At 43.1% G+C, this 72,089-nt stretch overlaps 1 long non-coding RNA gene across 1 annotated transcript; it reads right to left on the bottom strand.

Moving 5' to 3' along the window:
* Positions 1–22,717: 22,717 nt before the first annotated feature.
* On the bottom strand, positions 22,718–49,240 carry LOC139356946 (uncharacterized). Its single transcript, XR_011609486.1, has 3 exons — positions 49,131–49,240; positions 27,930–28,060; positions 22,718–22,738 (listed from the first exon to the last, which is right to left on the bottom strand). It is a non-coding gene; the product is annotated as an uncharacterized lncRNA (long non-coding RNA).
* Between the last annotated feature and the right edge of the window lie 22,849 nt (positions 49,241–72,089).

The following is a 72,089-nucleotide window of genomic DNA, read 5'->3' as shown; positions in this document are numbered from 1 at the left end:
CCTTTTAACTGATGCAGGATCTGTAATGATACCCCATTTCATTCCTGATGTGGATTATTCATGTCTTCTAGCTTTTCCATTTTTTCAGCCTGGCTAGAAGTTTAAATTTTTTCTTGATGTTTTGCAAATAATTTGCTTTTTGTTTTGTTAATTTATTTTATTGTTTTCTGCACAAAAGGAGTTAACATAGTAGGTCTGAGACTGCTATCCTTTGAAAGGCCTGTTTACCAGCTTGACCCTGGAAACTTAGATTTCAGAACTCCCACTATTCCCACATGTGAGAAAGCGGTTCCCTACGCCTGAACTGTTTGTATCAACAGCCTGTTTATCCTAAACACTCACTTACCTTTTGAAATTTGGGTAGGGTCAGGCAGAGGCTGCCTGTAGGAGTAGTTCCCAATAAGAACCTGGAAGCTATGAGTCAGTCTCTAATGAACTTCTCCGGTTGGAAATACTTTGCACATGTCACAACTCCTACTGGGAGAATTAAGTGAGTCCTGTGATGCTCCATGGAATGAGACTCGTGGAAGCTTGTACCTGGTCTTCCCTGAACTTCGTTTATGAGCCTTTCCCCCTTTGTTGATGTTGCTTTATATTCTTTTGTGGTAACAAATTGCATTTGTGACTATGACTGCATTTGAGTCCTGTGAGTCCTAGTGAATCACTGAAACTAGGAAGACTCTTGAGGAATGCTCATATTTTCCTACTTTCTTTTTCATTGATTTCTGCTAGTATTTCTTTAAGTTTGGTTTTATGTTTCCTTTTCATTTATTCTGCTCTTCTACTAGTTTCTTGAGGTAGAAACTTTGGTTATGAAATTGAGACCTTTCTTCCCTTCTGATATAAACATTTAGTGTCTGCCTTGCTTTGCCTGCACTCCAAACTTTGATATGTTATGTTTTCATTTTCATTCAGTTCTAAGTATACTTTTATTTCCTCTGAGACTTTCTAGTCGACCCATGGAGTTTTTAGAAGTGTGTTGTTTAATTCCACGTCTTTAGAGATTTTTCTGTTATCAGACTGTTACTGATTTCTAGCCTGATTCCATTGTGGTCAGAAAACATATTCTGTATTATTTCAATTATTTTAAATTGGCTGATGTTTGCTTTATGGCCTAGGATATGGTCTTTATTGGAGAATGCTCCATGCACATTTGAAAAAGACGTGGATTTACTTTTCTTGGGCATAGTGTTCTATGTCAGTGGGACCCCTTTGCTTGGTTGTTTTTTCAGATCTTCTGTATCCTTGATGATTTTCTGTAGAGTGGTTGCATCCATTCTTGAAAAGTGTTGACGTCTCCAACTCTAGTAATGCATTTGTCTATTTCTCCTTTTATCTCTACCCATTAAAGCATTTCAAGGCTCTGTGGTTTGTTCAAATTCAAGATTGTTTTGTCTTCCTGGTGGACTGACCCTTTTATCAACACATAATGTTCTTGTTTGTCTCGGTAATATTTTTGACTCTGAATTTGGCCTTATCGGATATTATGATAGCTCCTCTTGCAGTGCTTTGTTTTGATTGTTTGTGTGGTATATCTTTTCCTCTCCTTTAACTTTCACCCTTTCACTTTCAACTGCAATGTTTTGATTGGGTATTCAGGCCTTTTACATTTACGTTAATTATTCATATGTTACTTAATAGCATAAGTCTCTCCTTTTATTATTTGGCTTTTGTTTCCTGTTGTTCTCATTACTGTTTATCTTTTCTTGCCTGCCTGCAGGTTAATTGAGAATATGTGTGGGATAATATTTTGATTTATTTATAGTGTTTTGAGAATATTTCATCGTATGATTTTCCTAGTGGTTGAGTATTACAACATACACATGTGACTTAGAATAGCGCACTTTTGAAAAAGTTTTTCAGATCTTCCTTCTTTCCCCTATTGGAACTCTGACCATACAAATGTTGAGAATTTTGTTACTTTCTTATAGATCCCTGAGGCTCTGTTCTTGTTTTGCTTTTCAGTCTAGATTTTCTCTGTCATTTAGATTGAGTGGATTCTATTGATCTGGCATCAACATGGTATCCTAAAAATTTCACTTCGAGTGAAATGTGAAAACCTCACTTCCACTTAGGTTTGTTTTCCTTCCCCACTTCTAAATATCATTACCTTTGGTCTCAGATAGTGTCGTAATTTTTACTTCAGTAATCTGATGTTATTTATAAAATTTATAAGCACAAAAATACTATATTATTTGAAGCCTCATTTTGGCTCCTTCCATTGTTCCCCCTTCTTTCCAGATACTCCAAAATCCTTTCTTTTATAATTTTCTTTCTATGTAAAGAATTTTTTGAGCCATTATTTAAAAGTCAGTCTGCTGGTGGCAAATTCTTTTAGTTTTCTTTAATCTGACAATTTTTGTATTTCCTCTTCACTTCCGAAGGATAATTTCACCAGATATAGAATTCATGGTTGATGGTTCTTGTCTTTCAGCATTTGAAAAATATTGTGCCACCTCTTTCTGACCTCCATGGTTCCAGCTGAGAAATCTGCTGTTATCCAACTGGTATTCAGCACACGTAAGGTGTCACTACTCTCTTGTTGCTTTTGAGATTTTAACTTTGTCTTTAGGTTTCAAGAGTTTAATTATGATGTGCCTTGGCCTTGATTTCTTTGTATGTATCTTATTGGGCTTTGCTCAGTTTAATGAATCTCTAGGTTTGTGTTTTTCATCTAATTTGGGATGGTTGTCAACTATTTTTTCAAAATTCAAAGTTTCAGGTCCTCCTTTTTATTCCTACTGGGACTCTGACCATACAAATGCTGGAAGTCTGGAAGTTTTGTTAATTCCCTACAGATCCCTGAGGACTTCATCTTGGTTTTTGTTTGTTTGTTTTTGTTTGTTTTTAGTTTGTTCAGATTGGGTGAATGCTATTGATCTGTCTTCAGGTTACCTAACTGTAACTTCCATCATCTCCACTCTACGATTGAACTCATTCATTTCTGTTATTGATTTTTTCAGATCTATAATTTCCCTTTGGTTGCTTTTTATAACATCTATTTCTTTCCGATTTCAAAAGGGTTTTTTTTTTTTTTTGGGATATGGAGTCTCGCTCTCTCACCCAGGCTGGGGTGCAGTAGTGTGGCCTCGGCTCACTGCAACCTCTGCCTCCCAGGTTCAACTGATTCTCCTGTTTCAGTCTCCTAAGTAGCTGGGATTACAGGTGCCTGCCATCATGCCTGGCTAATTTTTTTGTATTTTTAGTAGAGATGGAGTTTCACCATATTAGCCAGGCTGGTTTTGAACTTCTGACCTCCGCCCACCTCGGGCTCCCTAAGTGCTAGGATTACAGGAGTGAGCCACTGTGCTTGGCTGTTAAAGCATTTTTATAATGACTGTTTTCAATCCTTTGCAGAAAATTCCAACATTTGTTTCATTACAGTGATGGTGTAAGTTGTTTTTTGTTGTTGTTGTTGCTGTTTTTTGTTTTTTCTTATTCAAGTTGTGATTTTCTTGTTTTTTTTTTTTTTTTCTGGTGATATTTTATTGTGTCTTGGAGATTTTGTCATTTGTCAGAAGTGCCTTGGATGCTTTTTAAATCTTCTGTTTTTAGTAGGCAGTCACTCTATTTAAGCACACAGGTGCTGGCCTGCTTTTGTGTGCTGTGGTTCCAATGGTGGGTTAATTTTCCATCTTCGCAGCATTACTTTGGCCTGCTTGCTTGGCGTATCTTCGGTAACTGTATGTCCCTGTGGCCCACGCCAAGGTTGCTTGAAGGGGCAAAAGGGGTTCTTACAGGTTGGGCTGCTGAGGTTGCAGTGTGGGGTATCCTGTGCCCCTAATGCCCTGTGCATTAGGTGAGGTGAGGGAGGAGAGTGTTAGGCCCATAGGGACAAAGGGAACATCCACACCAGGCCACCTGCTGTAGCTCTCTGGCTGGCTCTGCCCACTCACCCACCTCACTGGAAAAGGGGCATCTCAGGCTATGGGAGAAGAAAGGTGCTTCCTGTAGCTACTTATTTGTAATGGGTCTCCCAATTGATCCCCCTTGCCAGTGTGTTGGGATTGCCTGATGCTGTGGGGGTGACTCTTGCTTGATTTGTGGGAGGAATGAACCTGGACTGCCTTCTGTTGCTAGGCTGCAGGTCTGAGTCACCTTCTTCTGTTGGGAGGGGTTGTGAGACTACTCCTGTGCTGTTTCTTCATTCCCAAGGTCTCCATCCAGCTCAGATTCCTCTTTCACCCTTCAGAGTTCTGCTTTGGCTCTTTGGTATGATTTCCAGGGTTTATAGTTGTGATGGGTGGGGAGGGGCAGGGAGAAATGGGCTTATGCCATTTTGTCCTGATCCGAACCCTGTGTAGTCTCCACTATACATTTAAGACACCAAATTATCCACCCTATCGTGGGATTCATGGCTGTTCCATGAATCACACATGGGGTAGTCTCCTTATCCCATGTGTGATTTTGCAACTGTTGAACCCTGGGAGCTGGAATCAAGAGAAATGCATGGGCGAGGCCTTTTTTGGGAGAAGTGCACACCCCATTGCCCACCTTGGTAAAACCATGCGGGTAAACAGAAAAGGCAGGTACTCCCAGAGAGCAAAACTGGGTCTTGAGAACAGGGAGTCTTCCTTAACCCCTTCACAGGCTATGGCCTATGCTATGTCACTGTGATTGTCACGGTCTTCCCTTCCTCAATGGGCAGAGTACTCTGTTTCTCTTCTGCCTGCTCATTAGGTAGGGATGCAGTATTTTAGCTTGAGTCACCTGGGACTAGGAATAAAATGCTGAACTGAGAAAGAGGTTGCACAAATCCCAATGGCCCTGATTCTGAGCTGCATGAAGTACTTCGATAAGATTTGAGGGCCTTTCTTTTGAGAGCAAATTGCATATATGGGTGAAAGGGAATGATGGTAAGCCACAGTGTGTATCTGTAGCCTGACCAAGTAGCTAGTCCTCCCTTATGGCTTGTCATCAGAACCCTAATTCTCTCACATGGCAATGTGCTCAGCCCCAGGAAATGACTGAAGATAGATCTAAGCCAAGCATAGCAATCCCATTCACCTCGTGAGTCACTGGTCTGGACATGATCATGTGACCCAGTTTTGGCCAATGAAACTTCAGGTGATGTGTGCTGGGGGTGACTGACGTTAAACTGCCTCTGTCCTCTACTACTTCCTGCTCAAGATGCTGTTCTGTGATAGTGTGATGACTGGAGCAGTGACAGCTGCTTTGTAGCTGTGAAAGAGAACGTGATCCACCCAGATGATGGCAGCTAGGAAAACAGAAAAAGCTTGGCTCTTGGATCACATCATCCAGTTGCTGAATTAACCCCTAATTCTTCTTAAATAAAAAATAACTACTCTTGGAGGCCATATTCAATAGGATTTTCTGCTTCTTGCTACCCAAAGCATCCTAAGTCATACAGAGTGATATGGTTTGGCTGTGTCCCCACCCAAATCTCATCTTGAATTGTAGCTCTCATAATTCCCATATGTTGTGGGAGGGACCCAGTGGGAAAAGGCAGGTCCTTCCTGTGCTGTTCTCATGAGAGTGAATACGTTTTATGAGATTTGATGGCTTCATAAAGGCGAGTTCCCCTGTACACGCTCTCTTGCCTGCCACCATGTAAGATGTGCCTTTCTCCTCCTTCACTTTCTGCCATGATTGTGAGGCCTCCTGAGCCATGTAAAACTGTGAGTCCATTAAACTTCTTTTTCTTTATAAATTACCCAGTCTCAGGTATGTCTTTATTAGCAGCATGAGGACAAACTAATACACAGAGTCGTATCTAGTCTCTGGTCCACCAGAGAAGGGCTGGGTCCCTTCCTACAGTGTTGTAAGCTATCTGATGCAGAGTCCTTTTTTCTGTCTCCCTATAACAGCTCTTAGCTTTTTGCAACATAGGAAGAGTTATTACAAAGTGGTTTTACGCACTTTAACACAACTTTCAGTGGTTCATAAAGGTGTTTGTGTTAGAGTCTGAGGGTCCGGGAGACTATCTCCTCCCACACTGTTGATTTACAGATGAGGAGTTGGGGCCCTTAGAAGGATGTGACCAGCCCAAGGTCAACCAGTAAAATAAAGTCAAGACAGGATGGGAACCCAAGCCTTGTCCATCCCATGTAAAGTTACTTCCTATCTTCTGAGACACAGGCCATCTGACCACACCAGGTGTGCCCTGAAGTTTGCATGCACAGGAGAACCCTTTTTTACCTAAAATTTTGCTTGAAATCAAAGAAAGAGATGAAGGGCTTCCTTCTGTACATTATCTTGGGACTCTGGGAAATGTCAGCTGCAAAGGAGGAAATAATCAGCCTGAACCTTTCTTTACAGCTAATGTGTTTGCACGGAAACCAATTCAAGGGCCAGAAGCAGTAATGTTCAGCATCTTAGATTCTTCCCAGGTGAAGGGTCCTCATCAGCAGAAACCCAGGAACGCATCCATCTGGGAAGGAGCAGTGCCTATGTCACTGGAGAGGGGACAGCCCCTATTTTGGAGTGAAGCTGCTCGTCAGCTGTGACCTGGCTTGGGAGTGATCCTTTCCCGAGAAGGCTTTTTTTTCCAGGAAAGCAGATGTTCAGGAAGCCTATCTGGTCCTCACGGCACTGCTGAGAAGGAGGCATGCCCAGTGTGGGGCCCATGCTGCTGGGGTTGGCCCTGGGGCTCGTGGCCCAGTGTTGTGTATGAGCCCAGGGTATAGGCATTCTCCTGAGCTGAAGGCATCTGGGAGGTGACTTAGGTGACAGCGCCTGGCAATCCTCAGTCCTTGGGCTGCCAGAGAAAGGAGAGGCTGGCTTGCTGAATAGAGTTGCCATCTTCGGGGGCCCTCTAGGCCACTAAAGATGCCCAACCTGGCTCACCATCAGGATTGCCTGGCAGGCTGCTGAACATTCAGATGCCTGGGCCCCATTCCAGACCCCCCGATTCAGAATCTCAGGGTAGTATGCAGGCATCTGCACTTTCACATCCCAGATGTTCGTTTTGGACCTATTCACTAGGCAAGTGCCCTCTCAGTGTGACGCTGTCCTCAACAGCCCCCTTGAGAGAGCAGGGACCAGCTTCCCGGGAGAACCATTCAAGACTAGGTGCTCTCAGCTGCGGGGAGCCTGGTCCACCAGGGGAGACGCACTGAGAAAACAGGGGTCCAGACACCCACCTGCCCCGAAGCCCTGCTGGCAGGCTGCCTCACCGCAGGCCTGAGGGCACAGTCAGACTGTCCTCATTTGCCCCACATGTCAGGTTTACACCAACCACTGGCTCCTGCAAGAGCTTCCCATCCATTTGCTCATCCCTTTCCTAAGCATGAAGTGCCACTGCCCTGGAGGCGCTGGACCTCATCTGCTGATCCTCTATCCCGGGGCCCATCAGTGCCATGCCGTCTCTCCACCCCATCACCCATGGAGGAGGAAGGGCATGAGGATGGCGGTGTGAGCTGAAGCTGTTGTCATGGCCTGGCTCCCCTCTGCCCGAATGCCCAGCAGGTGCAGTGCCCCGTGACCCTTTGCAATGGCTGCAGCTCCCCATTGGCCAAGGCACAGTTGCCTCATGCTTGGCTGGAGTCTGGCAGTGGGCTGGCTCTGTCACTCGATTATGATGGGGTCACAGGGCACATGCTTTTTGAGACAACCTTTGTCTGTGGGAAGAAATGGCCTGGTCAGGAGACGGTGTGGTCAGCACATTCTTCAGACAGAGACAGGGGAGACAGGGAGGGGCTGTGTGGGACTGGGAGTGAGAGCACACTGTGGCTAGGGGAGAACCGGCAGTGGCCACAGGAGGGCTGGAGGGAGGCGCCTGACTTCTGCTCCCTGGCACCCCACACAGGGTCAGCCTGCAGTGTGGCCAGGGACCCTGCACCACCGGAGGTCCCCAGCACATGGGGCTGAGAGGGCAGGCAGAGGTCATCCAGGCACCTGGAGTCTTTATGTTCTCATGCTGGGAAGGGGCAGACCAGGGCTGCAGCAGCAGGGGTGCCTATTCTGAAAGAAGGGAGGCTGGCGCTGAAGTCAGCAAGGCCACCTGCTGCTGTCAAAGGGGACAATGGGGTCTGACTACAAGGCTGGCTCCAGGGCTGAGACCTTGGAGCTAGGGTCACAGAGGAGACCACAGTCCCAGAACAGTCAAGGACACCCAGGTCTGGGTTGGGGTGTACACAGGAGCTCCAGCAGTCAGAGAGAGCTTGACAAGCAGGGAGAGCTGCCCTCTGTCCCACCTCCCGACCAGCACCTCCCTCCCGCTTGCCTCCCACCTTCCTCCCCTCCTCCCTCCTCATTCTCTCCACTGCATTTCCACCACCTCCCCCACCCCCGTCAGCACCCCAGCTCCCACCCCACCCCCACCAATGACCCAGCTCCTGCCTGTCACTCTGTCCACCACCCGTCAGAGCTCCTGGGGATTTTCATCTCTAGCCTCTAGAGGCCCCAACCAGGTCTCTCAGTCCCCCAGTGACTGGGCCTCTCTCTGCTCCAGCCACTCAGAGAGGTGCCACCCAAGCCGTGTTTCCACCCCAGCCTGAGATCGCACCCCCACACCATGCCCCAGCCCATCACCCTCTCCCCTGCCCATTCCCCTTGGCTCCTGACTCCAGCGATATCTGCACACCGGCTGAGACCAGCAACCCGTTCATCTGCTGCCTTTCTACGACTGCACCCTCCCCATGGCTGCACCTCTTCCTACCCTGCTGAGTGCAGTCACAATTTGCTCCCTCTCACTCATTCCCATCTCCTGCCTCTCTCCCTGCATCATACTAATTTCACAAACCCCGGCCCTGGTTATGTCCAGTGCTTTTGTCTCCCTGTCTTCCCGACCTGGCTGTGGCTGCCCTCCTGCCTCCAGGCACCGCCTTCCCCCGGGGCCTTTCACTCACTGGCCCCACTGCAGGGAGCACAATCACACAGATGCGTGTCTGGTTCCCTTCTGAGCGTCCATCCGCTTAGTGCCCTGTTGAATGCTGCCATGTTTGCTGGGGTGTCACTTTCATAGCGCTGCCTTCCCCGGCCACTCTTCACGCAATACATTCCCCTCCCCAGGCGGACCCATCGCACCTGGTTTATTACACCCAGAATAACTTACCACTCTCTCACACACATGTTCTAATATTTTATTTCTTTTTTAATTTTAAATTGACAGACAATAACTGTACATATTCATGGGCTACATGGCAATGTTTTAACACATAAAACGACCAATTTTCAGCAAAGAGGTGAAAACCAGAAGGAGAGTCCTTGCAAGGAACGGTGCTGTAGCAGCCGGACATTCACAGGCAAATGAATAAACAAGCCTCCACCTCAACCTCACAGCTTAGACAAAAAAGTAATTCAAAATGGAGATACTCAGATGTAAAATTGGAAACCGTGGAACTTTTACAAAAAAATAAGAAAATCTTTGGGACCAAGGCAACACCAAAAGCATGACCCATAAAAGGAAAAGTTGATAAATTGGACCTTATTAAAATTAAAACTTTTACTCTGTGAAAGATCCTGTTAAGAGAATGAAAGGCTACAGTGAGGGGGAAAGTATCTGCAAACCACACAGTCAACAATCGACGTTAGCGAGAATATATACAGAACTAAATCTCATCAGTTAATAAACAAGTCATGTGACTTGAAAGAGGCAAAAGACAGGAACAGACATTTCATCAAAGAAGATACACAGATGGGAAATAAACTCACAAAAATATGTTCATTACTTATCAGGGAAATGCAAATTAAAAGTGACAACACACTATAATTGTGCCCCTATCAGAATGGCTAAGATAAAAATGATGATGGCACCAGTGCTGGAGAAGATGCTGAGAAACTCGATCATTCATATATTGCTGCTGGAATGCAAAGGGGTAAATCTCCTTGGAAAACAGTGTGGCAGTTTCTTATCATACTTAATGTACCACATCACTGAGCAACTGCACTCACACAAAACCCCACTCATGAACGTTCACAGTAGCTATATTCTTAATAGCCAAAATTGGATACAGCTCACATATCCTTCAACAGGTGAATGGTTAAATAAACTGTGGCACAGTAGGCCCTTGGTGGGCTTCCCATTTGTGGATTCAACCAACTGAGGATTGAAAATATTTGGAAACACATTCCACCAAGTTTCAAAAAGCAAAACTTGAATTTGCCAGATGCCCAGCACTGTGTTGAATTCATGAAAATGAAATGATGTGTAGGCATTGTGCTAGGTATTTTAAACAATCTAGAGATGATTTAAAGTATACAGGAGGATGTGCACAGGGTATATGCAAATACTGCACCATTTTACACAAGGAACTTGGGCATCCCCGGATTTGATATCCCTGGATTTGGGTTTAGGGGGTCCTGGAACCAATCCTGAATGGATACTGAGGGACAAATGTACAGTACAGTCAAGTGCTGCATAATGACCACATATATTACGGTGGTCCCATGAGGTGCTAACAGAGCTGAAAAATCCCTATTGCCTAGTGACATCATAGCTATCATAATGAGGTAGTGCAAGCATTACTCGCTTGTTTGTGGTGATGCTGGTGTAAAGGATCCATGGGATCAGCCAGTATTATTTATTACAGCTGTTTATCCATCTGCAATATCTCAAAATAAAATGGGTTTTTAAAATACAGCAAATGAGAAATAAATTGGATAATTTCCCATATGTGCTTAAAAAAGGTTACAGTAAGCTAAGGTTATTTTATTATTGAAAAAGAAAAATATTTCCTATACATTTAGTGTAGCTTAAGGGTACACTGTTTATGAAGTATACGGTAGGGCACAGCAATGTCCTAGACCTTCACATTCACTCGCCACTGACTCACTCAGAGCAACTTCCAGTCCCGCAAGCTCTTTCCATGGTAAATGCCCTAGGCAGGTGTGCAATTAAAAAAAATCTTTTATGCCATATTTTTACTGTACTTTTTCTACGTTTATTTATATTTAGATACACAAATACCATTGTGTTCCTACAATATTCAGTACAGCAACATGCTGGACAGGTTTGTAGTCTAGGAGCAATAGACTATCCTATATAGCATAGATGTGTAGTAGGCTGTACTATCTAGATTTGTGTAACAATGCTCTATGATGTTCACACAATGACAAAATCACCCAGTGATGCATTTCTTAGAATGTATCCCTGTCAGCCGGGCATGGTGGCTCACGCCTGTAATCCCAGCACTTTGGGAGGCCCAGGCGGGTGGATCACGAGGTCAGGAGATCAAGACTATTCTGGCTAACACGGTGAAACTCCGTCTCTACTAAAAATACAAAAAAATTTAGCCAGGTGTGGTGTTACGTGCCTGTAGTCCCAGCTATTCGGAGGCTGAGGCAGGAGAATCACTTGAACCAGGGAGGCAGAGGTTGCAGTGAGCTGAGATCGCGCCACTGCACTCCAGCCTGCATGACAGTGCAAGACTCCATCCCTCTCTCTCTCTCTCTCTCTCTCTGTCTCTCTCTTTCTCTCTCTCTCTATATATATGTGTGTGTGTATGTGTGTGTGTATATATGTATCTGTCATTAAGTGATGCATGATTGTACTTGTATACCATGAATTACTGCCAAGAAACACAAAGAAAGAAATTATTGATATATGCAACAATTTGGGTGAATCTTAAAGGAATTCTGTTGAGTGAAAAATGTGAATTCCAACAGCTTATGCATGACTCCATTTATATAAAATTCTTGATATCATAGTGTTATATTACTGGAGAGTAGATTGATGGTTTCCAAGAGTTAGGGACGGCATTGGAGGGAGAATGGGTGGGCGGTGGGTGTGAGTATAAAGAGTCAATATAAGCACCTTTGTAGCTATGGAACCCCTTTGTGTCTTGACTGGTGGTGGGTGCATGAAACTACTTATGTGATAAAATCACACAGAACTAAATATACACATGCACACAAATAAGTAAAAGTACAACTGGAGAATCTGAGTAAGCTTGGTGAATTGCATCAACATCCGTATCCTTCTTGTGATACTGTGCTACAGTTTTGCAAGATGTTACCACTGGAAGAACTGAGTAAAGGATCTACGGGATCGGTCCATGTTCATCAATCTGCCATGTCTCAAAATAAAACGGGTTTTTAAAATGCAGCAAATGAGAAGTAAATTGGATATTTTAACGTGTGTGCTTTAAATTCTTCAGTGGTCAGCGATCTACGAAAGTGCAGTTCCGATCTCCCAGTGAGCAGGTTTGCTGCAGGAAGTGTCCTTGTCTGATGGCCTCCAGCTGTGGTACCTTCCTGCACTGCTTCAGTTTTCCGGCTGGGACCACCTGCGTTCTAGCGTTGCCTGCCAGTGACTGAGTCCTGGGGTGCTGGGATGGTGAACCATTCCTGCCACAACAGGTTCCTCCATGGGTGATGTTTGTCCTGGCCTCTGGGGGCTGGCCCAGGTCTTCTCAGAGCTGAGCTTCAGTCTGAGGCTCTTTCTACCTCCTCTGCAGCCAGGTGCATCCTAACTTTGTCACCTACAAATCTACCTACAAAAAGGTAGATTTTTCTCAATAAATAGTTTACACTTGAAATTCTGTCTGGTGCTTGCTTCCTGGAGGACCCCATGGACACAGATTGCTCCTAATTGCTCTCAGGCTGTGCTCACAGACCACCCACAAAATATCTAGAAGGCCATGGTGGCAACCCCTGACTGCTCCAGCTTCTAGAGCCCGGTTTCTTTCTCTATCGCCTGAACTTTCTCTTGGTCTCTTGTGTTTAAGCCCCTTCCATGGTTGGGCGTGCACACTCGACATTTCCTTCTCCTGGGAAGCTCTGCTTCTCTCCTGGTGCCTTCTGTTGCTCATCCACATGAGCCCAAATGTCCCTGGGCAGACTCCTCTTTCCTGATCCCTCAGACCAGATCAAGCTGTCTGCTTTTCTCCTCCACTGGCCGCGGCTTGTCTGTGTAATTATTGAGGAGTCCAGTGCACCAGAAACCAAGACATTGTCTGGTTGTTTTGTGGATTGCTTAGTCCCCGCCACCCACCCCAGTGTCTGGCACGTGGCCGGGACTTGGTGGTGTTGATTGAATGAATGGACACGTTGAGTTAAGCCGAAGAGGAAGGCACTGTTTTTCTAACCTGTATTTTCTTAATTTCACAAATAATTTTGTGCAACGCCTTTTATTTTTGGAAATCCTTTTATTTAGGGAAACATGTAGGGCATTAGTACCTTTGCATTTCATGTCCTTATACCTTTGTAGGTCTTGTCTATGCTATAAAATGCAGTTCCCTCCCAGCGTTACTTGAAGCGCCTCTGTATTCCCTGGGGTCCACTTACTGCAATATCTTCAGTCTGATGCTGATTTGCTAATCAGAGGCTTCACTTCTTCCTGTAACCCTCTCTTGAAATCAAAAGGGAAAGGTCATTCCAGAAAGCTGGTTTCTCATCCTTAACAAACAATTCTCATAAAATGCTAATTAAGTGATAAATCCAGCGGACAATTTGCAAGTGGCTGACTTGCTTTTTTTTTTTTTTTTTAAGCTAATGAGTATGTGTAGTTGTCTTGTCTGTGGAGGTCTTAATGGATTTCCTGGTGCAGTGTTTGACTGCTGAGCCATAAACCTCCCAACTCGGAGAGAGGCCGTTGCTCAAGCTCCATGAAAACAAACCTAGGCGTGGGATCTACAAGAAATGCTTTATTCTTTGAGGCTCCCAGGAACTAAACCACGTGGGAGCTAAATAAAAGCAAATGAATAACATATACCACACACATATATGCACACAAGCAAATTATACCAGGAGTGTTTATGGACAACAGAAGTCTAGTGCACTGCAATAAGTGCTCATCAACAATTGATAAGTCTAATTAGAGTCTCAGGCCCTCACTGTCATGCCGGGGCAGTCAAGACCCACAGCCGCATGCCTTCCTGAGCCTCTCCACGGGCCAGCGCTGTGCTGCTGCTTACATCAGCCCCTCCTCAGGGATGCCCTGTTGGCTAGGAACTTCATTTATTGCTAACAGGACAGAGCATCTGAAAGGCTCCAGCATTGGCCCATAATCACAGCATGGTTAAATAGTGAAAGTGGTCCATTCTTTCTGGCACCACAAACAGCCCACAGAAATGTCTCCCAGGAGCCCAGCCTAGTCTTTTTACTCTTCTTTTCCAGCCCTTGCCTGCTTAGGCCCTTGGTCTTATTAATCTTTCTGCTGGAAGCACCTCTTCCATCTGGTCCTCCTGGGAGCACCTGCCCACTGCTTGCAGAAACTCAGTCAAAGGCCATCTCTGCTGGGAAGTGTCCCTCCATGCCAGGCTGCACAGGTGCCCCTCAACTGTGCACTGATGACAGCGACTGCCTCCCTGTATCACTCCATGAACTTGAGTCCTCATCTCGGAACTCCCTGGGCCAGGCATTGAGCAGACACCCTGAGAGGTGGCTTAGGCCCTCCATCCCTGAGCCCAGCTCTGCTCATATCCTTCCCTCGACTGCTTCCAGCAGTGCCCTGTGATGTGGCCATATAAATGTTTCATCCTTAGCAGAAAAAGAATTAGCCTCTGGGTTGGCATATTTCACTGAGTTGTATACTTTTTCTTCCTTTTTTTTTTTTTTTTTGTCAGAAAGCTTGCTCTTCAAAACAGCACTGAGGAACCCCTCTGAGCAAGGCGACTAGAAGCAGAGCTGTTCTGCTGGGCAGCCTGGAGGATCCCTGGACCCCTGGGACAGCATTCCAGAACCCCACATCTCAGGACTAGGTGACCTTCAGATGCCCTGGCCCTCGAGTATCCTGCACACCAAGGAGCCTGGGTTTGTAGGATTTCTGGGGTTCTGAGATTCTGAGGATCTCCCTTGTTAGTCCAGAGGGCTTTCCTCCGTCCTCTCAAACAAGATTCAGAAAGACAGCCCCACACAGTGGGGCTGGGACTGCTAGGCAGGGTCGCAAGCATGCAGAAGCCAGTGCCCAGATAGAACTGGGGTTCCGCCAAGATCAGGGGCTTCTTAGAGTTCGCTCGTACCTTGGGTTCACGCTTGGAAATAGCTGTAGATGAGTGGAAGTGAAAGGTTACAAAAGGGTGTTGAGCTAAGAGGGTTAAGAACGCTAAGAGGGCAGGTGAGAAAATCCCTCTCCCAACCTCCTGCTAAGTTGAGTGACTCTGGGGCCTCCTGCATGACATTGAGAAGCAAGGACTCAGGGAAGGATTCTGAAGAAACTGCTTCCCCTCCGGCCCCACCCCCACCCAGACTGAAGGCTACTCACAGCTTTCAAAGCGCTCTGAAGAGAGCTAAGCATCTACATGCCTGTCACTGGGAGGGAACTGGTGGCTGGAAATGCTCCCCACAAGCCCAGGGAGGACGTTCTCGTAAGGAAACACTCCCAGAATCTCCCTGGTCCAGAGGTTTACGGACCACAGAATTCTAGTCTCATCATGGAAGTTCTGGCGAGGACAATCAGGCAAGAGAAAGGAATAAAGGCTATTCAAATAGGAATAGAGGAAGTCAAATTGTCTCCATTTGCAGATGACAGGATTGTATATTTAGAAAATCCCATTGTCTCAGCCCAAAATCTCTTCAAGCTGATAAGCAACTTCAGCAAAGCCTCAGGATACAAAATCAATGTGCAAAAATCACAAGCATTCCAATACACCAATAATAGAAAAACAGAAAACCAAATCATGAGTGAACTTCCATTCACAATTGCTACAAGAGAATAAAATATCTAGGAATACAGCTTACAAGGGATGTGAAGGATCCCTTCAAGGAGAACTACAAATCATTACTCAAGGAAATAAGAGAAGACACAAACAAATGGAAAAACATTCCATGCTCATGGATAGAAAGAATCAATATTGTGAAAATGGCCATACTGCCCAAAGTAATTTATAGATTCAATGCTATCCCCATCAAGCTACCATTGACTTTCCTCACAGAACTGGAAAAAACTACTTTAAATTTCATATGAAACCAAAAAAGAGCCCGTATAGCTAAGACAATCCTAAGCAAAAAGAACAAAGCTGGAAGCATCTCACTGACTTCAAACTATACTACAAGGCTACAGTAACCAAAACAGCATGGTACTGATACCAAAGCAAATATATAGACCAATGGAACAGAACAGAGGCCTCAGAAATAACACCACACATCTACAACCATCTGATCTTTGACAAACCTGACAAAAACAAGCAATGGAGAGAGGATTTCCTATTTAATACATGGTGTTGGTAAAACTGGCTAGCCATATGCAGAAAACTGAAACTGGACCCCTTCCTTACACCTTATACAAAAGTTACCTCAAGATAGATTAAAGACTTAAACATAAGACCTAAAACCATAAAAACCCTAGAAGAAAACCTAGGCAATACCATTCAGGACATAGGCATGGGCAAGGACTTAATGACTAAAACACCAAAAGCAATGGCAACAAAAGCCTAAATTGACAAATGGGATCTGATTAAACTAAAGAGCTTCTGCACAGGAAAGAAACTATCAGCAGAGTGAACAGGAAACCTACAAAATTGGAGAAAATTTTTTTCTATCTATCCATCTGACAAAGGGCTAATCCAGAATCTACTAAGAACTTAAACAAATTTACAAGAAATAAACAACTCCATCAAAAAGTGGGCAAAGGATATGAACAGACACTTCTCAAAAGAAGACATTTATGGGGCCAACAAACATGAAAAAAGCTCATCATCACTGGTCATTAGAGAAATACAAATCAAAGCCACAGTGAGATATCATCTCACTCCAGTTAGAATGACAATCATTAAAAAGTCAGGAAACAACAGATGCTGGAGAGGATATAGAGAAATAGGAACGCTTTTACACTGTTGGTGGGAGTGTGAATTAGTTCAACCATGTGGAAGACAATGTGGTGATTCCTCGAGGATCTAGAACCAGAAATACCATTTGACTCAGCCATCCCATTGCTAGGTATATACCCAAAAGATTATAAATCATTCTGCTATAAAGACACATGCACACATATGTTTACTGCAGCACTATTCACAATAGCAAAGACTTAGAACCAACCCAAATGCCCATCAATGGTAGACTGGATAAAGAAAATGTGGCACATATACACCACAGAATTCTATGCAGCCATAAAAAAGGATGAGTTCATGTCCTTTGCAGGCACACGGATGAAGCTGGGAACCATCATTTTCAGCAAACTAATACAGGAACAGAAAACCAAACACTGCATCTTCTCACTCATAAGTGGGAGTTGAACAATGAGAACACATGGACACAAGGAGGGAAACATCATATACTGGGGCCTTTCTGGGGGTGGGGGACTAGGGGAAGGATAGCATTAGGAGAAATACCTAATGTAGATGACGGACTGACGGGTGCAGCAAACCACCATGGCACATGTATACTTATGTAACAAACCTGCCTGTTCTGCACATGTATTCCAGAACTTAAAGTGTATATATATATAAAAAAGATGAAGGTTATTAAAGTGATTTCATAGATTTAAATTAAATAATAAATTAAATAATAGATAAAAGAATAAAAAAAGTGAAAGAAAATTATGAATAAAATGTAAATCTAAACAAACACTGTAAGACCAAACAATGATGTCTAACCTGTGGGACAAACAAATAGGTTAGAACTAAACAATAGGCCCCAAACAGTATTAAGATAGGAGAGGTTTGATCAGTTACTAGAAATTTTAATCTTTGTATTGTTAAGAAGGAAGATTAAGATATGTGGTAATTTGTTTTTTAGATGGTGGTGAAATATGCATAACATACAGTTGACTATCTTAACCATTTTAAAAGTGTAAGTATAGTAGTATTAAGTACAGTGCAGGCCAGGTGCGGTGGCTCATGCCTGTAATCTCAACACTTTGGGAGGCTGGGACGGGTGGACCACCTGAGGTTAGGAGTTCAAGGCGAACATGGTGAAACCCCATTTCTACTAAAAATACGAAAATTAATTGGGTATGGTGGTGCAGGCCTGTAATCCCAGCTACTTGGGAGGCAGGAGCATGAGAATTGCTTGAACCTGAGAGGTGGAGGTTGCAGTGAGCCAAGATTGATCCACTGCACTCCAGCCTGGGTGGAAGAGTGAGACTGTCTCAAAAAAAAAAAAAAAAGTATGATGCATTCACATTGTTGTACAACCAATCTCCAGAACTCTTTTCATCTTGCAAAACTGAAACCCCGTGCTCATTAAACAACTCCCCAGCCCCACTTCTCTCAGCCCTGGCAGTCCCTATTCTACTTTCTGTCTCCGTGGATTTCACTACTCTAGGTGCCTGGTATAAGTGGAATCATCAGTATTCTCTCTTTTTTTTGTGACTGGCTAGTTCTACTCAGCATAATGTCCTCAAGGCTGATCCACATTTTAGCATGTGTCAGAATTTCTATCCTTTTCAAAGCTAATGAGACTCCATTCTGTGTACACTGGATTTTGTGTCTTCATTGCTCTGTCAGTGGACTCATGTGCTGCTTCCACTTCCCAGTAACTGGCAATAAAGCTGCTATGAACATCGGTGCACACTTATCTGTTTGAGACCCTGTTTTCAATTATTTTGAATATGTGGAGGGCACAGAACTCCAGTGTAGACACCACAGGGCTGACGGAGTCCAGAGAAGTGGCTTGAGTGGACCGTACTGGCAGCCTGACTGTAAGGGTACGAAGAGCAGGTGGTGGCTGCCCTGCAGAGGGGAGGGGAGCGTTTTGTAAGCACCTGTGATATGGCACATGGTGTGCTAAGTTATTTTTATGTGGATTCTCACTGAAGCCTGTCAATTGAGTATTCTTATATTCAATTTATAATTGAAAGTTGTAGCTTAGTGACAAGCAAATTTCCTGACATCTCCCAGACACGAGGAATGGGCGTTCTGGGCCACTTCCCTGCAATGACCATGCTTGTGTCCCTTCCTTCCTTCCTTCCTTCCTTCCTTCCTTCCTTCCTTCCTTCCTCCCTCCCTCCCTCCCTCCCTCCCTCCCTCCCTCCCTCCCTTCTTCTCTTCCTTCCCTCCCTCCCTCCCTCCCTCCTTCTTCCTTCCTTCCTTCCTTCCTCCCTCCCTCCCTCCCTCCCTCCCTCCCTTCTTCTCTTCCTTCCCTCCCTCCCTCCCTCCTTCTTCCTTCCTTCCTTCCTTCCTTCCTTCCTTCCTTCCTTCCTTCCTTCTTTCCTTCCCTCCCTCCCTCCCTCCCTCCCTCCCTCCCTCCTTCCTTCCTTCCTTCTCTGCTTCTTTTTTTATTTTTCGAGACAGAGTCCTGGGCCGTTGCCCGGGCTGGAGTACAGTGGCACGACCTTGGCTCACTGCAACCTCCGACTCCAAGGTTCAAGCTATTCTCTTGCCCCAGTCTCCTAAATAGCTGAGATTACAGGCGTGCACCACCATGCTGCCTAATTTTTTTTGTAGTTTTAGTAGAGACGGGTTTTGCCATGTTGGCCAGGCTGGTCTCGAACTCCTGACCTCAGGTGATCTGCCCCCGTCGGGCTCCCAAAGTCCTGGGATTACAGGTGTGAGCCACTGCGCCTGGCTGAGTTTTCTAGTGAGCCACACTAAATGCTTGTAGAGGTGGTCTGTGTGCCTCTTCAATTTGGTCAACAGAGAACACAAGGACATTTTTGGCTTTAAACATTTCTTTGTCAGCAAGAGCAGCTTGCTTAGTTTTTTTCTCCTGCGGACCAGCTGGATAATAGCCTTACCTTTCCACTCTATTTCACTCTAAATGTCGGTCACAGTAGATAAGGTTTACTGAGAGACAGAGGAAAAGCAAAAATGTTGCCTTGGCTTTGGCTCTGCCTATTATAAATGCCATAGCGGGGGCTTTCTGAGTCATGCTCTAGCACGAGGGAGGGAGCCTGGCAGCCTGCACTCCTGCACTCTGTCCGGGCTGGCTGGCTCATCAATCCTGCAGGCTATGAAGAAGCCGAAAGCAGAAAGAGTTGACACTCAGCTTCCCGGAGGCTGGGAGCAGCAGATATTTGCCTAACAGAGACACACATTCTTGCCCAGGAAGGTGAGCCCTGAGCGGCAGCCCTGGGACGCCTCCGTCAGAACTTCCTGGACTTGGCCTTAGTAGAAATTAATGGGGAATCACTTCTGCCGAGCAGAGTCAGGAAGCAGCGCACTGGGGGCTGGGAATCCTTAAGGTGATAGAGGAGAGGCTGGTCCAGAAGCTCTGGGAAGAGCAGAGGAAGCTGTGGGAGGAGGGCAGTGTGCTCTGAGCGGGGCCGAGGCAGGGTTCTGGGCTGCATACGGGCAGGAAGCATGGCCTGGGCTTGGATGAAGGCGGTGGGCTTCTCTTTAGCATTCTATTTATATATAACTCTACTCCTTTGTAATTTCCCAAAGTAAAAGTAATGCGCATGCATCCTTTTTATAATAAGACAATAAAAAAGGCATTAATAGTTGTGTGGACAAGGCAAGATCTGTCAGCAGGCACGTGATTTCTAACAACGCAGGGTGAATTGACAGGCACAGGTTGACCATGTGTAGGTGAGAAACCCTCACATGTGCTTGGCAAGCAGGGAAGGTACCTGCAGATGCACTGCAGGGCACTTATTGTCAAAGATGCAAACACAAAGAAGGTGGGTACCCATGGTAATGTATTGCCTAAGGAAATGTTGGGAACCAGAGTCCCAGAACAGGGAACTGTGGAAATTCCTCCCAGGTCCAGGGGCTGTATGGAGAAGGGAGGCCACCCAGGGCCACAGCTGCAGCCTGTGGAGCTGTGGCCAACCTGGGCCATCCTGTGTCCAGAGAGCACTTTACCCCACATGTCCCAACACTAGACTAAGAAATTCATGGTATGATTTAAACTAGAGGAAGAGAAAGCCTTTGTCTAGATTCCCTACTTTCAGTGTCACTGAAATCGACGAGAATCATTTTTTCTTCGATGTGTTTTAAGCTTAAATGTTCCTAGGCATCCTGATTCACTTTAGTAGATTAAAAAAAAAAAAAAAGGCACTTAGTGCCTAGCTGACACGAGATTAATTTCCTCTCCCTCTGTTTTCCAAACCCATGAGCAGGAACAGTTCTCCTGTAATGCACAGCGCTGACGTCTCAAAGCCTGTGCTGCCCCAGTGCACAGAGGTCGGCTGTGGGTGTCATTTACACAAGACTTTCTTCCTGGAGACCATTTCCAGGCTCAGCCTCCCCACAGCTCAGCCCTCTATTTATATCAGGTGCTGCTTTGAGACGATGCAGGCAACGTCTCTTCAGGTGATGGGCCTGGGCCGCCTGGGGGCAGAGGTGCCTGGCATGAGGCTGTGGCTCTGGTGAGCCTTGTGTCCACTGTCCCATGAGCAGCCGTGTGTGTGCCCTCAGTGTGGACCACTATGCCTGAGCCAGCATTGCTTGTGAGTTCCTTAATGCAGCCTGGTGTTCCCCTGCCTCTCAGGGCAGGCAGGCTGCTCCCTGTCTCTCGGATACACTTTTCCCCATGGGATACTGTTTATAAAATACATCTTATTTCTCCTTCAAAACACAGCTCACAGGTGGTGCCTCCTCCCAGCTCAGATGCCCCTTGTGTCTGCTCCCACACGCCCCTTGATTCTATTTTAATCACTGTTCCTTGTCTGTCTGCTCCCCTCCGGGTCCCTCACCTGGCTGCCCTGTGAGTGCCTGGGACATCCGGATGGAACGTGCAGGATCCCGTCCCCAGGCCCCTGGCCATCGGCAAGCTGAGTCATGATGCTCCCCGATGTGCTGACTCATGTGCATCTGCCTGCCCACTGCTGCTGGGACCCATGACCTTGCGTGCACTGGTTTAGGTCAAAGCTCATCATGGTCCTCTCTCCTGTGCCCTCCTCTGGTGTTCTCTCTCTCAGGGAATGGAGCTGCCCCAGCTGAACCCCAGGCATTCATCCATCTGACTCCTTATCTCCCAAGTCCCTCCACAGGCCTTCGGGACAAAGAAGCACACTTTTCATCCATCCCAACAGCTCCAGCAGCTGTGCCTGTCTCTCCATCTGTCCCCTGCACCCCAGTTGTGGCCATTTTCATCTCTCATGACTAGTGGGACAGCTGTCACTGCTGTCCTCACCTCTTCCACCCCCTTCTTCATGCTAGAGCCGGGAGCAGCACAGTGGACATCTAGATCTCCAGAGCCCCTCTCCTGCTGTTGCTTGGCTCTGTCCTTACAGGGCAGGAAGTCCAGGACATCTGTCCAGCAGGACGTGAGGTCTGGGCCTGGGGGACCAGCTGAGTGCCTGTGAGAGTGTGGGCCCTGTGGAGATGGCTCTGCCCTGCTGCCCAGGGGCCTTGCACGTAACCACAGAGGCCACGCAGCCCAAGGCTCACACCACAGCTAATCTGAGGCTTGGCAGGATGCCCTGTGGTCCTTCCGGAGCACCAGAGGGTGGAGGCCTGTGAAGAGCTGCTCCGAGCCCTCTACCCACTGGAGGCTGTCATGGGGCAGTTTCGCATCACCTCCCAGATTCTGGTGAACTGTGGAGCTTTCAGCCCTGTAATCCTCGAACAGAGCTGCAGCTGCTGGAACAGGCTTCTCAGGAATGGGACATCTCCTCCCATGCTCAGCTTCCCCGCCCCTTCTGCTTCCCGGTCATCCTTTTTGGTGTGAGGGACAAGGACTGGGGGAGCTGGTACCTTTGGCCACTTTTCCTTGAGCCGTCTATGTCAATTTTAGCCTACCTGAACCGAAAGTGGCTCCCGTGTCCTCGCTGGTTGGGTGGGCAGTGCTTTGGTCTTAACTCTGCCTTGGTCAAGTGCTTGATGGGGCTTCCCTCTATGGAGAAGTGGCCATGTCCCTTTACAGAGGCAGGTGATGTCCAGGTGCATCTGGCTTTAGGCAGGGCAGGTTGGAGGGAGGCTACTCCAGGTACCTTCCTTCTTTATACTATGGTGGCCAACTTCCTGAGCCAGCGATTCCTAAAACACGGGATCCTCATAAGTTCCCAGGCAGCCTGCAGATGGACAAGGCCACAGAACACAGAAAAAAGATTCCCAAAGCCAGAAAGAGGAGAAAGCTCAGCCTCCTGTCAGCATCAAGGGTTGAAGAGGAGTTGCACCAGGAGCATTAGCTGGCCCTGCTCTGACCACTGATGTTTCTGTGAATGAGTGCAGAGCTTGAGATCATGTAGGGAAACTCCCAGATAAGATTTTAATGTAACTGTGGGATACCATTGAGCTTAACCAGACTTGTTAGGATGCTTGCTAGGCTACCTCTACCACTATGGGTGGAAGGAGCTGGACACTTGTAAGAGAAGTGTCTGATAGGAGCTCAGCATAGACCCTTGAATACTCTTCTGTGCTGGTTGATGGGCTGCGTCAGGCAATGGTGGTGTGACAATGTCTACAGGGCCAAGCAATGCCATTGGAGGTGGTGGTGAGGCCCGAGTGCAGGGCTGGTGCTGTGCAGCTCAGCCTCTGTGTTATCATGGGCCGCAGCCTGCAGGACCCAGGCTTTTCCTGGGTGCTGGTGACTGAGAGTCATTGAGCCAACTATGACCTTCAGTTGCAGTCTCCTGGACATGTTTATAAACACTGACACCCAGGTCACACCCCCAGGCATCCTGATGTCATGGATCTGCCGTATGGTCTGGTGCTCCCCAGGATTCCAATGGTGGCAGGGGCTGAGAAACATGGCTTCTGGAGCCATCAGCCCCTGGGGCTATCGCCTCCTCAGTTCTTCCCACAGCTGCTTTCAGCTCCTCCTGGGAGCCAGAAGCTATGTTTCTTCCTGTGCTGGGACAGAGCGCCTACACCAGCGTCAGTGCCCCTCTCCTCCATTACTTGCGGTGAAGTCCAGCTCATCATGCAGGACTCACTTACTCCAAGAAGCTTTCTCTTGACCAGCACAGCCTGTTTGGTTGTTTTATTATTGACATAGTTGGTGTTTTCTGCCAAGTAGCCCACTGTGTTTGGCCCTGGCCTTTTAATACAGAACAGAGGACCAAAAATGAATGCCTGAGAGTTTATGAATTGGCTAGAACTTGTGCCGGGGCTTACGCAGGAATGTATTAAAACCTTGCTAACATTTCTAAAATAGAACACTCATACTAAACCCTAACCCTGCACAGTTTTCTTTGTAAACATTTATACAAATGTGTCTCCTAACGAAGTGGCATAATTAGCTAACATGTTTGTCCTTCCTAATTAAAAGCCAGCAGATGTTTTATGGTAATAAGTAAAATATGAGACTTCATTAGGGATATTCTTGTTTTGTGTGTGTGTGTGTGTGTGTGTGTGTTTCATTAAAATCTACAGTGTACCTGTTGAAATGTTAGAAGGATTCTTTTGTCTTCATTATCTAGTTTCATAGGAATCATTTTTTTCAATCTTTCAACACTAACGTTATCCTTAATATTTACTACTAGTAGTATAATCACTTATTCGTCACCTACCATAGTAAAATCAGTGTATTTGTTTTTCTTTTAAGTTTCACAACAAACGCTGCGAATAAATTGTTACTTCCATTTTACCAGTGAGGATACATAGAATCAGGAAAGTTAACCAAACATTATTCAAGATTACAGAGTCCAACCTGAGGTCTGGACCCAGACATGGCTGATTCCAAAGGCTTTCTCTTTCTATCAGTCTGTTTTGCCTCTGAATTCTAATTATTCTGATAAAAACTAGCATTTATTGATAGGTAAAAGCACAATGAGAGGTTCTAAAGACCTTATGAGAAAAACCAAAACATGCTTTAAAGTTTAATGTGGAGAACTGGTTTACTGTCCCACCCCCCACCTCCTAGGAAACAGACCTGAGAAAAATGCCAGAGTACGAATAGTATTCATTTCTCGGGGACAGGATGAGAGTGACTTTTATTTTCTTCTTTATCTGTTTTTCTACTTTCCAAAGTTTATAGTATAGATGTGCATTGTTTTGGTCTGAGAAACAATGAATAAAATTTGATGCAAACATCACTTAGAGAGGAAACGGGCACGATGTAGTTCAGGGGTTCTCTGACAGTCCACAGTCGTGCATCATAGGAGCTGGGAGGAACCCAAGGTGGGACTGCGGACCTGGAGGACAGACATGTTCCTAGAGGAGGTCAGCAGGTGTGGAAGAACGGGGTGCAGCTGGGAGGCAGAGGGGAAGTGAGGAGACAGCTAGGCAGGGGCCTGAGGGGAGGGTGTCGCAGGGGGAGGGAGACCAGTGGGGAGGGAGCTCCTCTGGCCCTGATGGCCAAGCCAGGGCCCCTCAAGGCTGCATCTTGTGATACCTGAATAGCTGTGTGCGTCCTTGCTGGACTTGGTGGTCTCCTACTTGATTTACTTAATTTGTTTGTCAACATTTGCTTAGTCTTTTATATTTATGGTAAAGTATCAATTCCCAACATTTTCTAGAACAAGGACCCCTGAGTGTTGGTAGCACACTTCCCTGTAGTTAGCAAAGGAACTACTAAATGGACACTTTAGCAAATAAGAACGTGCACCTGGCTCCACAGAAGCAGCTACCTTGCTCACATTAGCATTGTCAACACCAGGGCCTTGCTTGTTTCATGACACCAGTTTCAAGGGAAAAAGCCTTGAAGCAAAACTCTTCACTAGCCAGACTCTTGAGGCAGGGAACCCTTGCCTCTGCCCTAGCTAGGAGCAGGGCTTGCCTGTGGGGCCCCAGCCTGCTCGAGGTTGCATTTGGTGCCTGGCATGAAGCTTGTCCACAGTCACCAGGCAGTAGGGAAGAGAAGGGTGCAGAGCGCAGGACCCTCCCCTTCAATCAGAGACCCTGAGGCCCCTTTGCTTCTCCTCTCACTGGCAGTCTGGCTGCCAGGCTCTGCCCCTCCTTTCGTACCTGGCTTTTTGGCACTTTCAACCTCTTCTTCAACCTGAAAAATCTCCTTGGCTTTGATAATTTCCTTGTCCGACATCTCAAGCCTACCTTCCCCCATCTACCTGTGTCACACTCCTGTTCCCGGGGCCTCTGGGACAGGGCTGATCAATTCCTGATCATACTTCTGGATGTCTTTGGAAAGAGCAGCCAAGGAGGCAGTAGGGGCATTTTTAAGGCCATGGACATGGTGGGTAGAAAAGGAAAGAATCGGAGCTGGAGATGTAGACAGGTGGAGCCCAGATGATCCCAGAGCTTCTGGTGTTTGGATCAGCCAGCCACAGAGCTTGACAGTCCTCATGACTGGTAATGATACAGGGATGAGGCAGGAAGGAGAGGGTCAGCCTTCTTGTATGTGAGTGCTTTACATACACCACTCCACTTCCATATGGCTTCTGGAATTCCAGTAAGAAGCAATATCTGGTCCTGGGCGTGGTGGCTCATGCCTATAATCCCAGCACTTCAGGAAGCCAGATGGGAGAAGGCAGGCTGGAGGCATCAGACAAGGAAATTATCAAGACAAAGGAGATTTTTCAGGTTGAAGAAGAGGTTGAAAGTGCCAAAAAGCCAGGTACGAAAGGAGGGGCAGAGCCTGGCAGCCAGACTGCCAGTGAGAGGACAAGCAAGGGGACCTTGGGATCTCTAGTTGAAGGGGAGGGTCTTCCATTCTGCACCCTTCTCTTCCATATACGCTGGTGTCCATGGACAAGCTTCATGCCAAGCACAAAGCCTGCCTCAAGAGACTGGCTAGTTAAGGGTTTTGTTTCAAGGTTTTTTTTTCAAGGCAGGAGGATCACTTGAGGTATGAGACCAGCCTGGACAACCTACCAAGACCCTGCGTCTACAAAAATTTTTTTAAAAATAGTGAGGTGTTGTGGTGCACACCTGCAGTCTTAGCTCCTCAGGAGGCTGAAGCAGGAGGATCACTTGAACACACGAGATCAAGGCTGCAGGGAGCTATGATCATATATCCCTGCCTGGGTGACAGAGTGAGATCCCCACCCCTACCAAAAACAAAAAACAAACAATAACAACAGCAACAAAGCAACAAAACAGAAGAAGAATCCATACATGTTGTGCCTGGAAAAAGAGTAAAAATGACACGGCAAAAGTGATGGAAACACTCAACAGAATATCAGCTCAAGGTTCTTACCATTGAAATACTTGTTTTTTATGGGTAGATTTTTGAGGGATGACACCTAAATTCACATTTTATATCATCCATGTTACTCTGTAGGTAAATAATTATCTACTGAATGAGTTAATGAATTAATAAATGACTGAAGGAGTTGACAATTTGGAGGACAGATTGGTTTGGTAGCATAACTCAGTGGAAATGGGAAGCAGAAATGTGGGGACTGTCCTCACAGACATCATCTTCTTCATTATGATCATCACCACTGTTTCCTAGTCCTCTGCTGTTTCCCAAGGGCTCACCTTTGGCATCACTGAGTTGATAGAAAGGGTGTGGCTAGAGATCTGGTGGGCCCTTCCCATCATCCACTGAGCCTCACCTCCTCAATGATAAAAGAAGATCATGTGTTCACAGTGGTTTTCATGAGACTTGGCCCATAAAGTGTCCAATAAATACTAAACTTCAGACACCATTTTATCATTCTGGGAAATCTGCTTTTTTTTTTTTTTTTTTTTTTTTTCACTTTAGAACCCTTCCCCAGTAAGCCTTTTTGGGTTAAGTTTGTACTCGACTTTGAGGAAGGTAGGAAAATATCTTCTTTGGAACTCTTGGTAAAAGTTAGTAACTGGGTAGAAAAATTATCTTGCATCTCAATCTATTAGGAAAAAATTCGAAACATCACTTGAAACATGAGGGATCTTTTGCCTGTAAAGCTCTAGAATTCTAATAAGATGTTAAATCTATTTTAAAAGACAGCATTAAACATTTAAAACAAAACCCATCCTTTATAATGAAGAATGAGCAGGGGAATTCAGTCAATTCAACTTGATTCAATTTACTCTGTATTTCATGAACTTCTACTGGGAGGAGGGTGGTTCAAGGAAAGTTAAAAAAAAAAAAAAAAGAAGAAGATTTTGATTCTTGGGAGCTTCTATCAAGAACTAGTGAGAGGGACTTCTGAGATGGTTGGATTGAATTCCAGCAGCTGCTGCAGCGGATGACCCGGTCGCTCACCGGAAGATCATGGTTTAGGGATGTAGTTTAATCATCTCATTTTCTAAACCCCCAGGTCTCTGGGTAAACCACTACAGTCCCCACACAGATTCCAAGCAGCAACAGTACCCACCCCTGAGATTCTCAGTGGATAGAGAAGATATGGGAAGTAAGGTATGTGTGAGGCTTACCAAGACAGAATTCATTCTCCTTTAATCATTTATTGAGCACCATCTGTTTTCCAGGCACTGGTCTAGGGTTGATATCAGGACGTACAGCAGTAGACAAAACAAATCATCGTTTTCATGGAGTTTATAATTTGCTGGGGAAGACAGGGAAGTAAGTAAAATACATGCCATTTACAATATCTAAAAATACCAAAGAGCAAAAGCAGGGAGAGTAGGAGGGACAGGAAGTGTTTGCAGCCATCATGCAGTTCTAGAAGGGTGGACAGGGAAGTGTGGTAAGCTGGGTAATGGTCCCCAAAGATGGCCAGGTCTTAATCCCTGGACCTGTGGGTGTGTGACTTCACGTGGTCAAAAGGACTCTGGAGATTTTGAGATGGGGGAATTATCCTGGATTATCAAGGTAGGCACCAAAAGTCATCAGCAGGGTCCTTTTGTATGAGTGAGGAAAGAGGGTTAATGGGGGCAAAGGCAGTGATGTGATGATGGAAGCAGCGATTGGAGAGAGGAGGCCACAGGCAAAAAACGCCAGCAGCCCGCAGACACTAGAACAGGCTCCAGAAAGAGCAGCCCAGCCAACACCTTGACTTTATTTCTTTAAAACCCTTTCAACTTCTAACTTTGTGGTTTTAAGCCACAAGAGAGAATAAATATGTGGTTTTAAGCCACAAAATTCATGAGAATTTCTTACAACAGGAACAGAAAACTCACAGGAGGGTTCACTGAGAAGGTGCAATTTGAGTAAATATCTGATGAAGCAAAAACATGAGCTGGATAGAGGCAAAGAGCCTGAGCAAAATCATGCCTGGCGGGTGGAGGAGCAGCCCAGGAGCAGTGTGAGGAAAAGAAGTGAGCTTGGGTCTCATAGCATTGCTTTTTTATTTGCATACGTTTAAGGGGTACAGGTGCAGTTTTGTTACATGGATGCACTGTGTTGTGGTGAAGTCTGGGCTTTCAGTGCAACTATCACCTGGACAGTGTACATTGTACTCACTCAGTAATTACTCATCTCCCTCACCTTTCCAGCCTCCAGTGTTTACTATTCCATACTCTAAGTCCATGTGTACACATTATTTAGCTCCCACTTGTTATTTTTTTATTTTTTAATTTTTTTTGAGACAGAGTTTCTCTCTTGTTGCCCAGGCTGGAGTGCAATGGCGCGATCTCGGCTCACTGCAAACTCTGCCTCCCAGGTGCAAGTGATTCTCCTATCTCAGCCTCCCAACTAGCTCGGATTACAGGCATGCACCACCACACCCGGCTAATTTTTTTGTGTATGTTTAGTAGAGACGGGGCTTCACCATGTTGGCTAGGCTGGTCGCAAACTCCTGACCTCAGGTGATGCACCTGCCTTGGCCTCCCAAAGTGCTGGGATTACACGTGGGCGTCTCACTTATAAGTGAGACATGTGATATTTGTTTTTCTCTTTCCAAGTTATTTCACTTAAGATAATGACCTCCAGTTCCACTTGTGTTGCTGCAAAAGACATGATTTCATTTTTTTTATGGCTGAATAGTATTCCATGGTGTCTATGTATCATATTTTCTTTATCCAATCATCCATTGATGGACACTTAGATTGATTGTATATCTTTGTTATTGTTAATAGAGCTGCAATAAACATATTAGTACAAGTGTCTTTTTGATATAATGATTTATTTTCCTTTGGGTAGATATTCAGTAATGGGATTGCTGGATCAAATGGTAGTTCTATTTTTAGTTCTTTGAGAAATCCTCATACTGTTTTCCAAAGAGGCTGTACTCATTTACATTCCCATCAGCAATGTGTGTTTCCTTTTCTCTGCATCCTTGACAACATCTATGATTTTCTGTTTTTTTAATAATAGTCATTTTGACTGGTGTAAGATGATATCTCATTGTGGCTTTAATTTACATTTCTCTGATGATTCGTGATGCTGAGCACTTTTTCATGTGCTTGTTGGCTGCTTGTATATCTTCTTTTGAAAAACATCTATTCATGTCCTTTGCCCACTTTTTAATGGGGTTATTTTATTTTCTATAGAGTTGTTTGAGTTCCTTACAAATTCTGGGTAGCAGTCTCCTGTTGGATGATGCATAGTTTGCAAATATTTTCTCCCATTCTGCTGGTTGTCCGTTCACTCTGTTGACTATTTTTTTTTTTTTTTTTGCTTGCAGAAGCTTTTCAGTTTAATTAAGTCCCATTTGTCTATTTTTGTTTTTTTTGCTTGTGCTTTTGAGGTACAAGTCTATTGGGAATGTAATTGACATCCAATAAACTGAACATACGTAAAGTGTACAATTTGATTTGTTTCGACCTATGCTTGCGCCACTGAAAACTTCATTGCAATCAAGAGAATGAAAATATTCAATACCCACCCCCTCCACAAGTTCCTCTGGGATTCTTGGTAACCCCGTCCATCTCTCCATACATCCCTCTGTCTAGGCAACCAGTGATCTTTTTTCTTTCACTATTGATTAGTCTGCATTTTCGACACTTTTACAAAACAGGAATACCATGATATGCACTCTCTTTGCACCTGGCTTCTTTAACTCAGAATAATTACTTTGAGATTCATCTAAGTTGTTGCATGTATCATTATTCACTCCTTTTTATTACCAAGTGATATTTCACCATATGAGTACATCACAGTTTCTTTCTCCAGTCACCTGTTCATAGGCATTGGAGTTGTTTCCAAGTTCTGGTTGTTACAAATAAAACATCCATGGCAATTTGTGCATAAAGACATATTCTTCTTGTCTTGGTAAGAACCTATGGATGGAATAGCTGGATCATATAGTAGGTGTATGGTTAACTATTTAAGAAACTGACAAACTTTTTTCCAAAGTGGTTGTAGCGTTTTATATAAGTGTTAAGGGAGTTGCTCCACAGCCTGCAATTTTTTTATCCTATTATTGTTACCCACAACTTTTCATCTTCCCAAACTGAAATCCTATAAGTATTACATAATAACTCCCCATTTCTCCCTCTTCCTGACCCCTGGAAACTACACTTTTACTTTTTGTTTCTAAGAATGTGACTACTCTACAGCCTTCATGTAGGTGGAGTCAGACAGTATTTATCTTTTTGCTACTGGCTTATTTCACTTGACATAACGTCTTTAAGATTCATCTAGGCTGTCGCAAGTGTCAGGATTTCCTTCCTTTCTAAAAGGTGAATGATACTGTATTGTAAGTATACACCACATTTTGTTTGTCCATTTTTCTGTCTATAGATATTTAGGTTATTGCCATATTTTGTCTATTGTAAATAATGCTACTGTGAACACTGGTGCCCACGTATCTGTTTGAGGCCCTTTTAAAAATTATTTTAGGCATATACCAAGAAATGGAATTCCTGGATCACATGGTAATTCTATGTTTCACTGTTTGAGGAACTGCCAAACTGCTTTCCACAGCAGCTGCACCATTTTACATTTTCACCAGCAACACACAAGAGTTCCCATTTTTCCACATCCTCACCAACACTTGTTATTTTCAGGTTTTGGTTTTTTCTTTTTTTAAATCATCATAGGCATCCTAATGGATGCAAAGTGGTATCTCGTTGTGGTTCTGATTTACATTTCTTTAATGGCCAGTGAGGATAAGCATCTGTTCATGTGCTTATTGGCCTTTTGTACATCTTCTTTGGAGAAATGTTTATTCAAGTCATTGCTCATTTGTGAATTGCTTGTTTTGTGTTGTCATTCTATTTTAGGAGTTCTTTGTATATTCTGAATATTAATCCCCTATCAGACATATGATCTGAAAATATTTTCTTCCATCTGTGGATTGCTTTTTCATTTTGTAGATAGTGTCCTTTTATGCACAAAAGTTTTAAATTTTTAGGACATCTAATTTATCTGTTTATTGGTTTTGTTGCCTGTGCTTTTGGTGATGTAGCTATGAAATCATTGCCAAATCTAATGTCATGTAGACTTTCCCCTGTTTTAGCTCTTACATTTAGGTGTTTGATCTAATTTTAGTTAAATTTCATATGTGGTACAAGTTAAGTGTCCACCTTCATTTTTTACCTAGTGGATATTCAGTTTTCTCAGCACCATTTGTTGAAAAGACTGTCCTTTCCCCCATCGAATGGTTTTGGTAAAACTTATTTGACTATATGCAAATAATTCAAAATATTGAATACATGCAAGGGTATTCACATAGGCTCAAAGTAAAGGGATGGAGGAAGATCTACTAAGCACATGGAAAACAAAAAAAGGCAGGGGTTGCAATCCTAGTCTCTGATAAAACAGTCTCTAAACCAACAAACATCAAAAGAGACAAAGAAGGTCATTACATAAATGTCTGCATAAATGTCTTCTTTTGAGAAGTGTCTATTCATATCCTTTGCCCACTTTTTGATGGGTTGTTTGTTTTAATCTTGTAAATTTGTTTGAGTTCTTTGTAGGTTCTGGATATTAGCCCTTTGTGAGATGAGTAGATTGCAAAAATTTTCTTCCATTCTGTAGATTGCCTGTTCACTCTGATGGTAGTTTCTTTTGCTGTGCAGAAGCTCTTTAGTTTAATTAGATCCCATTTGTCAATTTTGGCTTTTGTTGCCATTGCTTTTGATGTTTTAGACATGAAGTCCTTGCCCATGCCTATGTCCTGAATGGTATTGCCTAGGTTTTTTTCTAGGGTTTTTATGGTTTTAGGTCTAACATTTAAGTGTCTAATCCATCTTGAATTAATTTTTGTGTAAGGTGTAAGGAAGGGATCCAGTTTCAGCGTTCTACACATGGCTAGCCAGTTCTCCCAGCACTATTTATTAAATAGGGAATCTTTTCCCCATTTCTTGTTTTTGTCAAGTCTGTCAAAGATCAGATGGTTGTAGATGTGTGGTATTATTTCTGAGGGCTCTGTTCTGTTCCATTGGTCTATATCTCTGTTTTGGTACCAGTATCATGCTGTTTTGGTTACTGTAGATTGTAGTATAGTTTGAAGTCAGGGAGGGTGATGCCTCCAGCTTTGTTCTTTTGGCTTAAGACTGTCTTGGCAATGCAGGCTCTTTTTTGGTTCCATATGAACTTTTAAGTAGTTTTTTCCAACTCTGTGAAGGAAGTCATTGGTAGCTTAATGGGGATGGCATTGAATCTATAAATTACCTTGTGCAGTATGGCCATTTTCATGATATTGATTCTTCCTATCCATGAGCATGGTATGTTCTTCCATTTGTTTGTGTCCTCTTTTATTTCATTGAGCAGTGGTTTGTAGTTCTCCTTGAAGAGGTCCTTCACATCCCTTGTAAGTTGGATTCCTAGGTATGTTATTCTTTTTGAAGCAATTGTGAATGGGAGTTCACTCATGATTTGGCTCTCTGTTTGTCTGTTATTGGTATATAAGAATGCTAGTGACTTTTGCACAGTAATTTTGTATCCTGAGACTTTGCTGAAGTTGCTTATCAGCTTAAGGAAATTTGGGGCTGAGACGATTGGGGTTTTCTAAATATACAATCATGTCATCTGCAAACAGGGACAATTTAACTTCCTCTTTTCCTAATTGAATACCCTTTATTTCTTTCTCTTGCCTGATTGCCCTGGCCAGAACTTCCAACACTATGTTGAACAGGAGTGGTGAGAGAGGGCATCCCTGTCTTGTGCCAGTTTTCAAGGGGAATGCTTCCACTTTTTGCCCATTCAATATGATATTGGCTGTGTGTTTGCCATAAATTGCTCTTATTATTTTGAGATATGTTCCATCAGTACTGAATTTGTTGAGAATTTTTATCATGATGGGCTGCTGAATTTTGTCAAAGGCCTTTTCTGCATCTATGAGATAATCATGTGGTTTTTGTCTTTGGTTCTGTTTATATGCTGGATTGTGTTTATTGATTTGCATATGTTGAACCAGCCTTGCATCCCAGGGATGAAGCCCACTTGATCATGGTGGATAAGCTTTTTGATGTGCTGCTGGATTTGGCTTGCCAGCATTTTATTGAGGATTTTTGCATCAATATTCATCAGGGATATTTTTCTGTTGTGTCTCTGCCAGGCTTTGGTATCAGGATGATGTTGGCCTCATAAAATGAGTTAGGGATGAGTCTCTCTTTTTCTATTGATTGGAATAATTTCAGAAGGAATGGTACCAGTTCCTCCTTCTACCTCTGGTAGAATTCAGCTGTGAATCCATCTGGTCCTGGACTTTTTTTGGTTGGTAGACTATTAATTATTGGCTCAATTTCAGAGCCTGCTATTGGTCTATTCAGGGATTCAACTTCTTCCTGGTTTAGTCTTGAGAGACTGTATGTGTCCAGGAATTTATCCATTTCTTCTAGGCTTTCTAGTTTATTTGCATAGAGGTGTTTATAGTATTCTCTGATGGTAGTTTGTATTTCTGTGGGGTCGGTGGTGATATCCCCTTTATCGTTTTTTATTGCATCTATTTGATTCTTCTCTCTTTTCTTCTTTATTAGTCTTGCTAGCGGTCTATCAATTTTGTTGATCTTTTCAAAAAACCAGCTCCTGGATTCATTGATGTTTTTGAAGGGTTTTTTTGTGTCTCTATCTCCTTCAGTTCAGATCTTAGTTATTTCTTGCCTTCTGCTAGCTTTTGAATGTGTTTGCTCTTGCTTCTCTAGTTCTTTTAATTGTGATGTTAGGGTGTCAACTTTAGATCTTCCTGCTTTCTCTTGTGGGCATTTAGTGCTATAAATTTCCCTCTACACACTGCTTTAAATGTGTCCCAGAGATTCTGGTATGTCGTATCTTTGTTCTCATTGGTTTCAAAGAACATCTTTATTTCTGCCTTCATTTTGTTATGTATCCAGTAGTCATTCAGGAGCAGGTTGTTCAGTTTCCATGTAGTTGAGCGGTTTTGATTGAGTTTCTTAGTCCTGAGTTCTAGTTTGATTGCACTGTGGTCTGAGAGACAGTCTGTTATAATTTCTGTTCTTTTACATTTGCTGAGGAGTGCTTTACTTTCAACTATGTAGTCAATTTTGGAATAAGTGCAATGTCATGCTGAGAAGAATGTATATTCTGTTGATTTGGAGTAGAGAGTTCTGTAGATGTCTATTAGGTCTGCTTGGTGCAGAGTTCAGTTCAATTCCTGGATATCCTTGTTAACTTTCTGTCTCATTGATCTGTCTAATGTTGACAGTAGGGTGTTAAAGTCTCCCATTATTATTGTATGGAAGTCTAAGTCTCTTTGTAAGTCTGTAAGGACTTGCTTTATGAATCTAGGTGCTCCTGTATTGTGTGCATATATATTTAGGATAGTTCACTCTTCTTGTTGAATTGATCCCTTTACCATTATGTAATGACTTTCTTTGTCTCTTTTGATCTTTGTTGGTTTAGAGTCTGTTTAATCAGAGACTAGGATTGCAACCCCTGCCTTTTTTTGCTTTCCATTTTCTTGGTAGATCTTCCTCCATCCCTTTATTTTGAACCTATGTGTGTCTCCCCACATGAGATGGGTCTCCTGGATATAGCAAATTGATGGGTATTGACTCTTTATCCAATTTGCCAGTCTGTGTCTTTTAATTGGAGCATTTAGCCCATTTACATTTAAGGTTAATATTGTTATGTGTGAACTTGATCCTGTCATTATGATGTTAGCTGGTAATTTTGCTCGTTAGTTGATGCAGTTTCTTCCTAGCATCGATGGTCTTTACATTTTGGCATGTTTTTGCAATGGCTGGTACCAGTTGTTCCTTTCCATGTTTAGTGCTTCCTTCAGGATTTCTTGTAGGGCAGGCCTGGTGGTGACAAAACCTCTCAGCATTTGCTTGTCTGTAAAGGATTTTATTTCTCCTTCACTTATGAAACTTAGTTTGGCTGGATATGAAATTCTGGGTTGAAAATTCTTTTCTTTAAGAATGTTGAATATTAGCCTCCAATCTCTTCTGGCTTGTAGAGTTTCTGCCGAGAGATCCACTGTTAGTCTGATGGGCTTCCCTTTGTGGGTAACCCGACCTTTCTCTCTGGCTGCCCTTAACATTTTTTCCTTCATTTCAACTTTGGTGTATGTGACAGTTATGTGTCTTGGAGTTGCTCTTCTCAAGGAGTATCTTTGTGGTGTTCTCTGTATTTCCTGAATTCGAATGTTGGCCTGCCTTGCTAGGTTGGGGAAGTTCTCTTGGATAATATCCTGCAGTGTTTTCCAACTTGGTTCCATTCTCCCTGTCACTTTTGGGTACACCGATCAGATATAGATTTGATCTTTTCACATAGTCACATATTTCTCAGAGGCTTTGCTCATTTCTTTTTACTCTTTTTTCTCTAAGCTTCTCTTCTCACTTCATTTCATTCATTTGATCTTCAATCACTGATACCCTTTCTTCCAGCTGAGTCAGTTACTGAAGCTTGTGCATTTGTCACGTAGTTCTCATGTCATGGTTTTCATCTCTATCAGGTCGTTTAAGGACTTCTCTGCATTGGTTATTCTAATTAGCCATTTGTCAAATCTTTTTTCAAGGTTTTAAGTTTCTTTGTGCTGAGTTCGTAATTCCTCCTTTAGCTCAGAGAAGTTTGATCGTCTGAAGTCTTCTTCTCTCAACACGTCAAAGTCATTCTCCATCCAGCTTTGTTCCATTGCTGGTGAGGAGCTGCATTTCTTTGGAGGGGGAGAGGCGCTCTGATTTTTAGAATTTCCAGCTTTTCTGTACTGCTTTTTCCCCATCTTTGTGGTTTTATCTACCTTTGGTCTTTGATCATGGTGACACACAGATGCGGTTTTGGTGTGGATGTCCTTTCTCTTTATTATTTTTCCTTCTAACAGTCAGGACCCTCAGCTGCAGATCTGTTGGAGTTTGCTTGAGGTCCACTCCAGACCCTGTTTGCCTGGATATCAGCAGAGGAGGCTGTAGAAGATAGAATATTGTTGAACAGCAAGTGCTGCTGTCTGATTGTTCCTCTGGAAGCTTTGTCTCAGAGGTGTACCCCGCCGTGTGAAGTGTGAGGTGTTGGTCTGCCCCTAGTGGTGGATGTCTCCCAGTTAGGCTACTTGGGGGTCAGGGACCCACTTGAGCAGACAGTCTGTCCATTCTCAGATCTCAAACTCCCTGCTGGGAAAACCACTACTCTCTTCAAAGCTGTCAGACAGGGATATTTTCATCTGCAGAGGTTTCTGCTGCCTTTTCTTTGGCTATGCCCTGTCCCCAGAGGTGGAGTCTACAGAGACAGGCAGGCCTCCTTGAGCTGAGGTGGGCTCCACCCAGTTCAAGCTTCCCGGCAGCTTTGTTGACCTACTTAAGCCTCAGTAATGGCTGGCGCCCCTCCCCCAGCCTCGCTGCTGTCTTGCAGTTAGATCTCAGACTGCTGTGTTAGTAATGAGGGAGGCTCCGTGGGCGTGGGACTCTCCGGGCCAGGCATGGGATATAATCACCTGGTGTGCCATTTGCTAAAACCCTTGGTAAAGTGCAGTATTAGGGTGGGAGTGACCCGATTTTCCAGGTGTTGTGTGTCAGGGTTTCCTTTGGCTAGGAAAGGGAATTCCCCTCCCCCTTGCATTTCCCGGGTGAGGCAATGCCTCGCCCGGTTTCGCTCTCACTCATTGGGCTGCACCCACTGTCCAGGTGCACTCGTTTAAGACCTTTGATGTCATATAGAATTAAATTCAAATCTCGTCACTTACGATCTATGTGACCTCAGTGTTTCACCTGATCTCACTGTGCCTCAGTTTCCTCAAATGCAAAAGAGGCATAATAAAATCCCCCTCATAGACAATATAATTTATGAATTTGCTAAGCAATTCTGCAGTAAAAATCAGCCCCGCACTCCATTGTTTTGCAGAGAACCTGGCTCCTGTGAGTTCCTTTCCTCTTTCTCTTCCTGTGCTGTGAGGTAGGTCTGGACAGACTTCTTTGTCCTTCAGAAGCTCATCGTCAACACAGCAGATTGCACGGGAACTTCCTCGGTGCATGCAGATATGGAAGCCACCTCCTGGTTCATCTAGGACATGCTCAACCATGGCCTGAGTGGCTCAGATGTATTTGAGCCTCATTGCATTTAGCAACTTAATTGTTCATTAAGAGGAAGGGACATGCACAGAGCTGGCCTGACATCCTGATAAAATACCCAGTGACTTTCAGTGTTTGATTTATGAGCACAGGCTCGGCTCCTTGCAGGCTTATGTCAGGACGAGCTGGAGCGATAAGCACACATTTATCTCCAGGCCTTGATGAATGACAGGGAACGCAGTACCGTAAAGGCAACAAAGCCACCCCGTGGGCAGAGGACAGTCACCAGGTGCACTAGGAAAGCTGGAGCAGACTCCTTGTGGGAAGACAATGAACGGAATTAGAAGTTAGAATTTTAATTATCATACAAATTAGAAGAGGATTAATCAGCTCATATTTTATGACATGACGTGGTGTGGACGACTGCCGGTTAAGTTTTATGGCAAATCTTTGATTAATTGGGACACAGCATGAAGGTATAAAATCCAGACTACGGCTTCATGTTAATCTCTCCCTTTCCTTCCAAGGTTAGAAGCCAGTGTAAGAGAGATGACTGCCGAGGACACACAGCCACACGTGCGAACGTGGCCTCACAGCTTGTCTCTCCACAAGAGATCTGTTTGTCTTCTCATATTTGTTCAATGTGGTTAGGAACCTTCTGCCACCAGCTCCTCTTTTGCATTTGGGATCCTTTGACTTCTGCTTTCTTTAGGGGTGAGGCTCCTGGGCAAGTTCTCACCCAACTCGGGGCAGTCATCCTAGGACCCGAGAGTCACTGCAAATCCTTGCTCTGAACCCCAAGCCCACGTGTTCATCCTTGTATACTTTTCCAGACCCCAGACCAAATTAAAACTTGGCAGTTGAAGCCTCATTTTCACAAAGTCAGCCCAACAAACTATGGCTCCAAGTCCAGCAGGGCTGGACCATTCGAGGCAGAGCAAAAGCTTCAGAGACAGAAATGGAAAGCTGACCAGGGCTGCCCAGGAGCCATAACGAAGAAGACTTGTCACTCTGTTGCTGCAAACACATAGGTGTTTAGAATGTGTAGGCCGCTGTTCCCGGTAGGAGTCTCGTGGAGAACTTGAGAGGGAGGACAGTGTGTGTGCGGCCAAGGTAAGTCTCAGACTGAAGGCATGCGCTAAGAGGGCAGGTTACAGACCTGTGGAATGTAATATACCTGACCCCGAGCTGCTGATCCACCTCACACTCCAATTTCAATTCAGTCCTTTCAGTTGCTTAAGGAAATCCGCAGTTATCTGATTTCTCAGCGAGTCCTGTAGGTTCTATTATAAAAATATATGGAAGAACCATCTACTTCTCACCACTGCTATTTAGACCATGCTGCTCCAGCCACTGCTACCTTCACCTGGGCTCTGGGTTATTGCGGTAACTTCCTTTTCGGCCCGCATCTTCCATCCCTGTCCGCTTAGGTCTATTCTCAACACACCTGCCAGAACGAGCCTGTTGAAATGTAAATCAAATCACGTCCCCACTCTGCTCAGCCCTCTGATGACTGTGTCGCACTTCAAATAAAAGTCAGTCTGTGTGGTGCCCTGCAAGGCAATGCGATCTGGCCCTGGTGACCTCTTGGGCCTCACTACCCACTGCTGTCGTTTTTCCACTCCATGCAGCCTCACGGCATTGGCACTTGCTGGCTCCCCTGCCTGGAATTCTCCTCCTTCTGGTAGCCATGTGGCCCAGCTCCCTTGCTCTGTTTCAGCCTTCCCCCAATGAAGAGTGAGGCTGCTCTGCTTTCAGACCTTAAATGCAACACGAACTCTCCTCTGGGTCAGCGATGCCTTGTTTAGCCACCCTATCTACAACAGGAGCTCCCTCTTCAACAGACTCACAGTAGCCCATGGCTTACAGATGTTCTGGTGAATGTTCAATATCTGGTTTGTGGCTAGGGGATGGGCATACCGATTTTTGGTGCTTACTGATTTCCATAATGTAAATGCTTTCACTGTGGCCAATTTTAAGCCACCAGAGTGACGACACAACTGCCTTGCAAAATTCCTGAAAGTAAAGCAATGGGCTTTTGCAAGTCAGCGTGAGCTGGCTCTGGCACACTCTATTTATAATCCTTGTCTGTTCTGTTTTTCCCCTTGGTTTCAATTCTTGATATACTGTGTACTTCATTTATATATCATATATGTTAGATGTCTTCCCATTACAATTTTCATAGGAGTAGTGATTTTTTGACACTTTGTTCATTGTTGGTACAGAGTTCACTACGGGGTCTATCACAAGTAGGTGCTCAATACAATTTTGCTGAATGAGAGTATTAATGAAAGATAAGCATCTACTCCTTATCAGATATTGACAAGTTTGGGGATACAGAGAATAAGACAATGTTCTTGATCTTGACTTCTCTCTAGTGTTGAAGACAAGCCTTTGCAATACAATGAAGTAGCAACTAAATAGAGGTAATTCCTGGTAGACATTAGAACATAGAAAAGTCATTGAAACGAAATTGAAATATCAGAGTTGATTAATTCGTATGTGAATTGGGATGTAATTGTGTAACTACTAATAGTATTTGACCAAGGCTCCCTGGAATGTTCCAACTTCTAATACCCTCTCTCTTCGTTAAATTTTAGATATATACATAGAACACGATAGTGCTTCATTATGCATGGTAGCTACATTCATTACGCATGATGGCTACACTGAAGCACATAGCTTAGTCTAGCTTCTACCAACCACAATGTCCACTTTACCAACCAGTCAACCGTCGAGCTAGAAGTCATAAAAACACCTTATGTTAGCCTTAATGCTTGAGAATGAAGTAAAGTGAGAGTGAGTTAATTGTACCTGCCAGTGGGGCACCTTCGGCCTCTGTTCAGTCTCTTGTCATGGGTGGCAGGGATGGTAGAGAAGGCCACAACAGAGCATGGCTTTATTTATTTGTTACTTTTTGTTTTTTATTTTTTTGTAGAGATGGGGTTTCACTACATTGCCCTCAAGTGATCCCCCGACCTTTGCTTCCCAAAGTGCTAGGGTTACAGGTGTGAGCCACCGTGCCCAACCACAGCATGCCTTTTAAAACAGTGATTGGGCCAGGTGTGGTGGCTCACGCCTATAATCCTTGCACTTTGGGAGGCCAAGACGGGCGGATCACATGAGGTCAGGCGCTCAAGACCAGCCTGGCCGACATGGTAAAACCCCGTCTCTACTAAAAAATTAACTGGATGTGGAGGCGGGTGCCTTTAATCCCACCTACTTAGGAGGCTGAGGCAGGAGAATTGCTTGAAACCAGGAGGGAGAGGTTGCGTGAGCTGAGATAGCTCCACTGCACTCCATCCTGGGTGACAGAGCGAGACTCTGTCTCAAAAACAAACAAACAAAAACAAAAGCCACAGTGATTGTATTTACTGGTAAACATGGTCCCAAAGGAACATAACCCCACTAGACTAGTGTTTACTTCATTTCGAAGAAGAATAAAGAGAGGATGAGGAGAAGAGTCATGGCTTTCCTTCTCTCTGCATGTTGCTAGTGATTTAATGTGCAATTTACCCCCATGACAGATGCATTTTAAAACACGGTAGCATGAAGAAAACGAACATGTCCTGGGAACGCTATAGGTTACTCTGCTGGATTCCCCACACACATTTATAGACCAATGGTTTTGTTGATGGAATTCCTGAAATCCTTAAAATGGGCTCATAGCCTATGTGGTAACTTGGACCAGAACACAGCAATTCCTCGGTTGAGTTTCTCGAGTTTCTTTCACATTCTGCACGTGCTGAGCATCTTCTGTTTCTGAGAGGCTCACCTAAATGGACGAAACAGACAGACTCCCCTTGTGGGACTTCTGGTTGTGTTGGGCCAATGTGGAGCCCCCGCAGGTCAGAGGGAGGTGGAAGGTGCAGTCAGGACTACTACAGGTGCTTCTCATTTAATGAGAAGAGCAACTCTCACTGCCTGACGCTTGTCTGTCTTGCAAAGTTTTGCAGGTGTTTCCTAAAGACAACGATGAGGTGTCCTTCTTCAGAGAAGGATTGTGTTCACTGCTTGCAAATCTTGTGAGCACCACAGTGGGGACCCCCTCAGACCAAAGGTGCAGCTGTGGCTCCTCAGCAGCCTCAGGCCACGCTTTTCCAGGTGAAAATGTGCGAGGCCAGAACTTCTCAGGACTTCTTCTTTCACGTTCTTTCACTTTTTCTGCTCTGTTCCTCCCAAGACAGTTTCTCAACACTTCCCCGGGGTTCGGGGAGCAGGATGTTGGGGGGAGATTTGTTTTGCAATCACCATGAGATAAAGCTTGAAAACTTAAAATGTCATCTCTAGGATTTTCCACTTTGGGATGGGAGTGTCCTGAGGGTGAACTGAGGCTGAGTGTTTGGTGTCGGCGAATTCCCATGGGACTTGGGAACTCCAGTGGTTGGCTTAGGTCCTTGGTGAAAGGCTCTAATGTAAAAAAATGATCTGGGAGTTTCCCCATCTTCACCTTTTAAATGCCTTTTCATGTGATTTTTCTTCCCCATATTGATCTGGTGTTTTGATTTTTTTTTTTTTTTTTTTTAAGCAAGAAAGTTGTTTCAAATGACCTAGCCTCGTTACTGGAAGCTGGAAGTATATGAGATTTTTCTAGTTGAAAAAGATCACTCTACTTATTTCAGAAGAGATTTGACAGCAACTTTTTTGGATGGGAGGAATTGAGAAGGCAGTGGAATCGAGGGGTAATTTTTGCAAAGAGTTATGCAGGTTAGCTTTACAGCCTCTTCCTTTTTCCAGTGAGATGATCCGCAGGAAGGAGATCCCCCATTAGGGGGTGTTTCAAAGGCAGGGGGCACAGAGCACCCAGGCAGAATAGCTCAGTCTTTGCAATAAAAATTTCCTTAGAAGATCCAGGGATGTTTGAGTTAAAAGTATTAAGTACAGATAAAAATAGCAGCGAGATAACATCCTCACCTATAAATTAGAAAATTAAAAAAAAAAAAAAACCCACAACACCTCCATTCTATTGTGATGAGACAGGCATGCTCACTTGTTAGAAAAGAATTTGACAACATGAATACAACCTAAGAGATAATTATACCTTTTGGTCAATAATTTAACTTCTAGGAAAATTATCCTAAGTAAAATCTAAAAGTGCAGAAGAAAGTTCTGTGCATGAAGATTCATTTATTCAATAAATATTGAGGGCTTACTATGTAGCAGATATTTTCCTGAATGCTAGGAATTCAGCAGTAAATTAAGAACAAAAGCCTTGTATGTAGGCAAGTGCTCCTACAAGTGGGAACAGTGACTAGTCAATAAGCAAAAAAGGAATTAAGAAGATTACGTATTATTGAAAGTGCCTTGGCCGGGCACGGTGGCTCACGCCTGTAATCCCAGCACTTTGGGAGGCCGAGGCGGGCAGATCACAAGGTCAGGAGATCGAGACCATCCTGGCTAACACGGTGAAACCCTGTCCTCTACTAAAAATACAAAAAATTAGCCGGGCATGGTGGCAGCGCCTGTCGTCTCAGCTACTTGGGAGGCTGAGGCAGGAGAATGGCGGGAACCCGGGAGGCAGAGCTTGCAGTGAGCCGAGATGGTGCCACTGCACTCCAGCCTGGGGGACAGAGCAAGGCTCCATCTCAAAAAACAAAAAAATGTGCCTTAAAGTTGTCTGTTTCTGGCCAAAATGAAGTAAACCTACTGCAGCTTAGTTTTTACAGTGGTCACAAAAAAAAAAACATGCTGGACAAAATATAAAAAGCCGAGGACTCTGAAAAATGAAGAATAGCAGACAGACTGGGAGCAGGGTCTAAACACCAGCATGCAGAATAGCCAGGATGGTGACCCAGGCTTTTTTCCTTTTTTTTTTTTTTTTTTTCACACAGCTTTGGAACGAGGGCAAGTCAAAACGGGAAACTGTAGACCACAGAGCAGGCGCAATCAGCAAAACCCCCGAGATACTCCATCTCTCAGAATAGAGGACAGGAAAGCTCCCTCACCCATGTGACATAGGAAGTGTGGAGAGAATCCTCATAAGGTTTTCCCCCATTTTTTCCCCTCCTGGCGCTGCCCCAAGGTTGGTCCCAGTTACATATTGTGCTACCATAGAGTTGAGCACCCAAGACCCTGAGAGGAGAGCGGGATCAGGAAGGGAGGGTTTCACAAAGAGTGTGTGGGGTAACCACATGGATTTCTCTCTCTCTCTCTCTCTCCACAGTGATGTAGCGCAGCACAGGGGTGAAAACACTAGCGAGCAATTCTCAAGGGAAAATATAATCAACAGAGGCCCTTTCCAGCATGATCCAGGTGTTGGGATGGTTAGAGAGACTTTAATGGCACTATTACAACAGCGATCCGTAAAAAAAGGGTGAACATTTTGGAAACAGGTGGAAATACAGGACTTTTCTTCAGAAAAATAGAAATTACAAAAAACAGAAGCCATTGTGAATTTGAGGACTGCAATATGTGTTACTTGAAATTTAAAAAAATTACCGAGTTGACTCAGCTGGATGGAGATGACAGAGGGAAGAATCAGTGATGTTGAAAATAGAGGAATAGAAATGATCCAATCTGAAGAACAGAGAGTCAAGAAATCAAAAATAAGATAAACAGAGCTCTAGAAATCTTCAGAACATTATGAACAGGTAAAAATTTTGTGTCATTGGAATCTCTAAAATATATAATGCAGTGCTAAAAATATTATGTGATGGCTGAAAACTTCCTAGATTTGGTGAAAAACATAAACTTACAAATTCAAGAATCTCTGTAAAATCCGAACAGGCTAAATGCAAAGAATTTCATTCCATAGAAGAGTAAAGTAGGATCTCCACCACAGACCATACACAAAAATTAACTCAAAATGAGCACAGACTCGCATGTAAGATTTAAACTGTAAAACCCTTAAAAGAAAACACAGGCATAAATCTTCAGAACCTTGGGTTAGGCAGTAGTTTCTTAGATATAACAAAAAAGGCATAAGCAACAAAAGGAAAAACAGGTAAACTAGATATCATCAAAATAAACAACAGTTTTGTGTCAGGGGACACCATCAAGAAAGAGAGAAGACAACCCACAGAATGATAGAAAATATTTCAAATCATATGTCTAATATGGGACTTGTATCTAAAATATGTGAAGAACTATTATAATTCAATAATGAAAGACAAATAACCTAATTTTTAAAGATGGAGAAATGGTCTGAACAGACAGTCCTGCAAAGAAGAGATGTAAGTGGTCAAGAAGCACAGAAGAAGATGCTCCATATCGTTTGTGAGATGCAAATCAGAAGCACAAGGAGATGCCACCTCCACACACTTGGATGGCTATGATCAAACGGACAGAGAATTAACAGGAGATGCTGAGGATGTGGAGAAACGGAAACCTTCATCTACTGCTGGTGTGAATGTAAAATCCGCACTCTTCCTTCTCACCTGGGATTCTCTCACGGTCTCCATCCCAGGGGCCTGTTTCCCATCAACAAAATAGCTGGTGTTGGGGAAGACCCTGTCCTGGGAGCCCAGGGCCTCTGGTTTCACAGCCATCTGGCCCTTGTCTGAGATGTAATTTTGGTCATTCGACTTCTCTGACTGTACTTCCCTCTTCTGGCAGGATCGGGGGTTGAGCCCAGGGCTGCCCACATGTCTCCTTTCCCCGCCCAGCTCTCCCACCCCAGCTCCCCAACCCCTGACTCCCTTTGCTTTCTCCACAATGTACAAGTTTGCACTTTCTGGAACTTTCTCCACAGTCGGGAAAGCTGCCCAGAGAATGCTGGCTCTCCCGTGCTCATTTGTTTGGGTAGCGCTTCGTGCTTTGTGGCATCTTCCTTCTCCAGTGCTGCGGAGCTCACCCTTGGGGCCTCACTCAGCTGCCAGTGGCATGAGCCCACGTGGGCGCCTGACTCGCCCACAGGCACTCATCTCCAATCCTTCCTTCTCTTGTGGCGCAGGACAGCCATGTGTCCCCTCTGCTGGGATACTGGTCCTCCTGGTGAAGTTTCCTGATGAAAATTCCCGTGCAAGGGACACAGGCAGGGGCAGATGCACATGGCATGGCCACAGTCCAGGCAGAGCACAGGAGAGCCCTTCCCTGCCATCAGAGATGCTGAAGTTACAGAGATTCTGCTCTCTGGAGTCCCCCTACCTTCCGTGGATCTCTGCGTGTTGATTGCAGATGAGCAGGGATCTGGCTGGCCGAGGCCATCTCTTCCGGGCCACAGCTTCATTATGGCGCCGTGAGCTTTATGCTCAGTATAATCACAATCGTACCATGAAAAACCCTTTAATGTTGCAGAGTCGCTGGCCATCCGAACAGCTTGTCTGCCCTCATGAGAACTGATGGTCGCTCTCTGGTTCAGGCAGCCCAGAGGAAACTGGGATGTGGACCAGCAATTTGCCCACATCGCGCTCTTTCTTAAATCACCCAAGACCACTTCCACATGCTAATATCTGTGCTTTTGAGGGGCTTCTGTGTTTCATTTGAGTCTATCAAGAGCTTTGCTTACTGTTTTTGTTGTTAAAAGACCTCGATAGCCTGTGATGTCTCCATTCATCCCTCTGCCTTCCTGCTCCTATACTCCCAGCCTCCCAAGCACCATTCCCCCAGTGCTCTCAACACCAGCTGCAGAGGACACTATAGCCTGATCGATTGCCAAGGCTGACCACACTCATTCCTGGGGTGCTCTTCATTGCTTAGGCCCCTATCTCTGAATTCTTGGCTTCGATTTTGCCCCTAAAGCTTTGGATTTTAGAGACTTACGTAGACATCCTTCCTTGGTCCTGGACTTGACTTGTGATCCTGCGTACGCTCCTGGCTTCCGCACCTTGCCTCCCCTTCCTACTCTTCTCCAGCCCTCGCTCAGAAGCTGGCGTCCTCTTGGAAACTACTCCTCTTTGTCAAATGACGATGCCAGAGTGGGAATGATTGCTTTGCTCTTGCTATGAAAGTGAGCCTGTGGGGGACGGGTTTATCGTCCAGTTCCGTTGCTTGTGGCTGGGTCTTTTTTGCTCCCTGCTTTCTTACTCGCATTCCTCTTTCCATGTTGTGGAGGAGACTTAGGTGGACACAGGGGAAGGGAGCGCTGTATTTGTTTAGGTCAGTTGGGGGTTGCATGTTGTAAATGCTGTCAACAGGCTGTGGTGCCTGTTGTCTAAAACAAAGGCATACAGGGATCTTCCAAGCTGGCCACATTCAGGAGCTAGAAATTGATGAGTCAGGACTCTTTTCAGTTGTAAGTGAAGGAAACTCAACTTGGCACGAGCAAAGGGGGAAGACAGTGACTTGTTACTGAAAAGCCCACAGAGAGGTTTCACTTCAGGCCTGACTCAATCCAGGAACCCGAGATAACGCCCTCAGGCCTCTCTGGCTTTTCTCACCCTGCATTTCCCTGTCTCTCGGCTCTGAACTGCTTTTAGTTTCATTCTACAGATGGACTCTTCCAGCCACAGTGTGGCAGGGGTATGGCTGCCTGCTTTCCCAGATTTGTTTTCCCCAACCTTTCCAATTCCATACAAATATTTCTCTGATTGGTCCTGCCTCTATTATATGTCTATCCTGGAGCTATCACTGTGCACAAGAGAATGTGGTGTTTAGACCTGGGTCACTGGGCCACTGCTATCGCCATAGGGAGGGGCCCATAACACAAAGAAGGGGCTGGAGGAACAGCACACGAGGACACCAGCATCACAGCAGCCACAGCCTCTCAGGCGGCAGCCGTGCGGGACAACCCAGCCTGTGGGGGAGGGTGGGGGGAGAGTGCGTAGCATAGAGAACGGGCACTCCTCACTCAGGGTGGGAAGCCTTCTGCTTACCGGGGGCCTGTCTTACTCATTTATTTGGTTACTAAAAGGACGAGTTCCTATGTGATCTCAATCACCCATGCTCTTTGTTTCTGCAGGCCTCAAATGCTTCAGAAGAAGGAATTATTTCTCCATAGACCCTAGGGTCCCACCTGGCCATGCCAGCCCCTTGACTGCAGTGAAAGAAGAGACATTGGCCACTTAATTGCAATGTGATTAGTCACACTTCCTGACAGTTTACATGATCTGTCAACATCATTAGCACCTTCATTAAGACAGGGAACTGGGCACATGGTTTTCTTTAATATAGGATAGAAATAGACTTAACATCTGTGATTTAAAAAAAATAGCCTCGTGTTTAAGGAGTTTGCAATTATACCCATTAGCTACTCCAAAGAAAAGCGAGAAACAGTAAGGTAGTTGGCCCCAAGCAGAAAAAACACAAGCACATTTATAGAGAGTGCCAGGAAACCATTCCCTCTGAATCTCAACATTACTTCACAGATGGTCTGTGAGCCTGATGCATTCATTATAGGTGTGATTTCCCACAAGGGCTCCCATTGCACTGTGCCATTGCTTAAGGGGCTTCTTCCTCATCCCGATTAAAAAGACAAAAACGTAAAGACGCTCAAAAATTACCTGTCATAGAGCTAGCTCTGGTTTGCATAAAAGAAGACATTCTTTTGTTATGATTAAGATACTCCTTGGTTTACATTAAGCCATATATAGATTATTTGTTGCCTTTTCTAAACAGCCGATTTGCTTCCCAGTGTTAGTATTTAATTGAATTCAAAGCCTTACCATGCATTACCAGAATATGTCTTCAAGGAAAAACCGGAGACACAGTGCAGATCAGAGGCTGAGGCAGCTGTGAGAACAGGCAAACCCATAACTCATATTTTAGGCATCTCTCATTTCAGTTACCAAATGTGTCCATTTCTTCCCTTTCTCTCTGTTAATCTCTCACTAATATACAATCTTGATGTATCAGACAGTAAGGAGAATGCATCTTATAGGTGCATCAGTTTGCATTAGCTCTCATCCAGAAACCTGAATTCCAGAATAAATAACATGGGGGAGTCAGCACAGAGAGCTCCGGGGCTGCTGGTTTATGGCACACTGTGTGTGTGTGTGTGTGTCTGTGTGCGTGTGTGTGCGTGTGTGTGCGCGCACACGCAAGTCTATACAGTATAATTTACAACAAGACATTAGCATGGCTAATAGAGCTGTCAACGAATATAGATCATGTAATGGTTTGTTGTTTGTCTTTGCTACAAGGGAGAGAGAAAGGGTCCCGTGCCATTACGTTGGGAGGGCCCATCCTAGTGATTGTGTTCATATGGTAAAGAAGACACTGATGTCACTGACAATTTTGATGGACAATAACTTGGTAGAAAGTCCTCGTCTGTCTTTCGGTCTCATTTCCAGTGAGTCACAACTGAAATATTAAACCAAGGAAGTGAAATTTTAACACAAACCGCTGCCAGCTTGTGTTATTTTAAAACAAAGAAGGTAGGAAGATTAGCAGGTGTTGCTGGTTAAATTGGAAATCCTCTGAAGCTGGACATCTCTCTTTGTGTCTTACCTGGAAATTACATTCTTGGTGACCTGAGCTCACTCAGGGCAGCTGCTCATCTTCAGGACAGGCAGTCGTAGGAAAATGATGAATCTTCCAGAAATCCTCAAGACTTGTCTGTTAATCTGAGAATTAAAAACAAAATGTCAGAAAACTTGAAAAAACATTCATTTTGAACGTTAGGTGGACGGATGCCCCCATCAGTCCAGCTAATGTGAAATTGTTCTCATTACTTGCTGCCCCATGCTTAAGATTGTAAACCAAACGAAGTGAAGTGGCAGATGTGGCCGCAGAGGTAGGTGTGGGACCAGCAGTCAGGAGACCTGTGTTCCTACCTTGGCAATGCTGCCCCAACCAGGAGATTTTGCATGAAAACAATCTTACTTCTGTGACTTCATGTTCCTCCCCTGGACAAATGAAGCTAATATCATCTTATCTCCTTGGCTCAAGAGAAATTGCAGAAGGCCTAAGAAGTGATAGTTGTTACTAGAGTGATTTATATAGCAGAAGGGGTTTGAAAAGTACAAATCCACACGCTAATGAAATCATGGGCGTTGGAGAGAATCGTTTGGAAATATAGGAACCATAACACCTACCCAGCTTGTCCACTAATCTGGGCTACTGATCATCTACCCCATCCAGGTCCTGGCTTTCTCACATCCTGTTCCACTTACAGCCCCATTTAGGGAAAGAAACTTGAGTCAGTGTTTGTAGACTGGTCGCCTCGAGTTACACATCTGCAAACTAGAGGCAGTAATCACTTGCTAGATATATTTAAAAAATAAAAATAAAAGGATCCTCCCCAATCAAATAAATAAACAAAAAAATCTCTCTCTCTCTCAGAAAAAAAGTAGTTACTTCTGGGGTATTAAAAGGCCCAGTGAGATAAGGTGTGCTGAGTGCCCAGCACATACTAGGTATGGGATAAATGCTGTGTACGTCAGCTGGCTGTAAGCAGAACAAAACATGAGCACATTGCACAGAGGCCAGGAAACCCTTCTCATTATTTCAGGGGTCTCCTCACTGCTGAAATTTGCATTGCTCCTCCACTCCTCCCTCCTTTCTGAGCTGCTGAAAGGGCCACTTGGAATGGAATGTCTCTGTGGGGGAATTTTTCTGACCAGGTCTCTCAGTCTCTCGGTCTCTGTGTCTCCAGAGTGTCTTCCTGAAGTGGAGGAGGGCTGGGTGATTGGCTGCCAGATTCTGGTCTGTGGAGGTCAGAGCATGATCCAGCAGGCCCACCTAGAGAAGCAGGAAGTCTTCCCTGACCCCTTTGCAGGTGGAAACTGTAGTGCACGGGCGCTGGAGCTAGCCGGCCGCTTCGGTGCCTGCAGGGGTGGACTCCCCTGGCTCAGTCCTGCTGGGTTCCACCCCTCGCAGGAGGGAGCATGCAGGTGAGCAGGTGCAGGAGCTGGGGTGAGTGTTTTTGGGTGCTGGCAGGAGCAAAACTCAGTGCAGGCCCCAGAGCTGCATCTGGGGGTAGTACCCATGATCCCCAAAGCCCCAGAAGGAGTGTTACAGTGAGCACTCTTAGCTTTTGTCGTCTGCTGACAGCTTAAGTGTTAACAGTTCAATGGGCCCTAGGCCTTCTTGCATGAGGCAGTTGCCCTCCACCAACGAAGGCAGAGGGTCAATGTGACAGTCTTTAGCATCCATATCCGTGGAGCCTGAGCTCTTGTTCAGCATCTAGGAAAAATCAGTTTGCACGAACGAATTGAAGGGAGATGAATATGGAAGATTTTATTGCTGACAAAGGTGGCTCTCAGTGGGAAGGGGAGCTGGAAAGGGAATGGAGCAGGAAGACAATCTTTCCCTAGAGTCCACCTGTCCCAGGCTGAACTCTCTGAAGCAATGCTGTAAAGCCATCCCTCTGAAGTCAAGCTGCTTCTCTCTGATGTCCAACTGCAGTCTCCAATGTCCCACTGCTTCTTCTCTTCTCCTCTCTCTTCTCTCTGCCAGTGGAGCCTGGGGTTTTTATGGGCACAGGATCGGGGGTGGGGTGGGCCATGGGTGGTTTTCAAAAAGGCAACGTTTGAGCGGGAAACAGGAATACATATTCTCACTTTGGGTTGATGTTCCAGGCTTGAGGCTTGGACCCTCACTGGGAACCACTCTCTTCTGCTCAGAATTTCCCTGCCTCCTGTCCCTGTCACCAAGGCTTGCTGCACAACTGGTTGTGATATCAGAGGCCACACAAGCCTAACAGTGGCTGAGCTGCAGTGAGACGGGGCCTTCTAGTCTCCAGCCAACCGCGCTGAGAAGATGTACACTGGGCTTGGGGCTCTGCTGGAGTCCCTGTGTGGGAGACTATTGTCAGGGCTATGTTGTCCCTGAGAACAATGTGGGGATCAGCAGCCAAGTCCTGGGGTGGGACTGTGCCTTCAGTCACCTAGTTATCTTAGAGAAGGCTGACGGGTATATGTGTGTGGGTGGGTGTGCAAGTGTGAGTTTGGTGTGTTGCATGTGTGAATGTGTCTGTGTGTGTACATGTGTGCTTGTGTGTGGATTTTGTGCATGTTTATATTTTAGAAGGCCTGTCAGAGCTTCCTGGCTCTAGAGGACTGTCTGGGTCACTGAGTAGCTTCCTCCTCTTTTCTAGGGGAATGCTCACTGAAGAACCAAGTCAGTGACCTGGAAGATCAGGGAGAGGCAGTGTTTCCAAACTCAAAGGAAAGAATGAGGGAGAAACAGGGACCCAGAGGACAGATCCAGGATATCTAGCATATGGATAGCAAGAGCTCCAGAAGGAGAAGAAGGAACAGATGGGGAAGAGGCAATGGTTAAACAAATAATAGAGGAAATTTTCACTGATCTAAAAAAAGAAACTGTTCACTAACTAAAAAGGCTGGGTTCCAGACAATATGGATACTTCTCCTAGTAAATTTTTGAGGTCCAAGGATAAAAGGAAACATACATGCCTTCCAACAGAAACAACAGCTTATTAACAAGGGAAAATTAATGAGGTCAGGACATATAAATGTGTTTATGTTTTTCTGATCTGCAACATTGGAAACTAAAAGACAGCAGAAGAACCTTAAAGAAACCCTGAAGAAAATAGACCACAACCCAAGAATCGTTCATCCGGGTTAGATAACATTCTGTCAGGCCAAAGGGTGTTTCTAGATGCCAAGGATTCAAAGGAGAGGTAAACCAGAAATTACTAAATACCTAGAAATCAAGAAATGAAAAGAATGCACGCCTGGAGCCATAGGTGATGTTACACCCAGATGCAACTTAATGCTTCATTGGTCTCCATTACGAAAGAGAAGGACTGATGATGAAGGAGCCAGGAGCAAGTAAAGAGAAGAAATTGTCTTAAAAAACCTAAATTAACTAAAAACTAAGAAATAATGATAAATACTTCTGGAATCTTCAAAGAAAAAAATAATAGTAAAAAGAACAAATAAAATCTGTTTTGTTTATTCTTAAGGACCAAAAAATAACAAGACTCTCGCAAGATCAATTAAGAACAAAAAGAAATTAGAAATAAGAAAAAAAAGGCAAACCATGAACAGAGAAGAACAAAATTATGAGAATATTTTTGCCTGGGCAAAAAAAGAGAACATGGATGGTCTCTTAGAAAAATGTAGAGCATCGAAGATTCAAAAATAAATAGAAAATTTTAATAAGGCAGTTACCAATGAAGAATTTGGAATGACAACCAGCAGTGTGTCTGGAATTTATTCCTTCTGCTGGCTTCTTGGTCTTGCTGGCTTCTTGGTCTTGCTGACTTCAGAATGAAGCCACAGACCTTTGTGGTGAGTGTTACAACTCTTAAACATGGTGTGTCTGGAGTTTGTTCTTTCAGATTTTCAGACATGTCAGAGTTTCTTCCTTCCGGTGGGTTTGTAGTCTCACTGACTTTAGGAGTGAAGCCCCAGACCTTCGCAGTGAATGTTACAGCTCTTAAAGGTGGTGTGTCCGGAGTTGTTTGCTCCTCCCAGTGGGTTTGTGGTCTCGCTGACTTCAGGAATGAAGCCGCAGACCTTTGCAGTGAGTGTTACGGCTCATTTAAGTAGTACGGACCCAAACAGTGAGCAGCAGCGATTTATTGTGAAGACGGAAAGAACTAACTTCTACAGCGTGGAAGGGGACCCCAGTGGGATGCCCTTGCTGGCTGGGGTGGCCAGCTTTTATTCCCGTATTTGACCCCGCCCACGTCCTGCTGATTGGTCCATTTTACAGAGTACTGGTTGGTGCATTTACAATCCCTTAGCTAGACACAGAGTACTGATTGGTGCATTTTTACAGAGTGCTGATTGGTGCATTTACAATCCTTTAGCTAGACACAGAGTGCTGATTGGTGCATTTTTACAGAGTGCTGACTGGTGCATTTACAATCCTTTAGCTAAAGAGAAAAGTTCTCCAAGTCCCCACCTAAGCCAGAAGTTCAACTGTCTTCACCTCTCAGCAGGATACCATTAAGTAGAGACTGGGTGAAAATGTTTTTACAGTTGTTCACCTAACCTTTAAATTACATATGATTCCAGTGATATTTATATTATATGACAGTTGTTCTCAGTGTGTGATCCTAGAGAAGCAAAAATGTCAATTCTCGAAACCCACCATGGATCTCCTATTGAATTAGAAACCCTGGAGATGGGACTCACCACGCCTTCCAGGTGGGAATGCACACTAAATTTGAGAGACACTGCTACTCCAGATCACAGAAAAGGTTTAAGAGTACTCTGTGTGTGGGGGGGTGGTGGTGGTGATGCATTGTTTTGTCATCTCTCTTATCTATCTATCTATCTATCTATCTATCTATCTATCTATCTATCTATCATCTATCACCCATCTATCATCTATCTTAGGTATATAGATTGTGCAAGTTTCCAAATTGCTGGAAGATTTTTTCAGATTTAAAGATGAATAGGTGTTGAATTTTATCAAGCACTTTTCCTGAATGTGATAAAATGATTTCATGAATTTCCTTCTTTATTCTCGTAATATAATGATTTTTACATGTTAAATGTTGCAGTCTTGCCTTAAACGTTGTTTGATCATGATGCATTATACCTTTAAGATGCTGTTGGCTGGGCACAATGTCTCATGCCTGCAATCCTAGCACTTTGGGAGGCCAAGGCCAGAGGATTGCTTGAGCCCAGGAGGTCAAAACCAGCCTGGGCAACATGATGAAGCCCTGTCTCTACAAAAAATGCAAAAATTAGCTAGATGTGGTGGTGCATGCCTGTAGTCCCAGCTACTTGGGAGGCTGAAGTGGGAGGACTGCTTGATGCTTGAACCCAGGAGGTTGAGGCTGTGGTGAGCTGTGACTGAGTTGTTTAAGTTTGCTGATATTTTATTTATGATTTCTGTTCTTGAATAATCTCTAATTTTCTTTAAAAAATATATATTTGTAAAACTTTGGTAGCAGGGTTATTTATGTAGGGAATTGTAAAGATATGTGCCCTTTTTTCTAAAGAAAATATTGTGTAATATTGGTATTATTGCTTCCTAATGTGATAGAATTCACCAGTGAAACTATTTGGGCCTGGAGTTCTTTTTACAGAAATATTATAGTGATTCAATTTCTTAACAATTATTTTTGTTATTATATTTTTAATTCAGATTTTTCTATTTCTTCTGGTGTCAGTTTTGTAAATTGTGTTTTTAAAGTAATTTGTCCATTTCATCTAAATTGTCAAAATTGTTAGCATAAGGTTGTTTAAAACTTTCTTATTATTACCAATTTGAAAAAACTATTGAGATGTAATTTAAGTACCATAAAATTGACTCTTTTAAATTATACAATTTATTAGTTTTTACTACATTCACTGAATTGTGCAACTATCACTTCAATCTAAGTTAATATTTTCATCACTTCATATCCATTAGCAATGAGTACTCTCCTCCTTCTCCAAACCTTGGCAGTCAGTAATTTACTTTCAGTCTCTATGAACTTGTCAGTATTAGTCATTTCATAGGAGTGAAATTGTGCAATATGTAGTATTTTGTGACTGGTTTCTTTCACCTTCGATAACTTTTTTAAGGTTTGTCTCTGTTGTGGTATATATTAGTACTTGTTTCCTTTCTGTTGCCAAATAATAATTCATTATGTGAATATACACAATTTTTTAATCATTCATAATTTGATGGACACTTTCCATCAAATTATGTATTTTTTTCACTTTATGGCTATTCTGAATAATGCTGTTCTGAATATATGTGTACAAGATATTTGTGAACATATGTTTTCATTTCTCATGAATATATACTATGGTGTGGGTTTTCTGGGCAATATGGTAACTGTTGACACCTTTACATGTACTTACTGGCCATTTGCACATATTCTTCAGAGGAATATCTATTGAGTTTCATTGCCCACTTTTAAAGTTGGGTTATTCATATTTTAAAAAATGATTTAAAGGGAATTTGATATGACTCTTTTATCAGGTATAGGAATTACAGATATATTTTCCTATTCTGTGTGGTGTTTTTCCTTCACTTTTCTTGGTAGTATTATTAGCAGTATAAAAGATTTTAATTTTGATGTACTCCAATTTATAGATTTGTCTTTTGCTGCTTGTGTTTTTGATGTCATATAAAAAATAGCTTAAACCAATATGATGAACACTTACTCCTAAGTTTTCTTCTTAGAGAGTTTTAAATTTCAGCTCATACATTTAAGCACCATCATCTATTTTGAGTTAATTTTTGTGTATGGTGTAGGACATGGGTCCAACTTCTTTTCTTTGAAGTGAAAATCCAGCTTTCACAGAATCTTTTGTTGAAAGGACTACTTTTTCTCCCATTGAATCTCCACCTTGTGAAAACCAACTAGTTCATAGATATATGGATTGATTTCTGCATTCCCAATTCTGTTCTATTGACCAGTGTGTCTACCCTTATGCCAGTACCACACTGTTTTGATTACCATAGCTTTGTAGTAAGTTTTGAAATTTAGAAGTGTGAATTTTCCAACTTTGTTTGTCTTATTCAATATGTTGGCTATTCTAGGCCCCATGTATTACCATATGAATTATTAGTATCATCCTGCCAATATTAGCAAAAAAACAAGATAGGATTTTGATAGGGATTACATTTAGTCTGCATATCAGTTTGAGAAGTAATCCCTTTCTGTTTTTTTTTTTTTTTTTTTGAGGCGGAGTCTTGCTCTGTCGCCCAGGCTGGAGTGCAGTGACGCAATCTCGGCTCACTGCAAGCTCTGCCTCCTGGGTTCACGCCATTCTCCTGCCTCGGCCTCCTGAGTAGCTGGGACTACAGGTGCCCGCCACCGCGCCCGGCTAATTTTTTGTATTTTTAGTAGAGACGGGGTTTCACTGTGGTCTTGATCTCCTGACCTTGTGATCCGCCCACCTCGGCCTCCCAAAGTGCTGGGATTACAGGCGTGAGCCACCGTGCCTGGCGAGAAGTAATCCCATTTAACAATGTTAATTGTTCTAATCCATGAACATGGATATTTTCTACTTATTTAGATATTTCTTTCAAAAATGGTTTGTGGTTTTCAGTTTGCAAGTCTTACATTTATTCAATTTATTCTTGTGTATTTTATTATTTTTGATGTTATTGTAAAAGATTTTTTTAGTTCAATTTTTGGGTTGTTTATTGCTAAAATATAGGCATACAACTGATTTCTGTATCTTGATCTTGTATGTTGCAACCTTGCCAATCTCAGAATTGATAGTTTGGTAACTCAAAGTTATCAACATTGTTGATATTAGCTTAACTACTTTGTAATAGATTTTTAAGCATTTTCCATAAACAGAATTATGCAGATGGCATTTATTTCTTTTTCTTACCTAATTGCCTGACTAGAACATCCAGCGCAATGTTGAATACAAGTGGCAGGAGTAGACCTTCTTGTCATTTTCCTAATCTTACAGGAAAAGCATTTAGTCTTTCACCACTAAGTATGATATTAGCTATGAGTTTTTAGTAGATGCCCTTTATCAGGTTGAGGAAGTTTCTTTCTATTCCTAGTTGTTGAATTTTTAAAATCTTTAAATTATGAAAGGCTACTAGATTTTGTCAAATGTTCTTCTCTATTGAAATGAACATACAATTTTGATCATTTATACATTTAATTGATTGATTTTCTTATGCTAAAACGACCTTGGATTCCTGGGATTAATCCTAGTTGGTTACAGTATACAGTATATATATAATATACAGTATATTAATCCTAGTTGGTTACAGTTACAGTATACAATCCTAGTTGGTTATGTAACTTGCTGAATTTCATTTGCTAGTATTTCGAAGAGGATTTTTGTGTCTGTGGTCATAAGGGAGGCTGGTTTGTAGTTTCCTGTACATGTAACATCTTTGTCTGGTTTTGGTATCAGGGTGATAGTGACCTCATAGAATGAGTGGAGAGGTATTTTCTTATCTTCATTTTTTCTGAAGACTTTATGAGAAATTCATATTAATTCATTTTTTAAAAAGTGGTCAGTGGAAACTACCATTGAAACCGTCTGGGGTTCAATTTTAGTTTGTGGGAAATTTGAAAAGTACTAAAGTCTCTTGTTATAGATCTACTCAGATTTTCCATTTGTTTTTGAGTCATTTTTGGTAGTTTGTATCTTTTAAGGAATTCGTCAATTTCAGCTATCAGTAACTTGAACAAAACAAGTCAGTAAATGGCTGTTCATAGTATTCTCTTGTTACCCTTTTTATTTCTGTAAAGTCAATAATCACATACACCCTCTTTCATTCCTGATTTTGGTAGGTTTACTTTTCTATATTTTTGAGTCATGTACCCAAATACTTGTCAATTCTGTTAATTTTTACAAACAGCTTTTGGTTTTAAATTTTTTTCTATCATTTCTCTATTCTCCACTTTATTTTTTATTGTAATAGTTATTATTTTCTGTTTAATTTCAATTTATAATACTCTTCTAATTTAATAAACTGTACATATTTATGCTATTGATTAGAGACCTTTCTTTTTTAAAAAATACAGGCATTTATAGCCATAGGTTTCCATCTGACCACTGCTTTAGCTATAGCCCATAAGTGTTGTGTTGTCATTTTTATTCATCTCAAGGTATTTTATTATTTCCCATGTGAATTCTCTTTGACTCACCAGTTATTTTGAAGTGTTGCTAAATTTCTACATATTACTGGATTCCATAAATTTTCTTTTCTTGTTTTATAATTTTATGCCATTGCTGCCCATCATACTTTGTATGATTTCAATCATTTGAAATTTATTAAGGCTTGCTTTGTAGCTTACCATATGGTCTTTCCTGAACTGTGCAATCACTGAATTCCTGCTCAGATTTATTTATTTTTGTTTTCTTTATCTTTTAGCTTGATGTGATGGTTAATACTGAATGACAACTTGATTGGATTGAAGGATGCAAAGTATTGATTCTGGATAAGTCTGTGAGCATGTTGCCAAAGGATATTAACATTTGAGTCAGTGGGCTTGGGAAGACAGATCCACTCTTAATCTGGGTAGGCACCATCTAATCAGCTGCCAGCGAATAAAAAGTAGGCAGAAAAACATGAAAAGGCTAGACTGGCTTAGCCACCCAGCCTACATCTTTCTCCCAAGTTGGATGCTTCCTGACCTCGAACATCAGACTCCAAGTTCATCAGTTTTGGGACTCGGACTGGCTTCCTTGCTCTTCAGCTTGCAGATGACCTATTGTGGGACCTTGTGATTGTGTGAGTTAATACTACTTAATAAACTCTCCTTTACGTTTGTATATCTATCATATTAGTTCTGTCCCTCTAGAGAACCCTGACTAATACATCTGGTTTTCCCTAGTTGAATGGTTGTTTTGTTGGAAAGAGAATCCTCCCCCGCTTCTCTACTATTCTGAAAGTTCCTTTCCCTTCTATTAGCCTGTCAATTCCTATAGGCTCTGTAGTAATGTCTCCTTTTTCATTTTTTTCTATTGGTAATCTGTGTGTTTTTATTTATTTTTATCAGTCTTGACAAAAGTTGATTGGTTTTACTCAGCCTTGTTAATAACCAAACTAGATTCATTTATCTTTTTTTTCCATTTTACACCTTTTAAAAAAATTATTGCATCTTTTATCACACAATTTTTTTGTTTTATTTGCCTTGGTTTAATTTACTTTTCTGTTTTCTAGTTTCGTGAGATGGATACTTAGGTCATTAATATTAAACATTTCTCTTTTTTTCTAACATAGTATTTAAAGCTATAGAATTCTCCTTAATCCCTGCTCTAACTGTATCTCACAAATTTTCATATGTTTACTTTCTTTACTACTCAGTTCCAAATATATTCTAATTTCTGTTTGATTCTTTCTCAGACTCATAAATTATTTAGCAATGTGCTGTTCAGTTTTCAAATATCTGAGGACTTCCTAGTTGTCTTTGTTATTGACTTTATATTTGATTCTATTTTTTCCTTAAAGCATACTCTAATTACAATTCTTTGAAACATATTGAGACTTCCATTACAGTTAAGCATTTGATCTCTTTTGCTGAATATTCCACAAGTTCTTAAAATGAATGTTTATTCTGCAATAGTTAGATGTAGTTCTATAGTCATCAATGGGGTTAAATTGTCTAATAGCACTTTAAAATTTTTCTCTATATTTACTGATTTTTCTCATCTGCTTGTTCTATCAATTCCTGAGCTGTGTGAGTAAAACTATGTGGCTTTGATTGTGAATTTGTATATTTTCACTCAATAGTTACGCTAATTTTTGCTTTATGTTATTTGATGCTATGTAATTAGAAACATACAGATTTAGAAATGTCATGTCTTTCAAATAAATTGATCTATTTAATTATGAGATACTTTTATTTATCTCCCAACTTTTCCTTGTCTTGAAGTTTACTCCATCTGATACTTAGGTGGCTACATTAGCTTTCTTGTGGCTAATATTTGCATGTCACATTTTCCCAACCATTTAGTTTCACATGACTTTTTGTCCTTTCACTTAAACTATGTGTTTTATAAGCACCATATAATTTGGTCTCATCTATCCCATCTGACAATATCTGTCTTTAAATCAGATTGTTTAGCTCATTTTGATTTAATATGCCTATTGACATGAGTAAGTTTATTACCTTACAGTTTGTGTTCTGTTTGCCCTTCTTTTCCTTGTTTCCTTGTTCTTTTTTTCTTTCTTTTTAAAACTTAGTAATTTTTATTATAATATAACATTTGTACTCTACATGGACTACTTAGTAATGTCCTTTTTTTTAGTGGTTATAGCAATATGCATCTTTAATTTATTATAAACTACTTTGAATTAGTATTTTTTTAGAAGCTTAAAACAATGTAATTCCATTTATACTTTCACGCCATCTGTGCTATTTTCATATATTTTATTTCTGTATGTTATCAACTGCAGAGTACATTTTTTGTTGTTCTTAGCCATCAACAGTCTTTAACATAAAAAGTTCTCCATACTTACGAGTGTGTGTGTTCACACGCACATGTGTGTTTACTTGCTGATGCTCATTTCTTCTTGTAAAACTGTGCCTCTGGCTGGTATTATTTTTGGTTAACTTGAGTTTTAATTATTTATTTGAGGGTAAGCTTTGCTTACAAACAAATGTTCTTAGTTTTTGTTTGACTAAAAATGTCTTTATTTCAATTACAAGTTTAAATGATTTTTACTTGATACAGAATTCTAGTTTAGACAGTTTTAGTTTTAACACTTTAAAGATATCCTTTTATTATTTGGCTTCCATCATTTCTGTTGTCAAGACACTTGGAATTCTCATTGCTATTCCCATATCTTTTTGGGGGGTTGTGGGGAGTGCTGGTTTTCAACTTTTATTTTTATTTTTGGTGTTCAGCAGTTTGATTACAGAGCGCCTATGTGTATTTTTCTTATTATCCTGCTTGAATCAGTTAGTTGATATCCTTGATCAGTTTTGGAACATTCTCAGCTGTTATCTCTTCAAATACTTCTGTCTTTTCACTGTCCTACATGTCTCTCGTGGTCTGTTATTTTTTTTTTTTTTTCTCTTTTTTGGCCTCAGTTTGGAAAATTTATTTAACACTGTCTTCTTATTAACTAATCTTTTTTTCTATGTCCTTAGTTTTGCTAAACTCAGGATTTATTAATTTAATTATTATTTGTTTAATTTATTAATTTCAAATAATTTCTGATCTGAAATGCCTAATTTTTTCAGAATTCCATTTCCATACTGAAATTCCCTCTTTTTTCATCTGTTCTTCTAATGTCTTTACTATAACAACAGCACTTAAAGTCTCTGCCTGCTAATTCTAACATCTGGGTCATCTGCGGGTCAGCTGATTATTGAATATTCTTTCTCTTGATTATGAATCTCATTTTTTCCGTTTATTTACATTTATGATAATTTTTAATTCTTTGCACCTTTTATAATTTTTGGTGAGGCATTATGTTTTAAAAAATTATAGAGATGAGAAAAAATATTATTTTCTCCTAGAATGAATCACACTTTCTCCTCTGAGATAGCTAGAATAAAGGGTTGCTCATTCTGGTCTAATCAGAAATTATGCTAGCTCATGTTTCAATGACACATTTAATTATTTTAGTTAATCCGTTTAAATTTTTGAGAGTGAGATTTGGACTCTGTGTATTACAGGTTCCCTCTCTACAGGCTCTGGGTACTCAAGAATCCCAATACTTTTCCCTAATTTACTAGTCTAGTACTTACCCTTCTGCGGTGAGTTTGAAACACGTAACACAGAAACATGAAGTGAGCACGTGCTGTTGGGAAAATGGCTCGAACAGACTTGCTTGGTACAGGGTTGCCACAAACCTTTAATTTGTGAAAAACAAACAAACAAAAAAACACAGTATCTGGGAAGCACAATAAAGCAAACTGCAATTAAATGAGGTACACCTGTACCTGTAACTGGTGGGAGGGATAGAAATGTTGCTTTTTGAGAATTGTAATGAAAAATCAGAATTCTCACTTGATTTGGTAGAAGAAAATTAGTCTGTTTAGCAAACATGACCTACAAACTGATTAATGTTGTGGACGACAATGCTTTCTCCTGAGGGCATGGTTGTATTTCAGTTGCCATTGCATCCTACTGTAATCATGCCATTTCTTATTTGATTTAAATTATAAGACAAAGCCTCAGAGGCTGGAAGTGGCTTTGGTGCTACACAGCAAACAAGTGGCAAAACCAGAAATCTAAAGTCTAGGGTTTCTGACTCCCAGAACAGGACCATATTCTTTAAACATTTATGGCATACCTCTGATGTGCCAGGAACCATACTAGGCACTATTATACTGTCGTCCCACCCCCAGATCCTCAAAGGCAGAGAGACTCAGTTCTTCCATTTTACTGCCTTAGCGCAGGATCCTATGATCCTATGATCCTGTGTGATCTCCTACACAGTAAGCACTTGACTAGAGTTGGATTTAATCAGGGCTGGGCTCTTGATGGGAAAATTTTCTTTGTCCTTACTTGGCATATGTTATGGGTTGAACTGCGTCCCCCTCCTAAATCCATGAGAGGCCCCTGAACATTGCTGAATGTGATCTTATTAGATGATAGGGTCATTGCAGATGTTAGTAGTAAAGTTGTATAATACAGTTGTGTAATTAGTAAAATTGTGGTGCTGCTCAGGTGCCTAAAAGTGAGCCTGAGGTCCAGAGGGTGGATGCTAATCCAGGATGGCTGGCATGTTTATAAGAAGTGGACACAACCCACAAACATGCTTAAAGGGAAGATGATGTGAAGACATAGGGATAAGACAGCCATCACCAAGCCAAGGAGAGACGCCTGGAACCAACCGTTCCCTCACAGCCCTCAGAGAGAAGCAACCATGCTGCACCTTGGTCTTGGACTTTCAACCTTCAGAGATACAAGATGATAAATTCCTGTTGTTTAGGCCAAAATGAAACACAGACACATGCATACACACACATGTGAGCTCACACACACATATACTATATGTGATATATGACAAAGTGGAAATCTTCAGTACTCTCTGCTATGTCCAACGACACCTCTAGCACCTAGAGGTCAGGATTAAGGGGAGGGCAGAAATGGTGCCCATTTTTATTATAGGAACCTCAAAGTTGTGAGTTGATAATTCTGTACCTTTTCAGTTTATTGCAAAAAAGAAAAAAAAATCTTGCTGAGTACATACTATGTAACATACACCATGTTGGGTATACAAAAGTAAATTAAGATGTGCCCACAGCACATCTTCAAAGCTAGCAGCCCAGAATTTCCTTCGTGCTGAATCCCTCTCACACTTCAAACCTCTTTTGTGAGGAAGAGCCTTGTAAGGTCTCATCTGGTTAGATCAGGTCCACTAAGGGTGAGATCCCTCTCTTAGAGTCAGCTGATTTGGAACCTTAATCACATATGCAAAATCTCTTACTAGCAGCATCTACATTAGGATTTGATTGAATAACTGGGAGATGGTCCCTGGGAACTTGGGGGACCATCTCCAATTTTAAGACTGTGTTTACCACACAGGGTAATGGTGTGGGACTATTCTGAAGGGGGCGACCTGATGCACCTCCCTTACTACCCACTTTTATAAGGAATGTGTGTGAATCCACAGCAGATCAGTGAAAATGAGAGCTGACACTTGATGCCATTCCCTGAGTACATTCGGTGCACCATCCGTACCATTTATTTGTTGACCCATGTACACATGCATTCAGCACAAGTTTAATGGTCTCCAGGGTGTGCTAGTGAGGCATGAGGACAACATTCCCACAACCAGACTGAGGATCTCTATTTTTCAGACCAAAATGAGGCCCAAAGGGATTCAGCATGTTGTACACAGTTTGTGGGTGGCAGAGTTGGAATTCATGCCCAGTCTCCTACCTTTTCCCATTGTTTCCCTAAGTCATCACTAAGTGCATGTTTACAAATTGAACCAATAGGTCAAAAGGCGAGCTATTGAATGATTTGGCAGCTTCTAGCATCCTAAAAAGCTTACTGCTGTTTTGGTGAAATCACATGTTATGTGTCCCACCATTCGGGCATGTGCCATGGTAGTCATCACTATCCAATCACAGCCCTCTGCTCTATGATCCAGAGGGATACAGCTGCATAACTCTTTTAAGGGGAGTGCTACGGGAAGCCTTTGGCTGAGGACTGACTCATTATAGCACATCAGAAGAAAACTGAGGCCAGAACTAGAGTTTGAAGACCAAGGACTCTGAATAATTAAATTAAATAGATCAGAAATGGGCTGGGTTTAATCAACATTTTGAAAGCCACTTCTTTTGGTTGTGTTTCATTTTACCACATGGCATGGATGGACAGTTTTGTCAATTCATGAAATCTACTTATTAATGACACTTTCTTCTTTCTATCTTTATCATTATTATTGATTCATTCATATCTTTTTCATTCATCCAATAAACAATTATTGTCTTCTTCCTGTATAAAAGGGGATGTTCTAAGTGGGAAACAGACACCTCAATGAAATCTGTCCTCTGCTCACTTTGAGCTCAGGACTAACACAACTTTCACATTCTTTGCCTGACTTTATTTTCCAATCTCTCTTCTGTGTGGTGGAAACCTTCTCTGTCCTCTTTTGAACAAACACAGGCTGATTTAGGTGTCTGTATAGAATTCTAGGGCTGCTTGATGATTGGATTCAGAAAAAATTAGAAAAAGATTGAAAAGAAATAAGCTCCTACATCTAACTTGATGCCATTTACTCGCTGACTTACTTCCAAGTACATTCAACACATTCTGACTGGGCTCCCTAGTGTGCTCATGATTATAGGATATAAAGGTGAGTAAAGCAAGTACCTGCCCTCCAAGAATGTACCATCCACTGGTGGGTGTTTACAAATGTCTACAGTACAAAGAAGTTGTAATAAGCATCCTGAGTGGAATAAACACTTAAAAGGAAAATGAAATACACAAAGCTTTGAGAACCCACCTTTCCCTCTGCCTGAGTCTCCCCTGGGCTCTGGCTCCCAAGCTGCCCTCCCCTGCACCTGGCCTTGCCTCAGACTGGTCCCTACTATTTCTACCTCAACTCACCTTCCACCAGCCCTCATGTCTCCTGCAGTCCCTTTTCTGGGGCTCCTCTCCATGGAGCTCCTCAGTACTCTCCATGACCTATTTTTGTAGGTGTTGCGCATAAATCCAAAGCAGGTGAGTGAAGCCGAGAGCTGAAGAGAGGAATCCAGACTTCTCAGCAGGATGCACAGGGCCCTCCATGGTTTGGCTGTGGCTGAACATGCAACTGCATCCAGCTCACCCTTCCACAAGCCTCAGTTGCAACCATCCTGGATGGATGCCTGAGCTCTCTGGGCCAGCCCAACGTGCATGTCTCCTGCCTCTGCAGGGGTCCCTGGCCCCACTCAGGTGGTCCCTGAGGCTCAGCTAAGGGCCTGCCTAGGGCTGGATAGTGCCTACTGTTCTCGAAGCCTGGGGTAGCATCTGTCATGCCCTTCCTGGCATCTCATTGAACTCTTGAGACTTCTCCCACAGGGCCTGGATATTTACTTGGGTGTATTTTAATTTGTTTGCACAGCACTCTCCCCATAGGCCTGGAAATAGCTGGAGGAAAAGAGACTGCATCTTCATTGCTGCTTCCCAGGGTTAGATCAATGCACTCACTGTGTTGAATGAATGGATGGATTTGTCAGTGCCCTATGATGATTGACAGGGAGGAAAGATGAGCAGTCTGATGTGATTTAAGGAACCATTTCAGCTCCCAAAAAGTGTGCGCAGAGGGCCAAAGGTACCAGGCACTGGTTATATTCTGGGAAAACATTTGCATAAGGCTCAAAATTTTCTTAACCATTCATGAAAGTATGAATTCTGGGGCAGAGGTAATAGAGAAAATGAAGTCATAACAATGGAAAGTCTACTTAGAAAATGAAAGACTGATTGGGCTTCAGCTTTTATTCACTCACGTATCTGCTTCCGAACATGCATCGAGCATCTCCAGTGGAGCCGTGCGTGCGTTCTGGTAAGACTGGATGGATCGTGGGGTTTCCTGCCCTTGAGACGCTTGCAGAATCCTGGGAGAGAGACGTTTCCACACATAGTTACAGTATGCCCTCCCGGGGAACTCTTGACCTGGGGAAAAGAGCTGGGAAAGATGTGTTTGAGCTGAGCCTGCCCAGATGTCACTTCCAGTGTGAGGAGCCAAGAGAAGGTGGCACAATGCAGAAGGCAAGCGGCAGGGATCCTCTTATTAGAGCCTAGTGTGATGAGAAGGCAAATGTGTTAAGACGTACATTTCTTATGTTTTCTTAGTTGTTTTTTTTTTTTTTTTCAGTGAGAATATAGTATTTGATTGTAGGAATGAGACGTCAATAATCAAGTTTGCTTGTATGCTTAGAGAGCATGTGATGCCTGCCACCTGGGTGGTGTGAACCAGGCGTTTACCCTACAGTTAGACAGGGCAGGCTCCCTGCCTCATGCAATAACGCCTTCCACAATACCTCATAGCACTGGGGATGCAGGTAGAGACAGCACCTTACTGACCAGGGGTTAGTGTTCTGGTGGTGGGGGTGCCATTGGAGGCCTAGGTGCGAACAGGTGAGCATGTACAGCACATTCTAAGTGCTACTTTATTGGTGGGTAGAGGGGGCCCTGGGAGCACAGCAAAGGGGTGCCTGGCCCCCTGGGGAGAGTCAGGGCACATGGACAGTCATAACGTGTTACAGAATGAATTGTGTCTTCCCCCCAAATTCATACATTGAAGTTATAACCCTGAGCACTTCAGAATGGTTCTGTATTTGGAGACAGGATTTTCAAAGAGGTAACTAGGGCAAAATGATGTCCCAGGGCCAGGCCCTAATCCAAGGTGACTGGTGTCCTTATAATAAGAGATGGGGACACAGACACATGCAGAGGGAAGGCCATGTGAGGGCACAGGGAGGACACTGTCAGTGGGCCAGGAAGAGAGGCCTCAGGAGAAACAACCTCACTGGCACGTTGACCACGAACTTCAGCCTCCAGCAGCCTGGGGGAATCAGCTTCAGTGTTTGGAGTCACCCAGCCTCTGGTGTTTGTTACCCAGCCCCCTCTGACTAATACCTAAGGTAACACAAGGCATCCAATGCCAGTGCAGTGACGAGAGAGTGGCATTATTAGGGGACATGCCTATGTTTCAGGACCTAAAGAATGTCCTGATATTTAGGGAAAGTGGTTTGGGCTCTCAGAGACAGAGGAAGCTTGAGCTGGGTGGGTGAAACAAACCACTCCTGCAAGCATCCTGCACGCGGCCCCACAGTTCAGCCTGCTCTTGTTCCTGGGAGCCTGGGCCCAGCCACCAGGGCCTGCACTTACATGGTTTCACCCCCTCTCTTGTAAGGATTTGTTTCATCATCTGTCACCGCAGTCCTAGAAGGCGAAGTGGACCCGGAGCTAGCTGGCATATTGTCTTTCAGCAGCTAAGTCGGCCTAAAGGAAGAAGCCTGGGCTGCTCCGTGCAATGACGCGGCTAAGGGCCCAGCGGGGCCCTGACACTCAGGGACCCAGGAGCAGAGCTGGGGAGAGACAGGCGCACAGGAACTACAGGTGACACCCGCTGGAGGAGCGTGGCGCGGGATGCGGGCTGGTGCCAGCAGAGCCGGAGCTCCTGGTGCTCAGGGCACCACCCCGCCTTTGGTCGTGGTTTTCCCGTTGAACAGTGTTGCAGAGGACAGTGAGAGAGGGTAATGTGAACAATGCATCGCACGTGACAGCTCACAGAGCGCCTCTGTGCCCAAGCCTCATGAAAGCCGCGCGCCTCTCCTGGGACACAGACGCCAGCACCACCCCCACCGTGGCCGCCCACCGTGGCCGGGCAAACGCGCCTGGGGCTGGCGGGTGAGGTCTTCCAGCTGCAGACCCGAGCCAGGCTCCCTCCTGCAGGCTCCTCCTGGCTGCTCGATTTGAGGCTCAGGCTGTTTCTGTGCCCAGCCAGTTTGGCTCCTTACCGAGCTCGCCCGGGCCCCGGACTGTGCGTTCCAGGCTTTCTCTGCACTCGACGACGCCAGGCGGCTTTTCTCTGCGGCTGCCGACGTCGCAGGAAAGTGAAGCTACAGAGCAAGCGGCCTCCGCGTGGGTGTGTTTGAAGAGTGGGAGCGCGCTCCTGTGTGCCTGGTCACCCCTGCGTGAGCCGCGCTCGGCGCCCGTCTCCTCCCCGGCCGCCAGGGGCCGTGCCCTGCGCTGGGAAGCGCCGCCTCGCTGTCGGGAAGGCGCCCCCGCGTCTCAGCTGCAAGCGCCAGCGACCGTGCTTGACTTTACTCAGCTGGGACAGGGGTGCGGTAATCCCCGTCACTCCAGACTGTCTCGAGAATTAAAGAAGACGGAAGGAACGGGAAGTGACTGCTGTATGGGGAGGCCCGGGCCCAGGCCTTCCAGACGCGAACCAGACACGACAGAGCAAAGCCAGTCCCGGTCCCCCTGATGTTTCTCCCGCTCAAACTGCTGCTGTCTCCTCCCGTTCCCAGTCCAGCTCTTCTGTTTCATGCTTCTTAAGTTATGAAATATATAATGTATGCAGAAAGGTAGACTTTGCCAACTGCTAGCATTTGGCCACATTTTCAGCATTTTGCCACATTTTCCACCAGTTATGTAAACCATAACCTTTTAGATGTACATTTGAAGCTCTTGTGTGGTTCCACCCTGCGCACCAGGAGTGCCTGTTCTCTTAACTTCGGCATGTCAGGGTCTCATGCATGTTTTAAACTTTTACAGCCGGGCGCGGTGGTTCACGCCTGTAATCTCAGCACTTTGGGAGGTGGAGGCGGGTGTATCACGAAGTCAGGAGTTCGACACCAGCCTGGTCAACATGGTGAAACCCCATCTCTACTAATAATATAAAAATTAGCCAGGCGTAGTGGCGGGTGCCTGTAATCCCAGCTACTCGGGAGGTTGAGACAGGAGAATCGCTTGAATCTGGGAAGGCAGAGGTTGCAGTGAGCCAAAATCAGGCCACTGCATTCCAGCTTGGGCAACAAGAGCAAGACTCCTTCTAAAAAAACAAAACAAAACAAACAAACAAACAAAAAAACACCTTTTACTAGATATTATGAACTTTTACTACATTTGTATGTTGTAAACTTTTACCACACTCGTGCATATTATGTATTTTATATATATTACTATCTGTATATAGTAATACCCTAACGTATTTATTTTGTCAAAGTCATTTAAGATGTTTCCAAATTTTTGTTATAAACAAAATCATAATGAACTTTCCTGTATGTGTCTCTTAGTACATGTGTTAAGGACTTTAGAAGCAAAGGGTTCTTTAAACAGCAAGTCTTGACCTATTAGTGGAACATTAAATCCGTAGTGGGTAAGGCCAGCATTGTGAAGAGATGTAGTACAATAGAATTTTAAAAACCAGTGTGTCACGTGTGGTAAGAGTAAGTATTTTTCATGGAAATACACACAGACACATATATCTCATACACATATATATGTTCTGTTTATTGGTGGATGATGTAAAATGGATTTTCATTGGATCTAGTGAGAAGCATTTAGAAACCATAGTTCTAGTTGTATTCCCAAGAGAAATTTGCTGTTCACACAGTAGTCTCATCTTCCAACGTGGTAGATATCTCCAGATTCATCTCCAAAGTGGTTGTGTCAATTTTTATACCACCCAACCTGTATTTTTTTGACCAATCAAATGGATAAGAAATTGTGTCTCATAGTAATTTTAATTTTTCTTTTCTGGATTAGTGGTGCAAGCTGAGTGTTTGGCATATTTATTGCCCATTCAGGTTGCCTAATTCACAACTTTTTTTCCATTTGCTTATTGAATCATTCGCTTTTTAATGATTTTGAGGTGTATGTATTTGATACTAATCCTCTTTCTGTTACATATACAGCTAATCTTCTCCTTGTCTATCTTGTCTTTCATGTTATTTATTATATATTTTGTGTATGTTTTTATTTTAACATGTCAAAAATAATCAATCTTTTCCTTTATGGATTGTTCTTTTTGAAACCTTTCTAAGGAACCCTTCCCCATCTGGAGGTCAGAAAAACATTTCCCTGTGTTTCTAAGGAAACATTTTAGTTAGTTTGTTTGTAGAAAGGGACCTCACTATGCTGTCCATGCTGATCTTGAACTCCTGGCCTGAAGGGATGCTCCCCACCTTGGTCTCCCAAAGTGCTGATATTACAGATGTGAGTCACTGCATCCAGATCCTGTTGAAGCATTTAAAGAACTAGTTAACTCTGTTCTATCTACCAAATAGCACATCCTTTCCCCCTGATTTGTTGGGTACTATGTGCACATGATTTTGTGCCTGGGTTTTCTGTTCTCCCCAGGTGTCTGTACCTGTAGCCCCACATCAGCACCACACTGTCCTGCTTTCACTATCACATGCCTTGATAGGTCCAGACACCTGTGTTCTTCAAAACTGTCTTGGTTCTTTCTGTCCCTTTGGTTCATCTACAGAAAAATTTAGGATCAGTTCAAATTTTATAAAAATGTATGGGATTTTTTTTACAGTTACATAGAATTTATACATTTATAAAGTATAAATGACATTTTTATAATTATTGAAGCTTCAAATCTCTGACCAAATTTTATCTCTCCAGGTCTCCTATAAGTCTCCTTTAAATATTTCCATGATTTTAAGTTTCCTTATGGCTGCTTTAACATATTTTTTCTATAGATATTATAACTTTTGCAACTATTTTGAAAATGGGATTTTTCATTAAATGTTTTAATAGATAGTAATAATTATTGATGTGTAGAATCACTATTTACTTTTGAATGTTGATCTTATATCTGGTCAGAATGTTAGTCTCTCTGGAGTTGTAATTATATTAATAGCTTCTTTTTGATTTTCTAGGCAGGCTGTCATAATCTCAAAATAAGGATGGTTTGATCACTTCTCCCAATCTTGGTACCTTTTTTCCTTTTAACTCTTACAGCCACATCTTTAATGACCATATTTTTTTCAAACTGTACATGTTATACATGCATTGGTTAAAAATGTTTAAACTGCAGAGAAAAGAATGAAAAAAAATAAAACCCCAAATACTACCACCAAGTAGACTATTGTTAAGATTTTGTTTTTACTATGTAAGTTTAAAAAATTATTTACAATAAAATTTGCTGTTTTGGGGAGTACAGTTTTGTGATTTTAGACAAATACATAGAGTCTTGAAACCATCACTACAATCAGAATATGGGAAAGTCCCTCATTCCAAGTTATTTCTTCGTGCTGCAGCTGTATAAGCAAATCCTCCTTCTACCCCTAATCTTTGATAACTACAAATCCAGTCTCTGTCCTTGTAGTCTGTGCCTTTTCCAGAATGCCATATAAATGGAAACATATAGCATATAACCTTCTGTGTCTAGGTTTTTAAACTTACAATTATGCTTTTCAGATTTATCCATTGTTGGGTATATCAATCATTCTTACTTTGAATGTTTAATAGTACTGCCTTGTATGGATATAACACAGCTTGGTTATCTATTCAACCATGGAAGGACATTTGAGTTGTTTTCAATTTTTTACAGTGAAAATAATGCTGCTATAAATATTCACATACAGGTTTTCATGTGAATATAATTTTTCATTTCTCTTGGAAAAAAACTTGAGTGCGATTGTGGAGTCATATGGTAAGTGTATATTTGAAATACACGAAAGAACATACTATTATCCATAGTGTCTTTACCATTTTGCATTCTCTCCAGCAATGTATGAGAGTTCTAAATGCTCTGCATCCTTCCAGCATGTGCTATTGTTGTATATGTATTTGAAATCTTAACTACTTTAATATGTGAATAATGGAATCTCATGGAGATTTTAAATAACCTTGAAAATTTTATAAAAAGCATTTTATTTTAGAACACTTTTAGATTTACAGAAATATTGTCAAGATAATACACATGGTCCCTGACTTGATGATTCTACTTATTATTTTTCAACTTTACAATGAGACAAAAGCAATACGCATTCAACAGAAACCCTACTTCAAGTATCCAAAAAGCCATTCTGTTTTTCACTTTCGGTACAGTATTCAATATATTATACGAGACATTCAACACTTTATTATAAAATAGGTTTTGTGTTAGATGATTTTGCCCAACTGTAGGCTAATGCCAGTATTCCGA

This window comes from Macaca nemestrina, chromosome 11 (assembly GCF_043159975.1).
Source record: "Macaca nemestrina isolate mMacNem1 chromosome 11, mMacNem.hap1, whole genome shotgun sequence".
NCBI classification, from domain to species: Eukaryota; Metazoa; Chordata; class Mammalia; order Primates; family Cercopithecidae; genus Macaca; species Macaca nemestrina.
The sequence above is the reverse complement of the archived record's forward strand: the minus strand, read 5'-3'. Positions and strand labels throughout refer to the sequence as shown.